The sequence below is a fragment of the Lygodium microphyllum genome, chromosome 24 (assembly GCF_053477565.2).
Source record: "Lygodium microphyllum isolate KBCC chromosome 24, Lygodium_microphyllum_v1.1.10, whole genome shotgun sequence".
NCBI lineage: Eukaryota > Viridiplantae > Streptophyta > Polypodiopsida > Schizaeales > Lygodiaceae > Lygodium > Lygodium microphyllum.
In genome coordinates, this window is record NC_141158.1 from 92,804,097 (window position 1) to 92,876,185 (window position 72,089).

The 72,089-nt window shown below is 36.7% G+C and overlaps 1 protein-coding gene across 2 annotated transcripts; it reads right to left on the minus strand.

Moving 5' to 3' along the window:
- Positions 1 to 44,951: 44,951 nt before the first annotated feature.
- LOC148015369 (GABA transporter 1-like) lies at positions 44,952 to 52,413 on the minus strand. 2 transcript variants are annotated; one of them, XM_087665757.1, is made up of 8 exons: positions 52,285 to 52,413; positions 51,760 to 52,014; positions 50,525 to 50,755; positions 50,128 to 50,225; positions 49,242 to 49,428; positions 48,956 to 49,089; positions 48,599 to 48,835; positions 44,952 to 45,865 (listed from the first exon to the last, which is right to left on the minus strand). In XM_087665757.1, exons 2-8 carry the CDS (start codon positions 51,938 to 51,940, stop codon positions 45,485 to 45,487), a joined length of 1,449 nt encoding a protein of 482 aa, XP_087521883.1. In that variant the 5' UTR covers positions 51,941 to 52,014; positions 52,285 to 52,413; the 3' UTR covers positions 44,952 to 45,484. The 2 variants fall into 2 exon arrangements, with proteins under 2 accessions (XP_087521883.1, XP_087521881.1); XM_087665755.1 differs by lacking the exon at positions 52,285 to 52,413 and having other exon boundaries at positions 51,760 to 52,192.
- Positions 52,414 to 72,089: the final 19,676 nt, after the last annotated feature.

Genomic DNA, 72,089 nt, shown 5'->3' on the forward strand with positions numbered 1-72,089 from the left:
GGATGGGTGACATCCAAGAAGTTTTCCTATAAGTAAATAGCTACATCTCACACATAGCCAAAGGCACCAACAAAGCCTTCATAGCTTCATTGCCAAGTATTCCCATGCCAAGATGCAAAGGTTTATGCCATTGCCATCACCTTGGTTGTGAGCCATAGGAGTGATGCCACTTGCCACATGGCCAATCACAATTGGATTGCACTAGGTTCTTTTTTAATTCCTAGTGAAGTAGAAGATTATTTTTTGTAAAAGCTAGTTCCTCTCTTGTATAAGATGGCCATGCATTGCCATGCTTTTCTCCTTCCCCATCTACTTTTAAAAAACCCCTAATGCCATCAATGATGTTAGCTGAAATGCTAAAAGCATACCCCCCTCCTCTGACTAATATATAAAGAGGGACATGGCATTGCATAGAGATAATGGTGAGTAGAAGAGAATGCCATGATTCTAACTATGTGAGAGAGGAGTTATTGACCACTTCTTTCTATTTGACTTTCTACATCTTATTTTCCTATCCCAACTTTAGCTAATCCTTATCAAACCCCTTTTTTTCACCTTTTCCTAGCCAAGCTCTCTACTACCCACTCTACTCCAAGAGAAAATTTAGAATTTTTGTGATACAGTGACCCTCAAAGAGAAGTGTAACCATAGTAGAATAATTCATAGCCATAGGGAGAGTGGAGCAAGTGGTTGCAATAAAACAAGTGGTTGCGATGACAAACGCAACTCCTCTTCCACTTCCAAAGTTAGCTTATCAAGGGACTTTAGATAAGTTATACTTTCTTATTAGAGGATAGAATCTTTTCCTTCTCTAAAAAACATTGGATTGAATTACTATGTTTTAATCAAGATATCTTACTCGTCAATAAGCCTTAGCTTTTCAAGAAGAGCATAGTATACTTTTACAGTTTGTAATAGAAATATTTCTTTATGTGTTGCTTCAATTTCATAGATGAAATTAATGAAAGATTTTTTGAGAAAGATTGTCTTGTTTACCTTGAATTATTTATTTTATGATTTTTCTTATGTGTTGAGTCCCACCACAAAGAACTTGTTCTATCACAAAGGTGCTTATACCTAGCCCATTGATGATACGTCTCTCCACAAGGTGCAACTAATCACTTGAGACTGTGAAAATTGGTAGGGGTCTAGGGAGACTTTCACAAGTCTAGCATTGGATCAATGACTTGCAAGCCTGAATTCTTAGGGGATATGATGAAGGCCTAGTACTGATAGTTCTAATTTAGAGTGGTTTGCTCAATATCGGATGGTCTATTTACAATAAGAGTTGGTATCAATAGTTCCAATCAAGAGTAGTTTGCTCAATATTAGAAAAATAGCCTTAGAACCCATTTTAGAGGGCTAGTGTGGGACTATGCCTTATGACATGTGGGTTTGACATTCTACTCTTCCTCATTTTCCATTCTCATTGAACCAAGTCTAGTGCTTGTTCACTTCAAAATTTGATTGATCATAAAGTGGCTATTATTTAAAATATTTGAGTCATTAAGAACCTCAACTTGATCCTCATGGGTCAAGGCAAATATTCTCATGTAAGATAGACCCAAAAGCAACCTAAATGTCGAATCCCCTTTGTTCCATGGGATCTAGGTGGTGATGCTTAGGGAAAGTGATGACTACCCAATGTTAGTTCCCTAGGTTTCCTAGATAGGCATGTTTCAAACATGAATACTTCAATCACAAAGAATGGATTGAGATTATTTTTTAAAAAAAATATTTATTCATCTTAAAATGTTAAATAAATGTACCTTCAATCTATTAAATCTTCAAACCTCCTTAAAGGTAGTTCATGCAAAGAAGCCATTAAACTAGGAACTAAACTCTTGTCAAAAGAACTTAAAGCTTGAAGAAAAGTGTTCATGGCCACCCTATTGTGTATTATAGTTTCAAAAAGGGAAATTTTCCAAGAACAAGAGCAAGGAGTGATCAATCATGCCAAGAAATTTACCAACATAAAATATTTAAGCTCAATTGAGGTTTGAGCAATAAGCCTTATGAATATTAGTTGTTCGTATAAATGAAGATGCTTAAAAAGACCATTGTGATCTGTGTTGAAAAATTCACTAGCTAACTTGAGCTAAATGCTTGGTCAAACCATCATGGGTCTCTACCTCTTAAGGCATGAAGCATGGAATGCTGTTCTATAGTCTTTATTCCTAATAATTGAGAGATACAGACTAAGATATTCCATGAAATCGTGAAGAAAGAGGTGGAGAAGAAGATACCATGAAAAATAGAGACAACCAAAGTTGCTTTAAGTCAATAAACCATCTTTTACCAAAATGACTATAAAAAATGGCTCAAAACATGTCAAATATGCTAAACTTGTCTATCCTCCACCATCTTTGATCCTCTCTACTCCAAATAAATCCAAAATTGTCCTTGCAAACTATAAAAGATCCTCCAACCACCAAATGTAATATCAATGGACTACACAATATTATTTTTGGATATTCTTAGATTAATACTAAAAAAGAGATATGGAAATGAAAGAAATACAAAATAATTTGATCAAATATGTAGCTTTCATCATGTTTCCAAGGAAATGAGCTTGAGAAGAGAGAAAATGAGTGAATGAGAGAGAAACAAGAGAGAAATATTAGAACAAGCGAGAGAATAGAGAATGAGGAGAGAGAAAGAGGAAAGAAGCCATGAAATTTTGAAGAAGAAGAGGGAAAAAGATCAAGAGACAACTAATATATTATTTTGGTTAAAAGAAGAATTGATTATTTTACGTATTTTACACTTGGACCATTGTACCACCAAATTATTTATCAAATGTCTCAAAATATGTGTCTAAATTCATATTAACCATCTCATTATATAGCACTACCACTACATGAATATTAATAACAATAGGAAAAATTTGGACTCAAAAATAGGCCTTTTAGAGGTCTGACAACTCACTCACTCTCCTAAAAACTAGGGCCACATTGATTTTTTTGCAAACAAACTTAAAATTTCTTTGTATTTCAAATCAAGGAATCACATCAATTTGGAATCCTTTGAAGACATCCTTTCAAATACAAAGAGTCTCATAGCATGCTATAGATCAATAGAAAGAGCTCAAAGAGTACATTGTACATATACAAGGTACCTGACACATTTTAAGATCGCTTGTGAAAAATTCACTGTGGCCACATTTTGGAGGAGAAAAGACCTCCTAAAAGGCCTATTTTTGAGTCCAAGGAAAGAAAGGAAAATACATTTTTGGTTGTGGTTTCCTTTTAGTTGCTTGCTACTTGCCCCTTGAAAACCTTCTTGAATAGTGGAAGAATCAAATAAAAAATTGAATTATTTGTTTATCATCATCATCATAAGAAAAAGTCTTCTTTGTCCTTCTTTCTCTCAAAATGGCATTGAGAATTAAAATTAATTGTTGGTGTACTTGACTAATTATCATTGGTTAAAGCATGTTTAAATGTGTATTTAATAGTAGTGAACAATGCATATATAAATGGGTCGTTAAGATGCACCCATAAAAGTGTGTCTTTCAATTGCATATATAGTAGTTCCATTTTGTTGCAACAAATATTTTGTAGTACATTGGACCCATATACCTCTATAGTATTGAAATCATTGGGATGTGCCATAGAATATGGGAATATAATAGGTTTAATTAATCCTTCAAAATGTAGAAAACTAATTTGATCTAATACACAAAACCTTTATTGGGGAGATAATAATCAATAGATAATGTGGTATTCATTAGCACCATAAAACTTGTATTAGGGAGATAAGCACCAATAGATAATTTGGTATTCAATAGCACCAATAGTAAAATATAATTTTCCAAGTCTCAAGGTTATAATAATTGATGAATGAGAGTACATTTTATCAAGCTACTTTTCTTAATAAAGCAGATTGAAAAGATGACTATCAAATGATCCAAATGAATTGTTGTATATATTGGAGGGACAACTATCATTGGATAATGTGATGTTTATGAACATTGATGAATCAATCTATTATGTTGATTGAAGGATATCATTACTAGTTGATAATTTGGTATTTATAGTATATGGTAGATCAAGATTTTCTTAAGCTTTTTCCCAAACCATTTGGTAATTGCTAGTAAAGTTTTTGTTGTTATTACACATTTCGGCTTTCTCCCAATATTTTGCATGCACCTCAACATTTTTAGGATGACAAGCATCAACTACTACATATAGATCTTTTTACCCATTACAAAGTGCTTTTTCTTCATAACCCTTGTCAAAACTTGAGCCAAACGAATTGTTTATATGTTTCACTTTTTGTTGGATAAAATCAACGAATATATAGTCAAATTTATTCCCAACATCCACCATGTAAAAAGAGTTCCTTTGGCTTTCTTTAAGTGCAAATGAATGTTTATAGCCACCAATATGTTTTCATGATTAGTAAATAATGTTTAGCATTGGCATTTATCCCCATACCAAAGTCTTTGAATGTATCTTATAATTATACAACATTTCAATTACACACATCTTCTTACTATTTTATCTTTAGATTAATGAAACTTGATTGTGAAATTTCTATTTGCTCATTACTTCTAAAACTCGCATATACAATGACGGCTTTCATGGAATCAAACATAGGGAGTGTTTTCTATAAAAGGTTCACAATTTTCGTTTTATGCCATGTTTTGCTTAGTTAGTTTCACCCTCTTGAATGCCCCAATCAGCTAATTCTTGATTACCATATTGCATACTTTAATAAGTAGCTTGCATATAGAGTCTCAATTGCAATACATTTTTTATATACCACCAATGCATCATTTTATGCACACAAGTAACCATCAATGACCCTTTTAAATAAAGCATCATCATGATTATTATCAACCACTCATTAGGAAAAACATGGACTTCAAATGGGCCTTTTAGATTAAGAGTTAATAATTTTCTTAGTTCCAAGAGATTTGACGTGGACCAATAGGAGAGGGGGTTGTGAAGACATTTTATCCACTTTCTTTTTTCCCTTGGACCCTCCACAAGTAAGCTTGTCTCCCTACCTCCACTTAACCCCCTACTACTGTTACCTCTTACATCATGATCCCCATGTTAGATGGGCCCCATGTTGAGTCCAAAAAGTGGGGAGTAAAATTGATTTCCCCCCTTTTAAAAAGGTTGTTCTTTCTTCTAGAAGCTCATTTCATTTTGCATATTTTGAAATAAGATTATTTCCTTCAGAATCTCATTTGATATTGTATATGGTTTGAAAAAGCTTATTTTGGTGTTTTTCTCCACCTAGAGCAGCTCTTCTTTGGACATTATCCCTATTCTACTCCACAAACCTTTCTAGCCTATCTTTTTATTAGATCTTTCTCAAACAAATTCAAAAAGAAGTTGTAGCCATATGCTTCTTGAATCTATTTTAATTACACCTACAAGATGCCAACAACATCCTTGAGATTTCATCTATGTTATTTGTACACATAACATGAAGGGCAAGCATAACAATGGGTGGGAAAAATGTTCAAGGATTCGTGTGTGTACATGGCCAATGGTAGTAAGTTGTCATTGAGTAAGACATCATGATATCTTGGAGAATCAAGTAGATTGCTTGGGTTTGCGAGGGTTAGAGATGGTGACCTTGTTGCATTAATGCAAAACATATACTGTACAAATGATTTGAAACTTTCTCCACATAACACATGGTGTATATCCCCTTAAGATTGTAAGTCTCTATTACAATATTCGACTTCTTGCTTATGCAACTTTACATTCATGACTTCAACCATTTACCATATATTTTTTCCTAGAGGATGTTTTTTTAATTAATTTTATTGAAGCTCGGTACTTAAAAAGTCTTACAAGGATACATTAAGCTTTACATGTTACTCTAGGCAAGACTGTGATGGCCAAGAAGTCTTCAAAGAGCATTCTCAACTTGAAATTTTATCATTTAAGTACACATATGCATGTTTTACATTTGTAAACCATATATTACTCTAAAAACGTATTCCTTGACTATCATTTGACTCTCTTACATGCCCCATTTCCAACTAGCAATCAATGTAGCTAATGAAAAAAAAGAGGTTGAATGATGGGATACATTATTCTTTTATTAACAAATTGAAGGACTAACCAAATATCTACATCAAAAGAGAATGACTACATAGTTCTTCTTTAGGGATATCCATGATGTCGAGCTACAAAAGTGCAATCAAGGAGAAGGAGATAGAGAGGGAGCAATGTAGTTGGATGGCCATGGTCATTGCTATGATAGACTATCGATCTTTGATGGGTGGTTTTGGTGAGGGAGCTTCCATACAGGGGACTTAGTACTACATTTTCTAATCATGTATGAAGGTTATTTGGATACAAGGAGATACCAATCCAAAGATAATTAATTTCTATTATAAATGGAAATTATTGGGAAACTATTGTAGTGTATGTGCCATACTGGATCAAAAAAGTCTTTCTTATAGCATAGTTCTCATTGGCATACACATTGAAGTCCACTTTCCTCTTGTGATGAGTTTCTTATATGTGATTCCATTGCGCAGTGATAGAGATTGTCCATGTTATCACTTCATATTCCAAGAAAAAAATTAGTTGGATGTCCCATAGTGCAAAATAAAGTATAAAAAATGATGATCTAAACATACAATATTCTTGGACACCACTTGAGATGAAAAATTCTATGTTTCGAGAGAGAGGAAAAAAGTCATATTTTGGGGGTATAACTAGCCTACCCTCTTGATGTGCCACATTTGGAGAATTAGTGGAGTATCAAATAGTCATGCAAATGTATTCTATGCATGCCACGCTCCGGGCATGCACCTTTAAAAATGTAAGTGAACCACATACAATCAATAAAAGGGCTATTTTACTGAGTAAAACTTTTAACATCACATTTAGAAGGCATTTTCTTATTACGATTTGAAGGAAAGCCATAAGTTTCTTCAACAAAAAGAGGTTGCTTAGTACTATATAATATGTAATAAAATGGTATATTTTAATACCCATTGAATGCAGATTGTATGGATGATTTGATGCACTCTATAAGAACCCAAATATCACATGTATGGACTACAAAAAGGTAAATCGGTTTGAAGGCTTTGTAGCATGAAAGAGAGTATTAAAAATTATTTTTTTAATATACAATAAAATTTCTCACATTTTTCATAAAGAATAACTATGCTATTAGAAATAAGAAAGTTAAATTTTTGGAGAAAAATAAACACACCCTCCTAATGTGGTACCTTTAGGAAGTGGCAAATTTATGTTCTTCCATGTCACATATGGCTGGCTCGAAGAAATTCTAGGCTTATATGCACCAAGAGGTCTATTAGTACCACCTTCTTGGAAAACCATTGTCTCTTGTTAGGTCACAAATGGATGACACTGTTTTGCTACACAAGTTTGAGGCTCTCTTTAAGGTACAGAGATGACATCATGTTCTAAAGGCATTCTCCCATGTGGTGGTGGACATTAAAATTTTTGTAGACTCTAACAAGATGCCAAAGTTAACATAATCTAGTAATCACTTGGTGTATAGGTTGATTTTGATTTATATAATTGAATAATTATTGTTCTTATTGTTGGGTGTATGTACATCTAAATTAGTTAGATGTTTATTTGGTGTAGACAGTTGAGAGGCCTCCTATCAAATGGAGCCATTGTGGTCCTACCTCCCCTATTAGAGTGTATGCATAGTTGTTCCTATGTGTTCATAAGAGTGGCTAGCCCTTCATAGTGATAAGTACATGTATTCCAAGATAGTGTTAGAAGAAGGCTAATAGAATGAGAGTGCTACAAGTGCCCATGGTGGCCAGAGTACCCATTTGGTGATATGCCCAAGCAAGAGATTGAGCTTTGCAATAGCAAGTATATGTGACATATTCAACCTTAAATTGTAGGGAGGGTAGTTTGGTAGTTTTCTAGTGACTTGGCTCTCACAATCACCATTCGTGCTAACCTCACTTGTACAAATTTAGGTGACTAGGTGTCCCTAGGTCCACCTCACAAGCAAAGCATCTAGGCTTATACCATGAGGACTAACATGTGGATTCCTAAAGACACAATTACAGTCTCTAACAATAGCCTATCATTGAGTTACGATGGTAACTATTGTGCGAGCCATTAGAGATACAAGGTAGGCAAGCACTGTACTTAGTTCAATGAAAGTGAGAAATGAGGGGGAGCTATGTGTCAACCTCTCTACCCATAAGGCATAGTCTCACGCCACTCCCCCTAAAACAATGCTTAACTAATTCTAAGATATGACCCTAGGGATAGTTATTCTTATGTCTCTTTCTTAAAATTTGGGGAAAGGCACCCAGCTAATTGGGTCCACCAAGCCCTAGGATGGTTTTGTCTGGAGAAGACTATCCATCCACTTCCCTTGATGTGACATATTTTAGTTATCTAAGCAAGCATACTACTTACATTGTAAAAATACAAAAATAGCTTCTCTAACTATTCTTTAATACAATTCATTAACATGTTCCTATGTATGAATATCAAATAATCATTTTTTTTAAAAAGCACTTTATATTATTACCACGTTTACAATCACTCCAAAGAGAAAACCAATCCAAGAAATTGAGTTTCCACCCTGCTTTGTTTATCTTGAGCCTTTCAATACAAAATCACATTAGGAACATATAGGTTTCCTTCCCTATCTTAGGACCGAGATCAAGATTATAACCTCAGACTAGAGCCACACTAGTTCTTGCTTAGTAAGGGAGAACCTTCTTGTGTGGATGACTCTATATACCTAAGTGATGGTCAACCACTTTAGGTAGTTTATATGCAACTCTGGGTGAGGAGTAATCGTGGTAGCCCTAAGGATGGCATCACATGCCAATCCTATCATGTTGAAGGCACTGATTCATTAGAAGCTTTTTCCATAGTTAAATGCAATCATAATCAACCAAACAACTTGTCAAACAACCATCTCTTTTCAAACAAGGATCAAATTAACCTTCCATTGGATCTCAAGAAATTTAAACTTTCAAATGGAATAATTTAGTAATTTTTATTCAACCACTAAAATCCAACTTATAAATTAAGTTTAGCTCCATGTGTGTGTGTATATTTTATGAAATTAAGGAAGCTAAATTAATTTTGGATTAGCTTGAAAAATAGTAAAAAATATTACTATTTATTATATATTGTTGACTTATATATTTTAAAAAATTATGTTATAAAAAATATATATCTATAAAAATATTAGTTTTTTCTTGATATTTAAGGTATAATAATAATTTTAAAAATTTATTTACAAGCTGATGACATTGCTAAATAAAAATCTATCTAAGAGTTTAAGCATTTCAAAATAATTTTTTAGAAAATCCTTTCCAATAAACTATAGGATTAAAATATAAATTTTCCTCTACTCATCCCAGAAGGAGTACATACACAAAGTACTTAAATAATTCCATATACATGATGGTAAGCCTATTGAGTGTCCTTTATATTTTCATGTAGAGGTTAGTCAAGCTGATTTTTCTTGGTTGGATGATGAGCAAGAGGAGATGACTAAGGTTCCATATGTATATGTATTGGGCAATTTGATGCCATGATAGCTACTTATCTCAACATAGCATTTGCAATGGGAGTTGTGGCATGTTATATGGCTACACCTAGTAAGGCAACACTAGGATGCCATGAAGGGTATCATGTGATATCTTAAATGGACTACACATATGTGCATTTTCTATGGTAGCCAAGTTAGGAGTTGTGGGTTAGACTGACTTGGATTATGTAGGAAATAAAACTTTAGGAAGTCCACCTCTAGGTATGTCTTTACCTATACTGGAGATGCTATCTCTTAGATGTGCAAGGTGCAGAGTTTCATGGCGTTATCTACTACCAAAGTTGAGGTACATTGCAACAAGTGAGGCTTGCAAGGAGGCCCTATGGTTAGGTCACTTTATTGTAGATCCTAGTATGACTATGACTCCTACACTATATTTGAATTTGATAAGTATCATTTCCTTGAGCCATAATCTAGACTTCCATGGGAAGACAAAGCACATTGAGGTGCACTATCACTTCATCAAAGAGGTGGTATACAACAAGTTCATTGGGCTTGTCAATATCCCTATGAATATAAATCCTATCAATCTTCTCACTAGAAGTCTCCCAATGGAACGTTATACCTTCCTTAGGAAGTTGATGGGCATAGGCTGAGATGATATCTTTCCTCATCCTATTTTACTCTATGTATATGTTGTACTTTTCTTATTTTTCTTTTACTCCTCACTTAGGCATTTTTTTCTTTAACCAGATGGGGATTAAAGGCCATCTATGCCTAGCCCATTAACATTTACTTTTATATGGTATTTGCACGACTATACACTATAGGTGGTAGGCACCCATCATTGTCACTTTATTCTTTATTATATTAGTGGCAATAGAATAAGGAAGGCACAACACTCATTATGATGGTTGGAATTTTCATATATCGATCTTTCTCTTCTTAGTTGAAACTCCATAGCTCTTGCTCCTTTCTTGTTTCTACTCATGCTTCCACCTTCTACTCCATCTTGCAAATGAATTAGTTTGTGTGAGTGGGTACTAATGAGCTATGTGCATATGTGTGGTAAAAGAGGTGTCAATCAAGATCAAAGAAAATAACAAGAGCCAAAAGCAATCAACGAGCTCCACATATGCAACAAGTGACAACCTATAAAACAATGTCCTTGCATTTGATTTCTATATATTGACTTCTATGTTTTTGGATTTTGATCTCTTCACTTCCCTCTATATATGTATAACCAAGCAAATATGATAAGTATGAGGTAGTTTTAATTAACAATAGTGTCACACAAATTGTTTAAGTAAGATAAGTTTGAGATTTGTATTTTATGTTTTTGAATTTTACACTTTAAATTTCTTGAGTTGTTTTTAAGTTTCTTTTTTTAATGCACACACAACCAAACAACTATGACAAACGTGGTGTATTTTTAATCCACAATAGTGTGACATAAATTGTTCAAGTAAAATAAGTTTAATTTTTTATTTTTTTCCTTTCCTTTTTTATTTTGTGTTTTAAGTTATTTTTTAAGTTTCCCTTACTCTTCTTCCTTCAATGCTCACACTATTGTTGGGACAAAAAATGGGCCCAACACTGGATCTAAGGCTCTAGTCGACTCTTATATATAGCAAAAAAACCCTATAGCCTCATGGCTAGGAGCATCTAGATAATACAAACTCCTCTCTATCTAAATACTACGTTTGTAGACATGAACTATAGTCCAACATTTTGCCCATCCCGACTTCAAGTATAAGGACCTTCCCATAGATCGGTGACTACTTCACCTTAATTTACATATAAAAAGGGCACCCCCTAGCTGAATGTTGTGGCTTCTATGGCTCTCCTACATCCTAGGGATTAGTCCTAAGATGCACCCTCTTAACATAAAAAGAACAATGAAACATAGTTCTCTCTTTTTATTTTTTCAATTCGAGATATTTATCATTTTCTCACACAAACTTTCCCCAAAAATAGCTGCTCTAACCTATAGCAAAGTAGCCTCTTTCACTCAATATAGGTCAATAATTCAGTAGATAAGTGCTATCCATCCAAGAGTTCTTCTTTGATACCATGTTTCATGCATATGCAGTGTATCATGCCCTAACATGCTCAAACAAGTTTAATTAGCAATCAACTGCATGTTACGTGAAGACATTGGTGCGCAGATCGGTCGCAGATAGCTCACGTGGTGAATCCCGGAAGGTCCCCAAGAACAAAGTACTCTACCTTTTTGCACAAAAACCCATGTAAAAGCATGCACGACAAGAGGCAAGAGACAAATTGGGTTCAATCTCCCCCATGCCTTGTGTGAGCGCTTCACAAAGCATGTATTTTATGTATATTTCCAATCTTCATGCTCAATAATAGCCCAATTACAAAAATATGACAAGCTTTTTAGCTTTTGAGTTTGCTTTCTACAAAAATAGGAAAATAAAGCTAATGGACGGTGCCCATAGTGTCTGGCATGCCCAATCTCAATGTCCAAATAGAAATAACATATCCGGGCGCATAAGCGCATACAAAATAATAATAAATAATCGATGTCTCTATAGACATAACAAAATATAGGCGTGGCGCCTATCAAAATCTAGTCCAAGAGTCGAAAACCCGCTAGACTCCAATGCTTTCCTCCGCCACTGCTGCTATCTCTACACATCAACTGAAGCATTCACAATCGTTAGTAAAATAATACAATTAAACCGACAAAAGTGAATACCTAGCAGTCTTCAGCTACATAAATAAATCAACTGGTTAGAAATAAATCCTAACCTTAATTTATTACGAGTGCGCACTCTAAACTCATAAACGTTTATTAATTTAATATGCATTTTGCGGAATCACCTGCTATGGAATCACCCATGTACACACTAAATTAATGAAACGCCCAAAAAGGACAGGTGTCCCCATCAACTTCTCGCACAAAGAATCCTCTTTGCGTATGAGCCCCGGTCATCTAAGTTTACGGAATCCCCTGTAAAACCTCACGGAATCCACCGTGGCACGGAATCCACCGTGGAATATGCCTCCTGGCATCATACCCTCGGGGTGGGATAGCAATTGACCTCAATTGCTATTAGCTCAATGTGGAGCTAACAGAGTGGGGAAAGCATTTAAGTCTCTAGCGTGCATCCATTGTGCTTCCTCTACAGGATGGTTCTTAAATTTCACTAGATATCTAGAATACCTTCGGCCAGTTCTAGTGGTCATGTAATCAGTGTCTATAATGGCTTCTGGTTCAAGTATTTCAGTCTCTTCTTCTAGTAAAGGTGGGTTTTCATAGACAGGGTGGATAGGTAATTGGCCTCTAAATGGTCTCAATAAACTAATATGAAATGTATTATGAATTTTCCAATGAGATGGCAATTCTAACTTGAATGCATTGTCATTAATCTTATGAATGATTCTAAATGGTCCATAGAATCTAGGAGCTAATTTGACAACTGGATGTCTATCTACACTTTGCAGTCTACGCTTTTCTATTCTAAGCCAAACATAATCATCAATTTTGAAATTCATAGCTTGTCTTTTCTTGTTGGCTTGCTTGGTATATGATTGTTGGGCTTTAGCAATCATATCCTTTACCTCATCAAAAATAGTGTTATGCATAACAGCAATATCATCAGCACTCTGTATTTTATTAGACAAAGATGCAACAGGTGTAGATAATCTATATCCATAAATAACTTCAAAAGGTGCTTTCTTTGTAGATGTGTGTGGTGTATTGTTGTATGCAAACTGTAATAAATGTAAATGAGTATCCCATGTCTGAGGTTTAGAGATAGTGTATGCACGTAAAAGATCTAAAATAGTGCTATTTGTGGCTTCTGTTTATCCATTTTTTTCTGGATGAAATGCAGATGAGAAATCAATCTTTGTGCCTAGATTTGCAAACAGTGTAATCCAAAAATTATTACAAAATCTAGAATCTCAATCTGAAATAATCACTTTTGTCAATCCATGGTTAGTAAAAACAGTTTACAAGAATAACTGTGCTGCTTGTGATGCTATTAAAGTTTTCTTACATGCAATGAAATATGCTTGCTTACTAAATCTATCTACAATTGTCCAAATCATGTCATGGTTAGATTTAGTATTTGGTAAACCAGTAATGAAATCCATAGATATATGTTCCCAAGGTTTAGATGGAATAGACAAAGGCATTAATAATCCATACTGTTTACCATGATGTCTCTTTATTCTTTGACAAATCAAACATTCAGAAACGAAATTAGATACATCTGCATCCATATGTGGCCAATAAAAATCTTCAGTTAACATGCGTAATGTAGAAATGATACCTCTATGACCTTGATATGGGGGACAATGAATTTCATTCAAAACAAAAGATCGGAATGGAATAGTAACACACAGTCTCTTTTCAAAGAACATAAATCCATCATTATATGACAATGAATCAACAGGAATGAAATTATTTTGAACTAATTTTTGCCAATCAGAATGAAAAGTAATATCCTGGTGATATGTGTCTTTCATAGCAATCAAAGAATCAAAAGATATGATGGAAATGTTATGAATTGCAGATCTTCTACTCAATGCATCAGCAACTACATTTTCTTTTCCAGGTTGGTATTGAATGATAGGATGGAAACTTTGAATGAAGGAAGCCCATTTGATATGACGGTCAGAAATTTGGGGTTGGCTAAGTAGATGTCTAATGCTTTGCTGGTCAGTCTTTATCATGAATTCTGAACCCATTAAATAATGCTTCCATTGTTTTAATGCTTGTACAACTGCTAATAGTTCTTTGTCATAAGTGGAATATTTGAGCTCAGAGGGTTTCAGCTTAGAACTAGAATATGCTATTGGATGGTTGTCTTGCATTAATACGGCTCCTATTCCTGATCCGCTAGCATCGGTCACAACTAGAAAGAATGGTCTATTAAAGTCAGGCAATTGTAGAACAGGGGCATTGGTTAATGCACGTTTGAGTAAATCAAAGGATTTCTGCTGATTTTCAGTCCATTGATAAACAATTCCTTTCTTAAGAAGTTTGGTTAATGGTAAAGCAAGTAATGAGAAATTACGTACAAACTTCCTATAGAAACTAGCAAGACCAAGGAATGAGCATAATTCATGTACATTTTTAGGAACAGGCCAATGTAATATTGCATCAATTTTCTTAGGATCAACTTTTATTCCTTCTTTTGATACAATATGACCTAGATATTCTATTTCTATCTTAAAGAATTCACTCTTTTCAGGATTTGCAAACAATTGATTTTCTTTCAGTAATTGGAAAACTAATGATAAATGCTCATAATGCTCTTTTTCACTTTGACTGAACACTAAAATATCATCAAAGAAAACAATCACACAATATTGATATTTTAGAAAAATACGGTTCATCATTCACTGAAAGTGGCAGGTGCATTAGTTAATCCGAATGGCATGACTAAGAATTCGTAATGGCCAAATTGTGTCCTGAATGCGGTCTTAAATATGTCAGATCTATCTAGCCTCACCTGATGATATCCAGACTTAAGGTCAATTTTACTAAATATAGAAGATCCTTGTAGTTTGTCCATAAGGTCAACACAAACGTGTCAACCAATATGCATAATTTTTTCCCACATCCTTGCATCTTGTAATGAATGAGGACCTATTTTGCCTTATCCTCTCAACACACATTGAACACCAATTATGGCAAGAGAGAAAGAGCAGAGATAAAGACAAGATTTGGATCTCTTCAAAGAACGCATCATTTTGTGAGATTTCTAAAGCAATGAAGAGCAAAGAATTACTGTATTTCATGCCCAAGAGGGTCCTTGTTGATTTCACTGGTTGCAAAATCTATTTTTTTTGTCAAAATAAAGAGGCATAAAAAAAGTTATGCCTCTCTCCCTCTCACGAAGATTTGTGGGCTATTTAACTTTCTTAAGCTTAGTGACTCAAAAATCTTGTTCAACTCTTTGAGTTCACACTAATGGCAAGTGGTTTGCTTAAAATTAAAGGCCCAAAAAAACTTGGATTCAAGATCTAAAAACATATGCGCATTCTTGGCATTGTTTTCTAATGACTTGGCCTCCTCGATGCTATTTTTAACTTCTAGATTAAGTAGTTGCTTTGTAACATGAAAATTGTGTCTCTTTAAATGGGCCATCTAACAAACTCCAATTGACAAATGGATGCTTCCAATGCATTTTGGGCCACTTACTTTCACTTAGAAAACTCCAATGGTGCATTTTCTCACAAATGCTTCATTTTATACTTCATTTGTGCCTTCTAATTACCACTACAAGATACAGACCTCATATTGACATTAAAAGCAATGCAAATGTTCATTAAAAATTGCATCCATCGTCGCTAAAAGCATTGGTATAAGTGTCTCTATAAATTCATTGCAGAGAGTGTCGCTTTTGTGACACAAATAGCAATGTAGATAGTGACGTTTTGTAATGTAGATAGTGATGCTTTGCGATGCAGATAGTGACACATATAGTAAATTAGCAATGCAAATGGCGACGGTTACATAGGAAAAAAATATTTTTGGTCTTGTTTCCCTGCCACCCATAGCACCATGTGCTGCATAATATTCTGCAAAGTAATTACATATTGGATATGCAATGGTTGTCAAGACAAGCACAAAAACTACTTAAAACCACAAGACTAATAACTCATAGAATAAGTACAAGAGTAGTGATGACAACTCATGACATTACATGGAACTATGGAGAGGAGATCCAAAACAAACTTGAAAATCTATTTGTAAATATTGCAAAGTGTGATTTTATACAAATGATGATAAGTATATCTAAGGAATGCTGCATAGAAGAGGCCTCTATAGATCACATGACCAAAAAAGAAGATGATGTGTGCTTCACAAATCCAAGTACGTGCTATAGATCCTTGCCATCTGTAAGCTCATCTTGACACAAAGAAGAGTCAAATGGGCTTTGCAAAATGAACAACTAGACATTAGTCCACCATACATAATGCATTTTTAAAAAAATGAAGTGACTACAACAAGAAATATAGTTGACTTATTGGGCCATTTCATGTATGTACAATCTATCGATAGGTACAATGAGACTGTGTCTCTCTACATATTGAGTCTCCAAACCTGTGGGATTGCGGTTTGTAATGGAGTGTTGCAAAGAAAATAGAATAGCATTGTTAGAAACACAATTGTTAGTACAAGTGATATTCCAAATAAGAAAGAGAGAAGAACCAAAAGAAAACTTACAAAGTCTTTTCGATAAGTCCTGTGATTGCCACTCCCCAAATGATGTAAATTGCTACCTCCAATCATGCCCTCACTACCTCCCATGTGGTGGCCATCGCCCTAGAGAATCTGTGGCCTCCTCCCTAAGTCTCTTCCAATCCTCTCCATCTAGCCACTCAAGCTTTGAGGCGCCACTCTTGCATGCCTTCCATGCGTCTAATTATCTATGTGACATATATGCATGCATATAATCCATCATCCACCCATCGCCATAGATACTAGACACTCCTTATGCAAAGATGCCACTACATAGTCCTTGCTTCCCTTCGTAATATTCTTCTAATGGTCCAAAACATTGTGCCTAAATACTTGTTGGCACAACTCTCTCATGCGAGACATCACCCTCCTTCCCTCATCGTTCATGATTACAACACTTATCTTGTCATCTACCAGGTATCCATACCCTAGTGGGGTATGTCTAAGGTGTGTCCTCTCCCACCTACAACCATGCTCCTGGACATAACCAGGAGACCTTTGTATATCTGGCATACCTACGAGGGTATTATCCCTTAGACTAGTATCTATAGGGGTACCACTTGTTGTGGAGGTGGCTTAGCAAAACCCGGAGTCACTAGAGTAGATATCCCTACAGGTGTGAAAATTTCTCAAGGTGATAAGTATCCACTAGATTGATGAGACAAAGATATTGCATCAGTGCCTCCACAACACCCACTTGAGCCACCCTCTCTAAAACATGTACGAGAGCAAGGAGTAGCAACCCTCTCTAGAATTGACTGCAGACTCACAGCATCCACATCTCCATAGCACCCCCCTAGAACCACTCTCTCCATCTGAGGCTAGTCTAGAGCATTGACCTCATCTACTAGAAATCAAAGCATTGGAGTGTGCCAAAGTAGACCTCATAGAATGGCCCAATGATGCTCGTGAGAGCTCTTGGTTTGCCATATCTCTAAATCAGGCCATCTGATCTAGAGACATACATGTAAATGTATCTTACAACTCCTCATTGCTCATCCATTGAGTTGGCATGAAAATATAACTCTGAAAAAAATGATGCTAATTAAAATGCATATTCTAAAGTATCCTCAAAAGAGAATCATGAATGAATTGATTAGGCTGATGCAAATATGACCCAACCTATGGTGCCATGTCAATCTCCTGGCACAACTCGGTGTACACTAGAAGGTCTATAGATAGGTCACCATAGAAGGAAGAGTTCACTTGATTCTCAAAAAATTCATGGCATTCTGTCTCTTCGTTTACGTTGCTTGTGCCTATCTCCTCTGTAGGCTTCAAGCTCCCTTTGCCCTCCACCCTCTGCAATATCGACCCCCCACTTACATACTCTCCTTGTCTATGCTAGGAACACTACTTTTATCATACACTCATAAACTTCGAGGAGCTAATGGCATAACATACCACCATCGAGGTTGTCGGGGATTTGGATAGAATATTACATGTTCAACATCAGATATAAGAGTGAATCAACTTTTGTGATTGTTTTGTGTTGTGAAAAAAATTAAAAAATAGGTCACACACTTATTCATAATGGCTCGAGGGGTAGGACAAACGTGTCATGCAAATTTGTCCATCTTTTCTCAAAATATATTTCCAAAAATCCAAATGGACCTCATTGAATGGTCGCCTCAACTCCTTCCAATACCACTTTAAACCGTTGTACATTGAATATGATCATGGAGAAACTACGATAATCCATTAAGATAACACTTTGCAAGTTCACAAAACACTCTATCTTATCTACAATGGTATTTGGATCCATGGCCACCATCAGCTCTCTTACTTGAACTTTGCTATGACACCACAATTCATTGTGGAGCACATTTTGTCAATGCGCTCAATATAGAAATATTGCCCGCGTAACTACACCACACTATAGATTTTGTACAATAAATTAAAATGGTTAGATTAGTTGTTGCATATAAAATCTAGATACGGTAGCTTATAAAACATGTAGTCACCTTCAAACTAGATCCCCTCGAGAATTCCCACTCCTCGGTAGAGACCTCTACCCCTTTGTGAGAAGCTGCAATCAAAGCTTCATGTAACCACTGCATAGACATTAAACATGGCATCTCCTCCATGCCCTCAAGATATCGAATCAGTCAATGATGGCATATAATATAGCAGAATTCTGATCGTGCCTTTTTTTTGTCTTTTCTAGCCTCCTTATACCTAGCAAGCCACTTCTCCATGACACCATCCATCCTTTTTTCTACTCCATTTCCAACCACCACATCTCCAGTTAGTCTATCATCATCCTTTAGCAATGATAGCATATTGTTGTTTGAAATCCACCATTGATAGTCACTCTAAAATATGAACTAATACCTCTAACATCAGCCAACCTTCATCCATGATACTTTTGACAGAGCTCCTTGTCACACAAAGCCCTTCAGGGTTTCCATGAAGTGCTCCAAGAAGAACATTCATCACGTATGGATGGGTCCCACAATCTCCAGTTCATCTCTTATGTTCAATCTTCCATAGAGGAGCTGGAAAGCCTAAAACCAAATTAAGTGATACTCTCTCTCTCCTAAAGGTGGGCTGTATTTTACAGTGTATTAATTATTTGCGTCAAGAATTCCTTCACTTTGTTGATCTTGTATCACCTCTCCCTACCTTTTGGATTAAATACCAACACAAGGAGGTGTGTTTGTATCATGAGCATGCTTGTGGAGAGATACTTCTCAAAGGGACAAACCGTCTCCACCACTCCCTACCTTGTGGATTCAATAAAGAATGTCTTAATCTCCTTCTATGAGATCCATTGCATTAAATTCGACTATCTGTAAATTGCCTCGTGTATTTTTGGAGTGAGGCATCCCATGATTGTAATCGGTAGTACAAATTGTCACAAATGGAAAATCATTACAAACATCGAGTAAACATTGAATAACAAAATATTGAGGCTACTTGTAACAAGGTCAAGACAAACTTAACATATCTTATGCCAATCATGGGATTTTTAGCCTTGATAGCTAGTTATCTTTAGAAAAAGAGAACATAAGGGAATGCATCATACCCATTGGGGTGCAGATAGAATTGATCATTTTCTTCACAATGCACTCTTCTTTAGTGGAGAGGACCTAAGGAGCACAAGATAGTTGCTAGAAACCATCAGTGCTCAACAGGCCAAAGCACCTCCATCTTGCCTACCTCCTTCAAATTCATTCATGCCCTTGCAGTGTTGACCCCTCAATATCTTGCCACAATGTTAAGGAAGTAGTGATCCAACATTGGCTCTAATGGAAGCTCAATCCTCTCTTTAGAAACATTGAACTCACTCGACTACTTTAGCATAGAGATATCTCTTCCATGACTTGATCCCTCCATTCCTCCTTTGCCAACCATGGAATGAAGACATGAATATCCATTGGCATTCCATAGATTTTTCTTAAATTTTCATTTTTCCCAAGCAATGAGTAGATTGACAGATGTGGTCCCATAATAAGCTGTCCACATTCTTGAAAATATACATGGGATTCAACAAATGGTTGATTTGTAAGTGGATCTAATGATACAGCTGTTGAGATGACAAGCTCAACACATGTGGACATTGATGATGGACTGCCTGGTTAGATGGGTCCACACGTCTACACTTAGCACGTCGGTGGTCATTATGACTCTCACATGGCCACTGACTCATTACTTATTATATTCAGGTTGTTACACCTATTTACAGTTGGCATAGTTATAGCGCCAGTCGACTAGTGTAGTCGGTTATGGATTGTTTAACTTAGAAGGCCACTTTCCTTTATGTTGTATCTTATCTATACTTTGTGTACATTGTAAAGAGTGTGGAAGAAGAAGAAGAAACCAGTAAAAAAACGTTTTGGCCTCCATCTCTCTTCTTGTCTCTTGAGTGAGCTTCTCCCTGTGCATTTTGTGTGTGTTCGGTGCAGCATCTTGAGCAAATCCCCCCACCACACGATTCCTGATATGGTATCAGAGCTGCGCCACTGAGAGAGGATGATTTCGAAGGCTAAAGTGAAGGAGAAGAAGCAAGGTTCGAGCAAGCAAGCCACGGGTAAGAAGCTCTCCCATCCTTCCACTCTTTCTCTTAGATAGTGCCTATGGAGGCACCGGAAGCAAGACAAAGCAAAGATCTCAGATTGCAGTGAGATTTGGTGTGTGCGAAGAGCGTTGTCTATTCTGCGTATGAATCCTTTAGGGCCGTCCTATAGTTATTTTGGGCATCTGAGACCGTTTCAGGCCCCGTTTTAGAGCCGCAAGGTTGCGGACAACAGCTTCGGGGTACACTGTGATTTTGGCTGTTTTGACCAAAAGTAGGTGTGCAGGTTACAAATTTTGAATCTGTAATTCTTGAGGTGTTTGCAAGAAGTAAACATAAGGTTAATCTGCAAACAGGTTGTAGATTGCATGTATTATTGAGTAGACAATGAAAAAGACTGTCTGGTGTATTGTTGTGCACTACAGGTTGAGGGTTGCAGAAGATTTTCTTGCTGTTTGGTATTAGTTTTGTGATAATGGCAGAGAACAGTGGAAGCCTCATCATTAAGAAGCTCGACAAGAACAACTACCCTTCATGGAAATTCCGTGTCACGAACTTCCTTATTGGAAAAGGCCTCTACGAGTTCGTTTCAGGTGAAGAAAAGGAGCCAGAGGTGAGTGATCCTCCAACTGTAGAAGAGACAAAGGCACGAAAGGAATGGAATGCAAAAGACAAGAAGGTCATATATTGGCTATCTACAGTAATTGACAATAATATGCTGGGACATATTAGAAATGCAGAGAATTTATATGCAGCTTGAACCATATTTGAAAGTATGTTTTTCGTAAATACAAAGGCACGAAAGATTCAACTCAAGCAAGAGTTGAATACATCGAAGAAAGGGAAGATATCTATCAATGAGTATGCACTGAAGGTAAGGAGCATTGCATATGCATTGGCAGCAATTGATGCAATGCCCGATGATGATGATTTGGTGTCGTCTACCTTGGGTGGACTTAACAATGAAAAGGCTTGGAAGTCTTTTGTAACTTCCATATATATTAGAAAGCCATTTCCAGATTTTGATGAGTTGGTCTCCCTTATGATCACTGAAGAGATCAACATGCTGAGTGAGACATCTGAAAGAAGTGGTGAACAGGTCCAAGCTTTCTACTTCAGTTTAGGAAGGGAACGTGGCAGGTTCTCTTCAAGAGGCCGTGGTACAAGACGTGGCTGTGACAACTAGCAAAACAGATTGAATCAGCAATTTGGCGATATGTAGGTTTTAGGAGGTCGTGGTAACTTTAGAGATAGGGGGAGCTTTAGAGGAAGAGGTGGATGGCAGAACTGAGGCTCTAGCAACTCTGGAATTGTGTGTCACTACTATGGCAAAACAGGTCATATTGCAACCCAATGTTATGCTAAGAAAGATGATATTCACAGTGGTAAGTTGCAGTAAGGAAACTATGCATCGTCTTCACGACAGAATGAAGACAAAAATGAACGTCTGTTTGTTATGCAGCATATGTTGAATGCTATTACAAGAAAGGGAACACACGATGATGTTTGATATGTTGATTCAGGTGCATCCAATCATAGGACCAGCCATGCAGAATGGTTTGCAGAGATGCAGGATTTGCAAAATGCACGTTATGTGTAGACGGGTGATGATTCATGCCACCCAATTTCACACATTGGAAAAGTTCCCTTGTCCTTGCATGATGGTAAGACAAAGAGTCTTTCAAATGTGTTACATGTGCCATCTATTACAAAGAACTTGGTGTCAATCGGTCAAATGGTAGAGCAAGGGCTGCAAGTCAGATTTAATGCAAAGGGCTACTTTGTAGAAGACTTCAATGACAAGTGCAGGTTGGTAGCAAAGGGAATTAGAGTTGGACATATGTTTACTCTGGATACTAGAATTCCTACTATGAATGCTACTATGTATGCTAAAGGAAAAGGTGTTGTTGCAGATATTGAAATTTGGCACAAACGCACTAGACATGCAAATGTACAAAGGCTGAAATTAATGCAGTCCAAAGGGTTGGTTACAAGTTTACCTACATTTAGAGTTGCAGAATTTCATAAGGTATGCGAAGCATGTTAGTTTGGTAAGCAGGCAAGACAACTCTTTTCACATGACAGAGATGTAAGCAGAAATATCCTTGATGTTGTGCATACAGACATTTGGGGGCCTACACAAAATGTATCTCTTGGAGGCAGTTCATACTTTGTCACATTCATTGATGATTGGTCTAGAAAGCTGTGGGTATATTTTATGAAGGAAAAGAGTGAAGCGTTTGAGCACTTTAGAACTTTCAAGGCTGCAGTTGAAAGAGAAACAAGCTTGAAAGTAAAGTGCTTGAGGTCAAATGGAGGGGGAGAGTACCTCTCGAATGAGTTCAGTGATTTTCTGAGGTCTCATGGGATAAAGAAACAGTTCACATGTAGGTATAACCCACAACAAAATGGGGTTGCAGAAAGGAAAAACAGGCATATTGTAGAAGTTGCATGCACCTTGATGGCTGAAAAGAATATGTCTAAGAATTTTTTGTCTGAGGCTGTTCATACTGCTATTTATATTATGAACAGAAATCCCACTGCTGTAGTTCATGGTATGACCCCCGAAGAATGTTTTACAGGTAAGAAGCTTGATGTCTCACACTTGAAAGTGTTTGGTTGCATTGCGTATGTTCATGTGCCAGATGAGTTGTGGAAGAAATTAGATCCAAAGGCTAAAAAGTGTGTCTTTATTGGATACTCTTTAGAGTAGAAAGGGTATCGCTGTTATAACACTATCACATGTAAGTTCAGAGTGAGCAGGGATGTCATCTTTGATGAAATGAGCAGTTGGTATGCATCTAGTGGTGATTCATTGGATGATGATGATGATCATGACACTCATGTGCAGGTTGAAAAGAAAGAATCACGGACTCTTAGTGGACTAGAGACGTCATCTAGTAGTCCTTGGTCTGGGAGACTAAGGAGTACCTCTACATCTTCAGGTGCATCTAGTAGCACTACAGGCAAAGACAAAGGAAAGAATAAAGTGTCAGATGGCATTAATGTAGTTCTTGATGGAGACTCCAGTGGCTCAGAGAGCTTGGATGATGAGCTTGGTATTCCTTCTGTTAGGACACCAAGTGTATAGAGAGCTCATAGTAATGTAAAAGCTCCATTGAGTGATCTGGTGGTACGCAGATCTAGCAGGGTCAAGTACTCTGTTAAAAGATTTGGTTTTGAAGGTTATGCAACTCACCATTATGCTTATATGGTGAAACTAGTTGAGGATGTTGAGCCCACATGTTTTGAGAAGGCTGTTGGTCATACTCATTGGGTTGTGTCAATGGATGAGGAGATGGCTGCATTAGAGGTCAATAAGACTTGGGATCTAGTATCATTGCCGAAGGGCAAGAAAGCTATTGGATGTAAGTGGGTTTATAAGATTAAGCACAATGCAAATGTTTCTATCAGTAGGTACAAAGATAGGCTGGTTGCAAAAGGCTATGCCCAGACATATGACATAGATTATAAAGAAACCTTCAGTCCAGTTGCTAGGATGGCAACTGTCAGATGTGTGATTGCTTTGGCAACAGCCAAAGGTGTGAGGTTGCAGCAAATGGATGTGAAGAATGCCTTCTTGCATGGTGAGTTGCAGGAAGAATTGTATATGGATCAACCAGCAAGTTATGAAGATTTAGAGCATCCCACGTATGTGTACAGGTTGAAGAAGGCACTCTATGGGCTCAAGCAAGCACCTAGAGCATGGTTTGACAAGATCAAAGAGTATCTTGTCAATATTGGCTTTTATGTTTCTGATGCTAATTGATCACTCACTTTATGTGAGAAAGGGAGATGCAGGTTTGGTCATCATAGTCATCTACGTGGATGACTTGATTATTACAGGTGATAGTGATAGTGGGATTGCTAAAGTCAAGGATTTCTTGAAGAATAATTTTGAGATGAAGGATTTAGGTGAGCTAAGGTGCTTCCTTGGCATTGAGGTGATCAGATGTGATGATGGTATATGGCTGTCCCAAAGACAATATGGCTTGGATATGTTGTCCAAGTATGGTATGACAGCATGCAAACCACTTTTAGTCTCGTTGGAGCAGAATGTAAAGTTGAGTGCTCATGTTGGGGATGAGATAGAAGACCCTACTAAGTTTCGGAGGATAGTGGGGAGTTTGATCTACATGACCATTACAAGGCTAGACGTGAGCTATGATGTTGGTCTTGTGAGTCAGTTTATGCAAGTACCTAGAAAGCCACATTTGGATGCAGTCAGACGCATATTGAGATATGTGAAGTCCACATTACATTATGGACTTTTCTATGAGGCAGGTACAGATGTACAGGCGTTTGGATACAGAGATGTAGATTGGGCTGGTAGTATGTTTGATAGAAGATCTACCAGTGGATACATGTTCTCTCTTGGTAGTGCAGCAGTTGCTTGGAGCAGCAAAAAGCAATCTACAGTTGCTTTGTTGAGTATAGAGGCTGAGTATAGAGGTGCTACTATTGCAACATGTGAGGTAGTATGGCTACAAAAGTTATTGGCTGATTTAGATGTGCAGGTGGAAGGTCCAGTTGTCATTTATTGTGATAATATGAGCAGTATACAGTTGGCTAGGAACCATGTGTTCCATGCCAGGACAAAACATATTGAGGTACACTACTACTTTGTGAGAGAGAGGGTGCTAGCAGGTGAGATTGACTTGGTATATGTCAGCACACAGGATTAGATAGTTGACATCTTCACGAAGGCATTGGGTACAGAGAAGCTTCAAAAGTTTTGAAGCTTACTTGGAGTTGCAGAGATGCAGTTGAGCTTGAGGGGGAGTGTTGAGATGACAAGCTCAACACATGCGGACATTGATGATGGACCACCTGGTTAGATGGGTCCACACATCTACACTTAGCATGTCGGTGGTAATTATGACTCTTACATGGCCACTGACTCATTACTTATTATATTCAGGTTGTTACACCTATTTACAGATGGCATAGTTATAGTGTCAGTTGACTAGTGTAGTCAGTTATGGATTGTTTGACTTAGTAGGCCACTTTCCTTTATGTTGTATCTTATCTATACTTTGTGTATGGTAAAGAGTGTGGAAGAAGAAGAAGAAACCAGCAAGAAAAAGTTTTGGCCTCCATCTCTCTTCTTGTCTCTTGAGTGAGCTTCTCCCTGTGCATTCTGTGTGTGTTCGATGCAACATCTTGAGCAAGTCCCCCCACCATGCGATTCTTGACAACAGCAACTCATAGAAAACTTGAGAACCTTGGCATTCCGCTTGGATGTGACTCCTTGTGGACCATTTTCAACTCGTGCCATCTTTGGGCATTCATTTGTATGGGAGGTCATCCAAAAAAACCTTCCCTCGGTTCATGACCCTCCAGCAAGAAAGTGCCATGTCCTTGATATACCATCTTCTTCATGGTCAATGACCTTCAAGAGAGTCACTATGGCCCACACAATGGACATGCATGATATTCTGAGGTAATAAAATCTGTCACAACACCCCTATCTAGTCAACACAAACTTAAACAAGCTATGCTAGATATCAAAAATAAGAATGGAAACTCACTTACCTGAGCACTCCCTGAATTCCAAAAAGTCATGTATAGTCCACATGAGAATGGCTTGAATATTAGCGGACCGTCGATCATCATACTTTCTTATGTCTTCCAATGACTCCCTCCTTGCACAAAATCTTGAGCTCATCAACTAATGGAAAGAGGTAGACCATGTTCTTGGCTTTGTAGCACCGAAGAATGAGCAAGCTAAAGATCAGGTGTCATTTATTTGTAGAAAGCCATTATAGGATGTTGTAGTTAACAAGGACTACATGCCGCACACTATAAGAAGTTGAGCAGAGACCAAATGGATTCATGCCATCCATAGCAAGAACAAGATGAAGACTCATTGGCTCTCGTGCAAATCCTGGAAAGGTGGAATCAATGTGGCTCTATGCACTGAATTTGTTGATATTCGTTGGACTCCATATATGGATCTATTTTGCACATGCCACATTGTCAAGATCACTATGCTTGATGTACAAACATGTGATGTATATGTGGTATAAGTGGAAAGTTTCTAATAACCTTTATGAGGGATGGTTTGCCCTTGTAAGTCCTATCAATACCTATGAATGTCACGCTTTGGACATGTCTCCATAGTCCCATAGTCTCCTCAAAACAACACATAATCGTTGACACATGCATGGATGCTATTGTAGTCTATGCCAAGCTTTCGTAGCACTAGTCGTGCATCATCACAAGACTTAGGCATCAGATTTCTAGGTGGTAATACATGATACTTTACCAATCTAAAAAAAATCAGAAGATGCCTTAAAGAGCATAATATTGTTTTTTTATAATAGAGTCAAAAAAATCAACGGAGCCTAGAATGTATCTAAACAACTCAATCACACTAGCATCGCTCCTTGTAAATTCATTGTTTTGTTCTCTCAAGTACTATCAAGTTTCAAAGTAAGATCCCTAAACCCTATAATAACCTAGATATGACCTATATAGGTAGTGAGTATCACCTACAATGATGTGTATAAGCCCTAGAGTCTAAAATACCATATAGCATTTGTAATAAAAAGTGAATAATGCCAACAAAATGACCCCTAGTATCATATTTCTCTATAATAGCATGTATCTTGCTAATAAAAGCCAAAATAACATTTTAAAAACATATAAGCCCTAAAATGTAGTCAACCTTATTTGAATGCTCTTCACCAAAAATCTTCAAGTTTTCAATTTCTCCACTCGCAGTACTTGTGTGAGGTATAAACTAGTGGGATGGAATCCCTATATGGGCTCCAAATCACCAAGAGAGGGCAAAGTCCCCCCTCGAGGAGATCAATCATAAATATATGTATGTATCACATGGGTTTAACATAAGGGATTTTTAAAATATCATTTTTACACATTTTTTACATACAGAAGGGTCCCATAGAAAGGGGTTACTTACATATTGAATAAAAAAGGGTTATATTTTATTAAGAAAAAATTCATAGATAAGGATATTATAAATAGGCATTGAATGCATATGATATAGAGGTTATACATATAGTGAATTAGCCATCGGGAGTTTCCCTTTGGTTGGCTAGTTGCACCCATTCAGAATCTTCAATAGTGAGGGAGGATCCCCCTACATCTATCCTTTTCCTTGGTGGGTATATACATTTATTTTATCTCTCCCTCCCTCTGGCCTTGCCCTCTATTTATTTCTACCTCTCTCTCCTCCTCCCTTTATCTCTCTCTCTCTCTCTCTCTCTCTCTCTCTCTCTCTCTCTGTGTTTTTCCTTTTTTTCATTTATCTCTCTCTCCCTCCCTCTATTTCTCCCTCTTCCTTTATCTTATTTATCACTATCTCTCTTTTTTTTCTCTTTTTTCTTTTTCTTTGTCTATTTTTTAATTTCTTCCTCCCCCTCCCTCTCTCTCTATCCCTCTCCCTCTTTCTACTTGTCCTTTTCTCTTTATCACTATCCCTCTCTCTCTACTCTGTCTCCCTCACTCTCCATTTCTCTTCCCCTCCCCTCCTCTATCTCTATTTTCCTCTCTCCCTCTCTCTTTTCATTTCTCTCTCTCCCTCATTCTCTTTACCTCTACCTCTTTCTCTCTCTCATTATTTTATCTCTCCCTCCTTGATCTCTCTCTATTTCTCTCTCCCTCCCTCTATTTCTCTCACCCCCTCACTCACACACACACACACACACACACACACTCTCTCTCTCTCTCTCTCTCTCTCTCTCTCTCTCTCTCTCTCTCTCTCTCTCTCTCTCTCTCTCTATTAGCGACTTCGATGACTGCTACTACATCCCAGGATAGTATATCTCCGTGCATCTGTTACATATACACATCGCACCACTTTATCACAGCCGACAATTGTTCCCCTATCACAGCCGACATTTGTTCCCCCTTTGTAGCCATTATCTAGAGTACCAGAGCTACATACACACATACACATACACGACACTAATCACACTCACAACACCGTATTTTCAGTTTTCAGTTTTTATTTTTTCATTCAGAACTTTTATTTTGGATAGCTGGACCTCATCAGTTGTATCACAGTTTGTCTCATAGGCCAGTTTTGGTCTTTAGAAGACGTTAATATAACTTTCTTTCTTTCTTTGTGTCTCATTTTCCTCCTTTTCTTTTATCTCTCTCTCCGTCCCTCCCTCCGTCTATTTCTCCATATCCCTTTCTCATCTTTATCACTATCATTATCCCTATTCTCTTTCTCTTTTTTATTTTCCTCTCTCTGTTTTCTTTATTTCTCTCTCTCCTCCTCTCTCTTTATCTCTCTCTCTATTTATCTCTCTTTATCTCTCTCTCTATTTATCTCTCCCTCTTTCTCTCTCTATTTATTTTTCTCTCTCCCTCCCTAACCTCTTTCTATTTCTCTCTTCTTCCTATTTTTACATTTTTAAAATTTACTCTCCATCTATTTCTCTCCCTCCCTCCCTACACACACATACACACAATCTTTATCATGTTCTCTCTCTTTTCCCTATTTCTCTCTCTCTCTCCCTCTCCTTATTCCTCTCCCCTCTCTTTGTTCTCAAAATATGTGTGTGTGTGTGTGTGTGTGTGTGTGTAAAAGATAGTAGCGAAGCAAAGAGAAATACAAAGAGAGAAGAGAGAATGCACTTATCTCAAAGCTTGAAGAAGAAACTTCTCGCACTTCTCTCCTTCTTCTTCTTCTCCTTCACATGTTCCCTCCTTCTCCTTTGCACTTGTCTCCTCTCTCTTTGTGGATGGTGGTAGTAGTGGCAGTGGTAGTGACAATCTCTCTCTCTCTCTCTCTCTCTCTCTCTCGCAACCTCCCTTTCTTTGAGCTCTCTCCCTTTCTCTCTATGGATCTCTTCATTAACAAAAAGAAAGAGAGAAGCGAAGAAAAGAGAAAAATAAACAAAGAAAAGAGAATGCACTTACCTCAAAGCTTGAAGGAAAATACCTTCATGTTTTCCTCCTCCTCCTTCTCCTTCACACATTCCCTCCTCCTTTACACCTATCTCCTCCCTCTTCATGACTACTAGTGGTATTGGAAACCTATCTCTGTCTCTCTCAACCTCCATTGCTTTGAGCTCTCTCCCTCTCTCTTTTGCTCTCTCTCCCTTGCTCATTTACAAATCTTTAAAATGTCGTGCTTTGGTTTTGATGTTTTTACCACCCCAAAATGACATCGCTATTAGCGTTGCTATTTGCATCACTATATGTCTCACTAACACAAATAGTGATGCTAATAGCAACGTAAATAGTGACACTATCTAATTTAATGGTCATTGTTATGGCAATATCATCTAATCATGTCAAAAATGGCTATTGTTATGCTTCCATTTCTTTATAATTCTTGTTCACGATTCATCACATTCTATCACTTTTGTAATTTCCTTGGAACATGCCAAAAGTAGATGTACTATAAATTCACTTACCATATTTTGAGCACTTGATTTATTTGCACTATAAATTTTTCCTACTAAGGGACCATTGTGGATTCAGGTATGCATGTATGCCGTGTGTTAGTAGAGAGAGGGATGCAAATTGTCATGAGCCATCGGGGATGCCAAGAGTCATGTTAAAGGCTATAAATATATATCAAAAGTTCATATAATAATAGCAACCAATTGTCTTGTTCATTCTTCTTCATTCTTATGTGTCTCTTTCAATCTTGTGACAACTATACTCATCTTTCCTTTAGGGGGATGAAATCCTTCCACCCACCCCCCCCCGCCCCACGCAGTGATCTCCACTCAATTAATGATGTTTTAAGTTTTGCATTATTGCAAATAGTGAAAATACTTGTCACCTCACCTTGCTTTAGTTCTTCTTAGTCAATGTTTTATTCTATAAGTTTGTGTTGTCTAATGCATTTGTTCCTCAAGATAAGTTAGTTCTTGTTATTCAATGTCTTCTTCCTTAAGTTCTTTTCATTTTGATGTTAAAATTAATATTTTAATAATCTAGTAATAACTTGTATGGATTATTTTAATCATGATTTTAAACAAATTACTATTTAATATATTATCTTTTCAACTTTAGTTTTTATGATTTGATAGACTCATGAAAGTTGATTGAGAACTAAATTTTAGAGTTGAATTTAAAGTGCAAAAATGGTCTGAGATCCATAAAAGAAGCCTTTTTTGGTAAAAAATGTGTCAATCACAAACCAAGGAGCTAGATTCTTTAAAGGTGCATTTCAACGTTAGGAATCCAATGCAAGTGTCTGTTTGTCAATTGGAGCCTGTTTGACCCCCCACATTTAATGGCTACAAGGTTTGAAATTATGAAGTAGCTACCTAATTGGAAAGATTGAAAGCAAGTGATAGAGGCTAGGGAAATAGATTTTGATACTAGAAAGCCATTTGTTCAATTGGATCGTGAATCCAAGGGTGTTTACCCCTCTGTTTGACCCAAAAAACCACTTGCAAGATAGTGTGACCATGAGAAAGATGAAATAGTTTCTTTTAAAAGTTTGTGACTAATTATGTTTAAAGAAGCCAAACAATAAGAAAACTATTGAGATTTGGGAGGGGGATCCCTTTTTTTTTCATGATTTTGGAAATTTGCAACTATTGAGATCATGCCTTCTTCACTTGGGGATGAGATATTGCAATTCTACACTTCATATCTCTCCCAAATTGCATGAGATATGTTGCATCAAAATGAAAAGTTAAAATTTTAGTATTTCTCTCTCCTCTTTCTCTCTTGCCATAAACATTGTTCATATGGGCTAAGAGGATGATGGGAAATGGGTGCCAATTAGTGATGAGATATAAGGAATGAAACAAGGAAGTGCAAAGGAGGTGTCAACAGTTATAAAAGAGCATCAACAACTTCTCATTTTTGAAATATGATGCATGCATGTGTAGATTTTAGTGTAAGCATTATTTTATTGAATTTTATGCCGTATCACTTGTTCTTATGGTGAAAAATGATTAGAAGTGTCTTCATATGCTTGAATATGTTTGAAATCATAGAATAATTAGAATTTATAACAATTCGTGTGATGAAAATCAAAACAATAAAACCTTTAATGCGAGATTTAGGAGAAAAATAATAATTTCGTGGATTTTTATAGTTCAAATGGTGTTTTTATGGAGTTGTATTAAATATAATGATGAATCACAATCCACATAAGCCTCATAATTCTAAAAATAAAAAACCAATTATTAACATTAGATAAATGATAAAATTTTATAAAAATAGATTTCTAAATAGAAAATTTAGTTTATATGTAAAAATTACAATAAATTAGGTATATATGTGTGGATATATGGTGAAGGTAGGGCATAAGGATTTGTCTTAGCCTACCTCCATTATGCGAAAGTGTGTGTTTACCATTTTTTTACAAGAAAAAATGACACAAGACGTCCTCTTAAACTAGTGCACGATCACAAAACCCTAAACGAAAGGAAAAAAAGGAGTTATGCAAAGTTAAATATCAATTAAATTTTAAATTTTATGCATAGCATGATATATAGGACTTGGTTCATTTAAGTTTAAAGAAATAATAGCATGGATTTGTGCGGTATTGTTTCTAAGTAGTAATGCAGCAATAAGTTAAAAAGAAAATCATTGAAGGAATCCTTTTCACACAACACATTGGCATATTTGTGGTTAATTTATTTGAGTATGATATCAAGAAAGTGAAAGTCTCCTGGATGCATTGCAATTGGTTGCTAAAACTATTGACCAACGATGAGAGTGTGAGGATCCCTGAGATGTAGGATAGAACGATTTTCTTTGGGAATGATTGAGGAAACAAAGATATCTATTGGAACTCTTTATCAAAATAGTGAATAATATTACACTTGTATTTTATGTTCAGATGGCGCATCTTGGGGCCAATCCCTAGGGTGTAGAGAGCTGTAAGAGCCACATCGATCACTGGAGGGTGCTTTGTATGTGTGTGCAATGAGGTGTATAGCCATATGTATGTATGGGTGCTCCCGCTATTGGAGTTGGGAAGATGAAAATTTATTAGATTGCAAATTGATATAAATACATAATTTAGCAAAATTATTATATATCATCTAGACAATCTTGATGTGCCAGGCTCTGAGGGTGGTTTGATGAGCATAGGAGATCGATTAGAGCTCTAGAGCTAGTGTTGAGTCTATTTTTTGTCCCAACAAGTGGTACATTCGTTGGAGCTACTAATAAATGGCAGTTTTTTAATCCTAATTAATAGGGACTAATTGTTTAGTGCATACCAAAGAGCATTGAAATAGATCCATTATTTCTTGATAGACACCGTCAAGCCAAGGTCTAGAGGTCCAACGTCAAGAAAGAGACAAAAGGTCTAGATGGCGAGTTGAGATTCTTAGGAGATATTCTCCAAAGCATAGGTATCTGACATCCTTGAGAGAAAGAGAGGTCTTGTTAACCCTATTATTCAAGCCAACCCATTAGGGAAAGGGGGAAGCTCTAGCATGCCTCTTACATTGATAAGTCAGTTAACTTTGATAGGGGAAATAGTCCCACCCATATAGATCCATGTGGTAAATCCAGTTGTTGTTATGGTGCAACTTATTGCAATACCTGCAAGAATGCTGAATCTGCCAGCCTTAGGTTTTCCTCGGCCCATTTTCAATGGGTTAGTAGAGGAATATACAGAGCTCCACATTAGTGAGTTTTAGAAATTAATGTTCAATTGCCAAATTTAGGACGAAGGATATCTCATGATATTTTTCAAAATGAATTTGAAAGAAAGATCTACAATGTGGTATCATAGCTTGGAAGCAGGGGGACCATGACCACAATTGACTTATTCTTTATGGCCTTCTAAAGAGAGTTCCCCCCTAAGAGAGGTGGTTAGTATTGGCTTCGTGTTCTGAATGTGACATGTTAGAGTCCCATGAGAATGCTTGAGCGTATTCCAAGAAACTGAAAGAGGTGTTTCACAAATTGCAAACCTCTATTCCTATTCCACCCACTACCCAATTGCAGTATTTTTTACATGGATTAAACTTCAATATCTAAGTGCAATTGAGTAGTATTACTCTTGCTAATATAGACACTACTATTACACAAGCAAAGGAGGTAGAGTCGCGCTTACAAGTGGCCTACACATCTAGGACTAACCTAAATTTGAGTCTAGGTCCTGAAAATAATTCGGTGTTGATCAATGGAAGTCAAGCTGCTGTGACTAGTACACCTATTCAAATGGAAGAGGAAGCATGATACATGATGTGTACATATCATTGGCTCCTCCTAATGTTGTGATGTTGATGGCTAGCCAAGTGACCCTACTAAATAATGGAAGCCAAATCATGAACTCTAATGTTATGTCAACTAATCAACAATTGATCCCTAATCAGGTGATTAGGCCAACTAAACAAAAAGCAAATGATCATGACTATGAGTCTAGTGCATGAAATGTTCACGACAAAGTTAAGAACACGATGAAACATTATACCAATATGATGTGGAACAATATAGACAAATAGTTGTAGATGTCGATTTTCTAAAGAAGCAATAAAATTTGATAGGAATTTGAGGTCTTGAAGAGGGTGGTCCATGAAGATTTAGCTGTAAGTAGTGTGATAGTTAGCACTTTTCAAGAAACTATCCTAATTTCAAATGTAACATATATGTGAAGTTTGGCGATCTAGCTAGTACTTGCTAGAGTAAGACTAGCTCTCTTTAGCAAGGGATTATGCATCCATGTCCAATTAATCATTGAGCACAAGGGAACCTTTACCAAGATAAGGGACCACATAAAATATTGTAGAGAGGATAAGCTATTATAAAAGAGCTACTTAGTGGTACTAGTGTCAACCTTATCAAAGTTGTGCATGTTAACACCACTAAGGCTTCCAATTTACGAGCCATTACAAGAGGATAAGAAGCTAAAAATGCATTAGGGATAATGTAAAACTTGTTGAGGAAAACCCTAAATAGGATGATAAGGGGATGCAAGTCTTTAACCTTGATGTGGAAGCCACGGTCCTCTAAGAGCAACTCATGACAAACCTACCTCCAATAAGGAGTTGGAAAAGAAAAATATGAAGGCTAAGAAGCAGGCACCTAGACCTATTTAGTGACCAAGAGAAAGAATGGTATGGTAGGAGAAGATAGCCATTTCTAATTATTATGAATTTGACTTAGCCAATTCTCTTTGTAAGGTAAAGACTAATGTGAATCTCCTACAAAAGCCAATCAAGTTATCTCTAGGATCACGTAAAGAGTTTAAGAAGATCCTTTGAATTGAGTATATCATCGAACCTTTGGGAATAGCCCATGTGGGAGATGACTGGTTTGAGCATGTTGAAAATTATTGCCCAAGGGTAGCAGCATATGTTGATGATTCACTAGTGGATCATGCCATTGTGGATATGATATTTTTCATCAATATTATGAGTTTAAATTTGATTGAAGGGCTAGGATTGAAAATCCAAAAAGATGCCTCCACAATCCTTCAGATGACTGATGACTGCTCAAGACAACTAGAAGGTTGAACTACCAAAGTCCACATGACTGTTGTTCCTAACGTGGATTGCATTTTGGACTTTAGGGTTATTAGGTTTATAGGGTAGCCAAACTATCAAGTATTATCAGGAAGGCCATGGATCTTGCAATGTGACTGTTAAGTTGATATATCTACTAGTCATTTGATTTTTGGTAGAGGTGCTAGATGCATAATAGTGGATGCATATCCTAAATCTTTTCAAAGCAAGGAAGTACTCTTATCTTCAATAGAATTATATGCATTAAAGGATCCTTCTAGTAAGTGAGACTTTGTTAAGTGATGAATAAGAGGGGGGTCCACTACAAAAGATTTCTACAAGTGACTCTAAATGAGCTAATAGAAGATCAAGATAGAATCAGAGACATGGATGTGATTGAGCTAGATCTCCATACATTGGATGAGCCACGACTAATTAAATTAAGGACCTATACTCAATTTGGAAGAGAGGAAGGACTATGTGTTCTTGATCTAGGAATTATATGGTATTTTTGCTTGGAGATATGATGATCTGAGGGATAATCCTCCTAAATTGGGTGTGCATACTATTCCCCTAAAGGAAAGTAGTCATCTTGCTCAACAAAAAGTGAGGCATATGCCTTTTGAGCTAAGAGATAGACTATTTAACGAGCTACAAAAATTGTGTGAGATTGGCCTGATATTTCCTATACAACACACAAAGTGGTGTTCACCAGTAGTTATCAAGAAAAAGAAAAATAATCAAATCCTATTTGTGTAGACTTTAGGGATCTTAATAAAAAAATAGTTAAAGATTACTATATACTGCCCACAGGGGATTCACTAGTAGTAATAAGGAGACGTCACCTGGTGCCAAAAATATATGAAAATACCCCTTATCTATCCCCTATTTATGGGACCTTACCTTATAAAATGTACCTTCTTTCCCTTAAATAACCCCCCTCCCTTACACTCACGTGGTACCATATAGTAAACCCTAGTGGACCCCCCGGCTGCTGCCATTCATTGATAAATTTCTAGATCAATTAGCAAGCATGGATATTTATTCGTTTATGGACTTCTTCACTAGTTATATAACCAAATGACTATCGCAAAGGAAGATAAGGTGAAAATGATATTTATAAATGTATTTGGTACATTTGTGTATCATGTTATGGCTTTTGGATTATGTAATGCGCCAAGGTCTTGGCAATGTACAACTGATAAAACTTTCAGCAATATTTTTTATTAGAAATTTTAGAATCTCCAAAGTCTCACTTTCAAATAAGGGGTAAAGATTTGGTCATCTTGCTAAATCTTAACCTATGCTTCAAAGTGTGACTTGGAAAGACTACCTACATAGTAATTATATTAGAATAGATACCACTTTTAAGTAAGAGGACAAGATTGGATTATGTGGCCAAATATGAACTATATTGAAAATTTTCAAACTATATGAGAATTTCTAAATTTCCTAATATAGTGTTTATTGCTCTCAATCCAAGAAAGTGCATCTTTGAATTGCCCTATGGATTGATATTGGGCCATGTAGTTAGCTCAGTTGGTATTGTGACTAATCCTGAAAAGATAGAGGTTATTGTTGCTATGAGTTCTCCACATACTCCTAAAAAAGTGCATAGCTTTCTATCATCAATAAGATATTATTGATGTTTTATTAATGCATTGGGTTGAGAGGACATTTCCATTGACAAATCTATTCTCCTTAAATTGTCTATTTATTTAGAGTGATCCTAAAAGAGGTGATATATTTTTTATATTTTCATCAACTATAATGTATAGCTCACATTTGGCAGGAGAAGTGGTACCATCCGATTGTGTTTGCCAGTCGTGCAAATTAGAGGTGTCCAAGATTACTTATATCTACATGGAGAAATTGTACCTTGGAATGATCTTTACAAAAACAAAGAAATTTAAGCACCACATCCTATATAAAAATATAGTACTTTATATGAAGGAAGAGGGACTTAAGACTATTGTTGAATAAGTTACAACCATCTAACCACCTAGCAAAGTGACTAATCACTTTATAGGAGTTTGACCATAAAATTAAGAGTAAGCCACTCAAGTTGCAGGTCATCATTGAATGTCTTGTGGATTTCGGGGAGTCGAAGGAAGTCTTGGCTGAAGGTAGTGACCTTGAGGGTCTACTCAAAAGTGATATGGTCTCCATTCCATTTTGGTATGTTACCATAACACACTTTCTATCCATAGGAGAGGCTAGAGCTACTTTGTTGAAGGTTGAAAAGAGGAAAACTAGGTAGCAAGTTTTGAAATTTACCTTGATTGCAAGAATACTATATCGGCAAGGGGTTTGGCAAGGGGTCAATGATGTTTATCACCGATGTGTCATGCTTGATGGGGTTCCGTTTATGTTGAAAGGGTATCAAAACTTTGCTTGTTAAAGGAACTTTGTTGGATAGTTGACTGCACAGAAAGGTTTGAGAGCTAGATACGGGTGGCCATCCATTTTTCAAGATGCATTTGCATATGTTAAAAGATGTGATACATATCAAAGACATGACAATAGGGAGAATAGGAAGCACCTAGTGACTCCTATCATCGCTATACTACCATTTAAGAAGTGGGGTATTGATTTCGTTGAACGACCTATACATCCTTCATTAACTACACGAAAGCATTATATCATTTTGACGATTGACTATTTCACAAAGTGGGTTAAAGTCTACTTTACGATGAAGGATAATGCCAAGAAAAAGACTAGTTTAATTTTGGAACTGGTTGTTTGCCATTTAGATCCACCTAAGGAGCTTGTGTCTGATCGTGGGATATATTTTTTGAATAAAGTGATTGAGGCTTTGATGGAAGCTCTAAAAATTAAACATAATAAGACTATGCCTTGCAACCCCTAAGAAAATGGGCAAGTAGAGCGTACTAATAAGCAACTTGTGGGGATTTTATCCAAGATTGTATCCATAGGTAAGCGTGATTGGGATAAGAAGTTGTATGTGGCCGTTGTTTGTGTTTATAATACGACATTCAAAAGTTCTACATGCCACACCTCTTTTAAATTAGTATATGGGAAAGAGTATGTTTTACCTTGGGAGATTGAGCTACCTACATTAAGGTTTTCTCTAAACCATTCTTTGGGTGAAGAGGAAGCATTGCTAGAAAGGCTAACTTTCCTTGCACATCTTGATGAGATTTTGTTGCAAGCCTTGTTACAACATGAAGTAGGGAAGAAGAAAATGAAAATGATTCATGAACTTCAGGCTAAGAAGTATAAATTTTCTCAGGGTCAATTGGTCCTATCTTATGATGCCTATCGTGAGCTCTTCCCAAGAAAATTGGAACCCAAATGGGGTAGCCCTTATATAAGATTGTATGTATAGGAAAGAATGGCTCTTACAATCATTTTAGTTTATTTGCAAGGGGTAGAGTTTAAGACTAAAGTAAACTTCAACAAAATGAAGCCCTATTATGTGTAGGGGCTGACACTAAACTTGGTACATTTGCATGTCCTTCAAGATCCAGCTTAAACTTGCAGTGGGTAGTACCAAGACTATTGGATGAAAAATTCATTCCTTATCTTGAGCATCCATATTTAGAGTAGCACTACGAGAGCACTACTACTAAGGCAAAGTGATATGGTGAAGTAAATATTATCACATTGTTGAGTGGCAAGACTACTCTTTCACATGGGACATTCTAGTTTATTGCCATCATTGTCATTGGGTTCTTACTAGCATCCCTATTTAGTTTAGTAAGAAAGAAGGGATTGTACATATCTTATACACTCTCTCTAGGTTAGATTTTGACTATCATAAGTGCGAGTAGATTGATCATTATGGAAGGTTATATCAATGAATATGTGGTTTATACATTATATTTTGATGGAGCTTCTTGAGGACATGTTAAGCATGCGAGTGTAGGGGTTGTCATAAAAGACTCCCTTCATCGATTGGTTTTAGAAATGGGAGTGTATTTAGGCACTGCTTTTATGAATAACATGGCAAAATATAAGGCCTTGCTCATGGAATTAAATCTAGCCAGATATAGTGGTATTCACTCATTATCAGTGAAATGTGACTTGCAGTTAGTGATCAACCAATTGAATGGAACCTATAGCATTCCAAGAATATATCATCATGCAACCTTGGACATCCTTGAGATGTTTGAGGCAGTGACTTGCCAATTGATACCCTCATAGTGGAATCACTTTGCAGACTCCCCGGCTATTTATGGCTTTGTTGAAGATTTCTTTCTTAACTGTGGTCTTGAGGGGTTTTTACAATTATCTCCTATTGTTAGTCCATGGCTAGTATGTGGATTGCTTGTGCTGACATGACATGTTTTGGCTGTTGATGGTTAGTATGGATTATGAGCCATGTAGCGATTGACCATCTTCCTATTTTGTCATGGATATATTAGATTGCTCAATGGCATATTCGTTGGACACCCCTTGCCATTTATGCAAAGAGATTAGCTAATAATTTGATGCATTTGGTATAGGACCTGAGTAGCCTATTCCCTGGGTCTAGTTTTGTACTTCAGTAAGATTTATGTAGGGACCCAAGGTTCACTTTTAGTAGTAGGTTATTGAGTGGTGTACTTTATGGTTACATTTTGTTAGGCCAAGATGACTATTTTTTTTGTAGAGAGTTATTTGATTTCATTAGTCCAAAAGATCCATTTTTTTGTTTGGTGCATGTGTAGTTAATGGGTTTTGTTTTAGTGCTATACTAAACAAATTCGATGGAGCACATGGAGAGAGCCTCTTTATGTGCAAAAGCTTATTGTGGCCAAGTCTAGGTAATATCCTTCCTTTATGAGGGTCTATTTTCTCTTATGTTGTATGTGTATATATATGTGGGGTATTTCTTTTGTTGGGAACTAGCATTTAAGGCATGAAGTCCCAAGGTTAGGGTTAAGTATGTCCATCAAGATTTAAGTAGTTGTCCACCTCGTGGTAAAGACATTATCATGCAATCTAAGAGCTATTTTATAGGGAAATCCTAGTGGCCTTGTCTTGCTAGCTTGCTAAACAACTATTTGTAAGAATCCCTATTAGTTGTGAGGCAGTTAGGGAAACTTAATAAATAAGAGAGAAAAAGTCACGAATATATCTGAAATGCATAAAATATGAATGTGTCAAAAGATATTCCAATATTTAAAATAAAAAATAAAGAGAGAAAAATTCCAAGAGCAGATAATCATCACCTTACAAAGGCATGGTAGGTTCCTAGATTGGAGCAAAAATAATTTAAGAACAAAAAAAGAAAAATCATGTCACCTTGTGAGAGCTTGGTACGTTCTTATGTACCGAGACTGAACTTGAGGTCGATGCCATATTCTCCTTGGGACACAACATGCTCAGCTCCCTCCTTTTTGCACGCTCAAATATAAAGTAATAAAAAAAGTAATGTGATAAAATTAAAAAATATGTGATTTGTTATAGACCATGCTATAGGAGTCATCGCCTAGTAGGAGTTCCTAATCTAGTTATCCTATATCAGGTAGGTAGGTCATAACACCACTTAGGATGACATTTTTTATAGGTTTTTTAAAATCAATCTACGTTAAAGCAATTGGTTAGCGACTAGCTCCAGATCTCTATTAGAGTATGCTTGGCCTATCCCTCATGGACTTCATGCCTTTATTTTGTCAAGGGCTTTCATTTAAGTTTAAAGGGACAATAGCACAGATTAGTCTGATGTTGTTTCTAAACAATGCAGCAATAAATTAGAAAGGAAATCATTGAATTTTTTTTTTTTGCATGATACACTGGTTAATTTGTGGATAATTTGTTTGAGAATTATATGGCATTACACCTTGCATTTGCATTTTTATACATGGTATTAAGAAAGGGGAATCTCAACTGGATGCATTGCAATTGGTTACTAAAACTATTGACCAACGATGAGAGTGTGAGGATCTCTGAGTTGTAGGATATAATAATTTTCTTGAGGGACCAATTAAGTGAGGAAACAAAAATATCTCTTGGAACGCTTTATCAAAACAGTGGAAAATGTTATGCTTGTGTTTTATGTTTAGACAACGCATCTTGGGGCCAATCCCTAGGGTGTAAGAGAGCCACAGGAGCCACAATAATCAGCTAGGGGGTGCTTTGTATGTGTGTGCAATGAGGTGTTAGCCGCCTATATGTGGTATACTCCCTTTGTTGAAGTTGGAAAGGGGAGAAATCATTGGACTCCAAATTGATATAAACAGATGATTTTGCTAGATTAGTATGTAGCCTCTAGACACTCCTAGTTGCATGGCCATGAGGGTAGTTTGGTGAGCATAGGAGTCTGCCTAGAGTCCTAGAGCTAGTGTCGAGCTTGTTTTTGGTCCCAACATTGATCAAGAAAACTCCATTGATCAAGTGAAAACATATAATCTATAAATAACAACTTTACATCACTACGACAAGTTGATCCATTCAATGTCCCAATTGAAGGCCCTAATCATATTACATCTAAGGATTTACCTCCTTGAACTTTTGAACAAGGTAAGAGAGCTATCCCCAAATGATTCTTAAGAGAAGAGCTTTTGTACAAATTAGGAAATTGTAAAGATACTACATCACTCAAGTTTCTGGATTACTAATATTGGTTTGGCAAAGTTTTGCATAATAAAAAATTGCCTCTATACACATTGCAACAAATATATGTCTATGATATACTTTAAAAAAGGGTGAACTAGATAGAGAAGCTCGTAAATGCAGAGATTTGTCTAGGAAGAGCAAGTAGCAAGGTTATGACTAGAATAGAGAAGCATGTATTAGAATGCATGATACCATTACAATGACTTAAGAAAAGCATGAAACCTTTTTTAATGAAATGGATTCATCGAAAGAACTTATGGAGAGCCTCAATAAAGAAATCAATTCACTTACTAGAAAACGACACAACAACATGTTATTGATTTCTTTGTTTGTTTTGTGAGCTAAGTATGCATAACCAAGTTGTGCAAATGCTATTACATAACCAAACTCTTAAGCCCTTGGTTTTGTTACACTACTCAAGCTAAGATAACTAAAAAACAATGCAATGAAGAGTGGATGTTGACCAAATCCTTGGTAATCTTACCCAAGCTATGCCTAAAGAGAATCTACATAATAATATAGGTTCAAACACTTATGAGGCTAGATCATCAAATATCAAAGAGTAAAATCTCATAAGTATAAGACAACTTTTGCAACAAACATTTTTGTAGTATTTGATTGAACTTTATTATAAAAACACTATACGATTTACTTGTTTTCGAATTGCCTCAATTGTTTCATTTTAATGCATCTAAAAGTATTACCTTGAAAACATTGTGTATAGTTCCAATCATGTGCTTTGCACCCAATTGTATGCATGTTACTTGTGTTCCAAATTGTGTACTTCTCAATTCAATTCTGTATGAGTTAATCCTGTACTTCATGCTCCAATCTTGTATGAGTTAATCATGCATTTTGTATTTAAATCATATATGAATTAATTGCATTTCAATCATATACTTTATGTTCGAATCACATATGAGTTAATTGCATTCTAATCATGTATTTTGCATTCCAATTATGCAAGCACTAATCATACACTTTAATATTCACATCATGTACAAGTTAATCAAGTACTTTGACACTGATTAATCATGGACTTTAAGTCTAAATCAAAAAGCTAATTAAATAATCATATATATTTTTCATGTTCTTCCCCATACTAAATAGGTCTCTTTGAAAAAAAAAATTCAAAATAGAGTTATTACTATAGTCCTTTTTTTTCAAAATAAAATCATGTTTGAAACATGTAAGTATAAGTTTAAATTTTATAAAACTTCCACTAATGTAATTATTTAAACTATATAGAAGGTTTTAATAAAAATTTACCTCATTTAACTAGATAAATAATTAAAATTAAATTTTAACTACAAATAATAGAATATGTTATTATGAATTTCCACTAAAAAACAAACTAAAAATACAACGCTTTGCTTTAAGTTACAATAGAGTTAAATTATTATGAATTTTAACTCAAAAATAAACTAACATCATAAAACTTTTCTTTTGAATATAAAATAAATTTTTGAAAGTTATAAATGGCTTAAAAATTTTAAAATTTAAAATCCATAAAATATATTGGAACTAAAAACTTGATTAAAATTTTACTTAGATATCTTTTGAATTAAAAGATTGCCATTCATTAATTAATTATATTTAATTCAACTACTATTGAATTACTCCAAATTTAATCCTTCATTTGCAACTTGTCCAATAATCCAAGTATTTATTAACATGTCCCCTATTACACCCCATATTTTTTAGAATCTTTGTATAATAACATGTATTTTCAATATTATACAGATCGTATATTCATATTAATGCAACCTAGTTACACACAATCTTGTGATAGAACTGTTAGGCCGCTCCATAACAACTATACCTGAAGTTGTTATGTAATGGTGGATGCAAGTTTCTTACAATTTCATTACATTTGAAGCAACATTATGGTACTATTGCATAAAAACTTCACTATAGCATGCCATTCATAAGATAGCATATTAATTTTGCTATGAAAAACTTAATTGAGTTGTAGTTAGGACACTACATAAAAGACTAATAATGTAGTAAGTTTCTTACATCACAAATTCACTTGTAACAATTGTTTATCCAAGCTTGGACCCTCCATTATATGTTTCCTATCTTCTATTTAGTATGAACCTTCTCCATTCAATTACTTGCTTTGCCTTCTACATTTTACATGTAGCAAATCCCTACTCTTGGTATTGAGATCTCTATTTACATACCTTATCTCAACACCATTAGCCCAATGTGAAAAAGCTTCTTGTTATCTAGCAAAGCTACATACAAAATAGATTGCTTGCAATATTTTGTTATAAGTAAGAAAAATTATGGTGCCACACTTGTAAGTTGTAACAATTCCAAAGATATCACACAAAATTTTATTCGATTCTGATGATCCTTTCACTAATTTTGGGTCAAAGCTAGAATATAGTAATTGATGTGTTTATGTCATCAATGAGATCATCAAATACACCTTCAACACATGAAGGGTGCAATGTCACTGTATGTGTAAAAATACACATAAGTCAAACTCATAAAGGATGTTGTGAACACCACAATAAAGCAAAAATTAAATCTAAAATCAAGTAAATGTCCTTTTGAAGATCTTTCTTTTTAGATTATATGGAATGGATGAATTCCTTTCATTTGGATATTAAGGTGCTTGCACAATAATGGATGCAATGGCCGATACAAAAAATATTTCTTTAGTTGCACATATATTAGGACCAAAGCCTCCACACCTTTGCTTAGTCCCAACCAATATGGAATCCCTATCATGACTCTTGCAACTATTTTAAGAGGTAATAGGCAAATGCCACCTTGCCAAGAAATAAGACCTTCTATGTATATAACATTAAGTTAGAGTATCTTAGTCCCCACCCATAATGACCTCAGCACAAGTATTAATTACACATGGTTTGCTAGATCCTTACATTTATTTTCCACATCTTATTCATATAGAGAGAGATGCTTATATTATACACAATACACACTCTAAATGTGAATCAATGCTATGAATTCTTGAGGTGTTGATCTCTATTCTTCTAATATAATGGAAAACTCACAATTTATTGAAGGATCTCTATACTTTTCTCTTTTAGAATGATATGCATGTGTTCATCCCTTATACAGGTGTATGTCACTAATTAAAAATAGGACATTAGTTCATGACTTTTATGAGAAGGCAAATTAATTGTAGTGACTGCCTTGAGGGTGCAACTAGATTGCTTCTTTCTCTTGAATATATGTTTGCAAAGTTATGTTATGTCAATTTTGTTTCTTATTTCCCATGATTGGAACCAAACATTTCACAGTCATGATCATAGTGCTAACTACAATTAGTGATATAATCTGCAAGTAATGTAGTAAGTACAACCCAATTTTGTGGGAGAATATTTTCAAGCACCCAATATTAGTATCAATGGGTGTTTTGCTCATAAGAGAGTTATATAAGGATCTTTCTAGGAAAAGGACAAGCCTTGTGGTCATGGGAGAGTTATATAAATATATTTCTCGGAAAAGGACAAGCCTTATAGCAACTTGGACATATATAAGCTTAATGAAGCAAGGAGTTTTGATAAGATATAAGAAGGGAGCTATGTTAAGATGGACCATTGGACATATGTAGTCTACTAATGCATGTGAAAAGGGGTTGAATATGCCATTCTGGTAGGCTAAAGTTGTTGCCGAGGTTGAGGAGATTGCAGGGAAGAGTAATGCTGCGGTGGAAGGGATGATGGTGGTGGTGTCTGCAGGGGAGCCATTAGTGGTGTTGACGATGATGATGATGACGGCGACGATGAGTATAATGATGACTTAGACGTTGGCAAAGAGGCGGTAGGTTCGAGCGTCGGAGATGATCTGGTGGAGGGAGGCGATGCCGCCGAGGACCATGACGATGAGGGAGGCGCTCATGATGAGGTAGTTGACCCAGAAGGGGAAGGTCTTGGGGGAGGGGCGGAAGATGATGGTGTAGAAGAGGAGCGGGAGGAAGAGAGAGATCGGCGTGAAGCCCACGGCCCCCATGAAGGCGCTGAACTCCACGAAGAAGGGCAGCATCGCCGCCAGCAGCGTCGACACCACCACGAACACCGACCTCGCCGCCAGCCTCGCCGCCACGTTCCGCCTTGAGAACTTCCCCTGCCTCCCATCCGCCGCCATCGCTTCCAGCCTCTCGAACGTCGGATGCAGATGCAGCTGCAGCATTCAATCATGCAACATGTATGAGAATCGATAAATATACATACACATAAATAAATAAACAAATAGATAAAACCTAAATAACAAAAATACAAAGAAATATATATCCATCATTTATTTATTTATTATAGATATATACATACATATACACACACATATATAAATTATACACACATCGTATACACACACAACAATAAATCGTTATAAGTAAATAAATAAATTTGTATATCTATGTGTGTGTGTGTGTGTGCATGTGAGTGTACTAATACAAAACAATCACTCCATCTCATACGTCCATGATAATCTAGCTTCAATACAAATTGAACTCTAGACCTTCTCCATTACAAGTCAAGTTGAAGATGAGGTTTTATATTTTTCATATTTATATCATTCTCAACTTTAAAAATGGCAAACATATACAATTCTTAGTTATTAAAAACATTGAATCCAGATGCAATTGCATCATTTAACACCCTATGGTCAAGCCTCAATTAGTGATCATGCTCACACACCAAGGTTTAATCTTGAATCAACTCAACACTATCCAAGATGTTTGCCCTAGCTAGTTTATTAATGCATGATTAAGGTTTAGTGTCAACTGAGTAAATTGATAATCCAAGGTTTATTGTCCAAGTATATTGTTGGATTTAAGAGTCACATTGAAGCACAACTTTCTCTACGTAGTACTTTAACAACTATGTTTTTTGTTATGTCAATTATTCTAATAGATCTTCATAAGAATAAATGCAATTTTTAGGCCAAAGAGTAACTGTTAAATCTTTCTAATACAACAGTTTTTTGCTTCACTATAATGCATATATATTTATTTGCTTACAATACTAATCTTAGAAAAGCATCACATGCACATGCAACTCCAATTAAAAGTATTCACCCCAACACTTTGAAACATGATCCATCCTAAAGTTGGTTCCAAGTTTCAAGAATGCATACATATACTATTTGTTACCACTACCCTTAAATATTACTTCTAATATTTGAAGGTGAGCTCTTGGTTAGACAAAGAAAATTATTCCAATCCAAAGAAAGTTCACTTGTTGGACACTTTGTCAGGATACATGTCTCTTCTACTTCTCTATCTATTCCCTTTTTAGAGTTTTTTAAAATATTGGTTTCATGTCAGTCAAGTCATTGTTTCAACTGTTGCCGTATGTTATCAAAGCTAGATTGAACATTGGATCACCTTCGTGTCAATTCATTTTACCTTCCGAAAGTTTTCCTTGCCCTTTATGTAACTATTTCAAGGAGATTAACTGAACATGTCTTGACTTATTAGAAGCTAGTCCATCAATTTCAAAAAGGACAACTAAACACTTCTTGACTTATTAGAAGCTAGTCCATCAATTTCGAAAAGGAGAACTTGTTAACCAATTTATGTTTAGTTGTTATCTATCGCTGTAACTACTTGAATTGTATTCATGTTTATTTATGGAGGCTATGGGAGAGAAGGAAAATTTTGAGCTATTAAATTTTTTGAATAGCCTTCCAAACATACAAGGTTTCATTTAATGTCTAAAGTATAAGAGTTTCTATTATCTAGCTACCCTTATGACTAAGAATTTCATAATTAAATATTTTACCTTCATATGACAATTGCCATAAACCAATGAAGATTGGGTCAAATCACTAACATTGCACACATGCTCTTAAAGCAATATATTTCTTAAGATAAAGTATTAATAAACATAGTGATATAAACGTATACCTCTATGTCAATTTCCTTTTTGCACATCCACATGTTCACATATATCGTGAATTTTCACCTTATAACTTTCTAGTTCTATATTCCGTGTCAAACTGGACAACACCCAAAGGTTGCTTAAAAAGGGGCATACTATTTGTAAAGTATGAAATTGCTTGGCAAAGCATGATGTCCATGCAACTAATGACAATGCCTTTCCTCCTTCAATTCCTCTTCTCTTGATCAAGAAAAAGGAGAGGTATCTTCTTACAAAATCTATGATTCTTTCTTTGATGTGTTTCACTCATTTCCAATCTCATTTGAAATGACTTGTTTAGTTCTAGAGTGTAAGCAATTTTTTAAATAAAGTGTTCAATAGTTTTGTCTAAAGCTATTCCTTATGGACAATGATGCATTAGGTATAAGGGACCCTGTCTTAAATGGGCTCAAGTTAGTTGTACACCTGGACCCTATCCTTTTGTACAGCATGTGTGCACCTTCTCTCTGTATCTTTTGAACGATGGTAAAGTTAGATAAGGATTTACATGGCTCAGTCCTTTTGTGGCTAACATGTAGTATTCATAAGGTGTGAAAAAACTGAACAAACTCCCATGTTCATATATTGACCACACATGCCCCTCACAAATGTCACATTTAGCCACATAGGAATGCACATTTTTCCCTTATGTATACCCATGCTCCGTACACATACAAAAATTTGGCCCCACATTATGAGGTCCTATATATGTAGGTCTTTTATATTTTTTATTATGATATTATTAATTAGAGAAAATTAACATTTATATATGCTAGTTTCCTTTTTCTATTGTGTTAATATTGATGGAGATTAATAAGGAAAAGAGCATGATTCTTTTTACAAAACTAAAGACTTATCAATTCTAATTAACTAGGGATATTGTTTCAATCAAGAACAAGTTAGATTCTTCTAACCATTACTATAACATATCCTTCCAAGAAATGCTAATAAAACTTGTGGAATTTGCAATCATGATGATAGAAATAGAACTTACAACAGTGTAGACGATGAGTTGAAAACATGCACAAGCATTTCCTGAGAAGTAAAGCCATCGTGGGACGAGTGCATGATTGTGTGACTTAAACATGCTCAAGAAGATGACACCATTTGCCGTGTTACCAAAAGCCCAATAGCCAGAAATAGCAACTGGGAAGAATGTGCATAATGCCACTGCATAGCACACCCCTAAGCCTTTCACCATCTTCCTCTCTACAGGCTCAGCTAAGGATGCCTATAATTACCCAATATACATTAGATTAGACCATAGCCAATATCAATCTTAATTTACATAGACTAATAAAATAGTTAGAGTCCATGGTTAAAATAAAATGTTAGTGGTTTAAGTCTTTACTTGTATCTCAACTACCAATGGATTCGAACATGTTGTGACCATAACTGAAATGGCAGTGAAGATCCCAAATATCTTTTGCACCTCTGATTGACCGGGAACGCCATAATTGGGTTTTGATGCTTTTGTTGAATACCCTAATAATCATCATTTGCAAGGTAAAATGCATGTCATATATAGCTTGCATGGAACTAGGCACTATTTAGTTAACATTGGCCCACGTGAAAATGCATTGTAAAATGTTCACTCATGTGAAAATAACGAGACTCTACTAGGTTTGGATCCACACCTGCAATAATAGATCCAATGATTGCGCACAAGCTAAATCCAAAGCACAAGATTATGGACACCAGGTTGAAGTGGCGTAGGGAATGCATGGAGGGTATTTGAGAAAGTAGTAGGACTAAGATGCCGAATATAACTATGAACTCATAAAGCTCCAACGCTCCACCATTACTGTAAGAGTGATACATTTCCTGTGCATAGATAAAAACACTAATCTGGTTAATTAGTATTCTACCAATGTTTAACATGAGACAGTGAAAGCCCTTAAAGTGATATTTAGGTTATAGCTTTATACTTGTTTGTAGCTAAGATTGCTTTTTAAAAAAGATTATAGCCCTATACAAGAAAACCTGACTCTTAGAGATTCTCAAGTCTTAATTAGAATTAGACAATCATCCATTTTTTTGTGACGGGAAAGAGAATGCGGTGATTAATCTGTCCTTTATACTTTTTCTTATGATGTGATAAGAAAAGGTGACTAATTCTTGGTGGCGACCGGTGATCTTTGTCAATTATAAGGGCACACGATGATGAATCATGATAATTAAAACGCATGGCATAAGGTTTGATGTAGGAATGGACAATATACTAACTACTAAGCAAATTGCTAAATAGAGATGGATACTACTAGGTAGTAGGCAAATTGCTAAATCCATATATAGAGCCTTTCTGTTTTCAAAATTGGGGAGTAATTTTAGAGATTTAGATCGTCCTTCTTCGTATTTTTGAAAAGTTACAATGAAAGTATTTTGGGAAGTGAAACTCGAGCAGGCGGCTGTCTGTTCTTTAGCATCGGTGCGCCACACGACACAGACACAGACACACAGGCACACGCAGAGAGAGAGAGAGAGAGAGAGAGAGAGAGAGAGAGAGAGAGAGAGAGAGCCTACTTTCATAGTTTGGCCACCAAGAAGCGTTCCCCCGATGACCACCATGAAACACACGCTAAGCTGGAGTGGGGCAACGAGGTACTGTGTCCACCACGGTCCTGTCAGGGTCATACTAAGAATCCAATCAGGGAAATATAATACCAGTCAAAGTACGATTTGTAAGACCAGATTAAGATGATTAACAAGCCGGATAGGAAGGGTTATAATAATTAAGCGCTAATTATCCAAACAGAGAGTATGATCTTCGTTATCCTGGCAGCGATGCGAGAGTGCTGAGGTTGAGGATTAAGCCATGGTTAATAACGAGGTTTGTGGTATATTTAGGTAATTAATGAGTGGGGAATCTGGGGTTGATTAAGATTATGTGAAGATAGGTGATGAGCATGATGATGATTACCGAGGACGTGCTCACTGAGGTCGCAGAAGCGGAGGGAGCGCATGCCGCGCACCTCGAGGCGCTCCATGGAGAGCGAGAGCAGGTAGCAGGCGTAGTACGACACCGCCGCTGCCGCCGCCAGCGCCAGGACTCCTGGGCCCCACCCCAGCGCCGCCATCGCGTACGGCAGGCTGAGCAGTGGCGGCCCCGCCGTCGCCGACGTGAGGTGGTACGCTGCATGTATCCACGTGCCTGCACCCCATTCGCTTTCATCAGTATCAGGAAAAATATCATACCTACATAAATATGTATCAATTCTGTTATAATTACCATGTTATTTTTCTTGTGTTTTTTAGAAGCTATTTCTTCTCTTTTCATTGGATACTCTATCACGTGGCAGAAGGTGGTTGGTGAGTTGCAAAGTAATAAAGAAAGTTTATTGAGATTTAATGAGACAACGTGGCGGAAGGAAGGTAGCGTTAAAAATAATGTACTTGTCGCATGATGGGTAAAGCGTAGGTTGCTTGCTATACTATCTCTAACGCATTTACCATTTGTAATTAATCTAGCTTACTAGTACGAAATTGTTGGTTGTATTGTAATAGTTTCTAATTTATTTGAATTTTGGATTGATTTTTCTTGCATTATTTAGTCTAGCTTGTTGCCCGTGCACAAAAAATTTCTACCCATTTCCTATCATGGGAATAATGCACAAAAAAGTTCAGAACATTTCCAATCATGGAGATGATCATAGGATTCCCATCTAGTAGTGTCAAGCATCATGCGCTCCTTCCAAGGAAGGCCACATCACATCACATCCAGCTTGTTGCAATGCAGGAGAAGGGGCTCCAGTTGGCCTTCATGCTTGTGATCCAAGCCCCTACACTAAGAATCATATTATGGAAGCTCATAACTTATTAGCCTATTGCAATAGGGAGCCAAAACCGTGCAAGTGATCCATTTCCCTACTACTAACATGTGGTAGTTTTCGACAACCTAGGCCGCTAGGTATGGCGTAGAAGCTCACGATTTGTTGGAGCTCAAAAAACAAATTATGGAGATCCATACTATGAAAAAGATCCAAAGACTTCTATAATTCTATGGAGATAAGAGATCAAACAATGCGCATAAGGTTTGAATACATCCATCTATATTGTAATTTGACGTTATTATCACGTTAATACGATCGTATTAAAGATCCCTAACTTTGATATGCATATAAAAAACCCATGCAAATACTTAAAACATATATATACCTTTGGATTCGAGGGCAAATTTGGTTGGTTCGTCATCCACGCCTTTAAGGTTAACTTCTTTGCTACTAATCATGGGCTTGTGGCCATGCATTGGACCCATTTCGGCATCGATGGGGTGGGTGGCGCGATGGGCAGCGGGCTGGTGAGGAAGGATGTTAATGGCGGCGGTGCTGTGGCCCATGATGGAAGCGCTAGCGGCTAATATACAGGAGCTACAGCGCGCCCTTCGGCTTAAGCGAACAGGCGAGCTGTGAGCTGCAAGCCAGGATTGAATAGATTTTAGATAAAACAAGCAGTACGAGCGGCTCTTTATAAGGGCAGGAAAAGCAAGGGGGAGGCGAAATAGGCATGTTGTGGGGAGGTTATAGGGTCTATGACAAGAGGAAAAGGATAGAAGCTGTGGGGGGGGGGGGGGGGATATATAGAAATGAAGCCTAGAAGCTAGTTCCATATATTATAAGGATACACGCACACGCTGAATATATATGAACATGAGAGAGAGAGAGAGAGAGAGAGAGAGGGAACCTATTCGCCTCGCTGGAGCACGCTCGAGGGGCGCAGCAGCCTCTCCGATGCTTCCTCCAATTATTTAACAAATTCCCGGTTCTCCCCCACTACTTAGCTTGCATGGCCCAAATTTACCCAGCAAAAAACCCAAAAAAAAATTATTATCTTTTTCCGCTGCCCAAATTCAAAAAAGAAATTAAAAAGAAAATCCAGAGTTGGTGCTACGGCCACTTTAGCCAAGTGGGTGACCCACCAAATGAGAGGGACTATCGCTGTAGCCTGTGTGAGAGGGGACATGTGACGTTTCTGCCCTATTGCATCCCGTAAATAGTGAATATATACGTTTAAAAAACAAATAAATAAAAATGCGCCATTTTTCCGTCTTTATCCAGCCTACGTTGACAAACCCGGTCGATAATTACTGTATTACCGGGACCCTGTTACGCAACCGTCGTTTTTTTCCTCTCTCGACAATCAATTTAGGGTTTCTTTTTATGGCGACGTTAACGTAATCCACAAGGCATCATTCCCAGCCCAATATTGGAGAGAACCAAACCCCCCCCCCCCCCCCCCCCCCCCCCCCTCTCTCTCTGTGTCTTTGATCGAGTTGCATATATTCGAAGCAAAAGCCTAGACGCACCAAATATCACCACTGTTTCATATCACTAGCTGCATGCGCATGTGATCACAGCACATTCGCACTTAAAACACACACCCTCTACTTACTCATCGCACTGAATATATCGCCACTGTGCAATAATGCAACATACCTCATTCCTTCCTTGCGCATCAGGCGCACCTTCTGATAGGCTCCTAATAATTAGGCATTTTTAGACCCGGCTAGCTGCCTTAATTACCAGCCCACTACTAACGGGGCCGGCCCCATTCTCTTCCGCAGTGATTATGACACTATTAACAGTGATTAAGCTGCTAGTGCTATCTAACTTCGGATTTTCACTATTTCTAGGAGGAGCCATCATTAGTCACAATGTGACATACTTTGGTGACTTTCCCCTACCTTTGTCCCGGGGGCACATCACATCAAGGCTCTCTTTCTTAAGTAAGACATGACTAAGTTGGTAATAGTAGCCACACTAAACAATAAGCGCAAGAATAATATACAATGAGAGTGGTAATGTTAAACTTTAATGTTGGTGCCCTATTGCCTTTAATAGTACTCTATTGTCTTTTTTTTTTTTCAAAAATACCCGTCTCTAAAGATCTTGCCCATACTGCCTCTAAGGACATGCCCCATCTACTCTACAACATATAATCACTCAACCACTTAATCATTTTGACAAATCAATTTGTTACAACAAGAATTTTGGTAGGTGTTATCTTGTTCTACATGATGTTACTTATCCAACATAGGCTATCATGTGCTTCTAGCGACAATTATTTTTGTGAATATATATACAAGCATAAGATGCCTATGGTAGTTCCACTCATTATGATGACATGTGCTAGGTTCGTAAAACTCCAAGTCTATTGGGGCATATATGTGACCATGCACACGTTGAACCACTCTATGCCATGAAAGCTACTCTGACACCCCACTATATGGATCTTAGTTGATAGAGTCTCTTTATTTTCTCAATGTTTAGCATGAATTCTTATTAGTTGTACCTATATCAATTTTTTCATTTTATGATTTTGATTAGTTACCACGAGTCCACATCAATTTTCATTTCATGACGGGGTCAATGCCATAGGACACTTGTGCCCTCTTTCCAAAAGTATGACATTCAATGTTTCTTTCCTTGAAATCTCCTTACAAAAGATTCTCCTATTCTCCTTTCTAAAGCTTATTACTTAATGTTGACAACTAGCAGCGCATGTACTAAATATTGAGTATATTAGTGGTTTGATATAATAAAAATAATATTGTGAAGAGGCGTGCCATGGGAGTTAGAAGTTATGAAAATGAGGGAAGGACAAAAACTTCTTACTAAACACTATCATTGGATTGAGACAACCATAAGACATCTAACTATTGACACATCACAATTCTAAGTAAAAGGAAGTTGTGATAAGAATGGTACAGATTTATGGGAGCAAAGGGATTATCTACTTTGTATAATCCTTTCACAAATCTTGTGGTTGACAACTACACCTTTCAAACACGAGGAAGAAGAATCACCATTCCTATAGTTTTCCATAATGGTAGGCATCACTAGAACCTCAATGGATGACCCTTAAAAGCATCCATAGTACAATATTACTTCACTTGATACATTTATAAGTAGATTTTGTAATCCACTAAACAACATAATGTCAAGGTAGAACACATTGCATATGTTATGTATATTCCCTTTGTATTAAAGTTACCAAATAACATTTGGATTATGCAATCCTTGGTTTACCACTTTCATCATCTAGAAAGAGGGTATTGATTTGATTCGATTCAATAATCAACATGAACCTACCCTTGAGGGGTAAAGACTTTCAAGGCATACAACCATAAGAAATCTCTCTCAAAAAAAAAACATGAGGCAAACTTTATCCTCAAAATCCAAGGATGAGAAGTTAGCCTTAAGTTGATCAAGAATTATCAAACCTTCATGGTTGAATTTGAATAACTATACTATAATGAATGCTAATGCAATGGTCCATATTGAAAATCAATTTTAGGATAATTTATGACTTAAAATATATTGCACACATTAATGAATGAAAATTTTCAATCTCTAGCACCATATAACAAATTATGCAACGATTGTGGACATCAATCCTTGAATGTGTGCAAAAATGTGTGGTAATGGAAGCTTTTAATTTAGGCATTATTGCATAGTTGAATAAGATAAAATTGAAATGGTCATGTAAATATACATTCTCAAGAGGCTTTAAATGAGCCCAAAATCTATGATTCAAAGTAGCCTTTATTAAAGCATGAATTAAAAGGGTCGATGCAATGTCTATGCTGGAAAAATGTTACTTTTTAAACAATGTAGATTTTCAACTAGAGAATACATTCCAACAAACTCAAGCATTGGGCTTTCTATAACTTATCTCATGAAATAGCCATTAGTCACTTGAAAGGAGTAGTTGAGCTACTTTTAGTGGGCTAACGTGACTCTAGGTAGGTGATACTAAACTATCCCACATCTTTATACCATTACAATATCTTCAATTTACTCATTAATTGTAATATTTTTTGCACTTTGATTATTATGATGGAGATGATGACATGGCACACATAATTATCATGTGTACAAACGTAGCAATTATATAACTCACATCCTCTTGATTACACTACATACAAAATAATTTTGAAACTTTGAGAAAGCATCTTTGATCACCTCAATTGCTTTAGTTATCAATCACAAGAAAGAGGTAAACTTTATTTGATGTCCATTTAAGTTTAATCTTTTGATAGAATATGAGACACAAAGTGTAGGTGATTTTGAAAAGGACGTAGATTCAAGTGGAACTATAACTCATCTTCCTTCATATTATGATCAGATTCTTCATATCCCTTAGTCTTTACTTTTATTTGTAGGGGTCTTTAAACTAGAATATATTAGGTAGAAGTGAGATCAAATGATCTTAGATGCTAAGGATCCATGTACATCTCTAGTTTTTCCCTAGAGTGCAAGTAGTACATCCCTATGCCTAGTCATTACTTTGGTTAAGCCTACTACTTACATGGCTAGTACATTTTAAGAATGGTCCATTATAAAATTCATGTCGATATAGTTCATATCTCTAACTTCCCTCTTTACTCCTATTAATGATCCTTACACTAATGTGTGTGAAAATTAGGCTCATTCTAGACCTAAAGGCCAATAATGCTCCAATTTACACCTCTAGTAAATATAAGAAGGGAAGAATTAAACTCAAAAGGGACGAATTATTCATATCAATTATTGTACTACCCTCATCATTAGAAAGAAGGAGAATGCATAATGCAAAACCACATGTGATTTTTAAACATATGTTTTAAGATTAAACAATGTGCTTGTATGAAGAATAAATTACTCATGGTATCAAGAGGTAATTTTGTTTTCTAGAATCATTTGTTCCTAAAAATGCTAAAACGTGAGTATCTCTCATTCTCACAAAAGATTCAAAGTTTGACATAAAACATAATATTAGGGAGGAAAAAAATTTGAGTGGGAAAAAGAAATTCCAATTAACTTTTTCAAAAAATAGAAAGGGTTTAAAAAAAAATTACTTTTCTAAAAGAAGGCAAAACTAATAGAGAAAAACACAAAATACCGATATTTTTTGAAGAGTGAAATAGAGAAACCATGTCATTCTCTCTCTCTCTCTCTCTCTATATATATATATATATATATATATATATATATATATATATATATATATATATATATATATATATATATATATATATATATATATATATATAACATCTATTTAAACTTCCCCTTGTGGGAAAGAAATCCACATTTATCCATCGTTTGAGTTAGGATGAGCCCTTAGAGGTGCAACGTTAAAATATTATGAGACAAGTTTAACAATGTGATCTCTTTGCAAAATAACACGGATGGGGCTTATTCCTGCTTCTTAAGCATCCTCTCATCATGGCCTTTCATACTCATGCATTATTGTCATTATTCTCGAAACAACTAATGCTACAACCCCTCTAAGGTTCTATTTACACTCAGACTATTGGTGCAAACTCACTTAGTCTAGGGCTTATTTCTATATACAACCTTCGAAAGGTGATTGAGACAACCAAATGACTTTTGAATGGGCTAGTATGCTATTGTAGCCATACTCTATCCATTATGCAATAGTAAATCTATATTTGGAGGCCATTTTCTTATGGATGAAAAAAATATCCTGAAGACTAGTTTCCATGAACCTAATGTCATATAGAGAGATGGTTTTCTCTCCATCATGTAGTAGCTATCACACAACAAATTCTAACACATGACACACAATCTCTTGGATCCATCACATGAGCCTAAGGTCTATCACATTAGCTTAGGCTCCACCACATGGACCTTGAATTCATTATATACAAAACCCATCACATGAGCCCTTAATTTTGACACATAGTCACTCCATCATATGCCATCTTCGTGTCATAGCACTACCTTCTCCATCACATCACTAAGATTTTTGTCATGTGGGCCACATAACCCATGAACATTACAACATAGCACATAACACAATCACATTGCTTAATGCATATTGGTCTTACACATACACACAACCACATGCACAAGTCATATTACACCTTCTCTCATATAGTTAGTGTGTGAAAAAGTATGTATTAGTTAGCGAAAGTTGCATAATCAGATTGAAATGTATTGAGAATTCAAATTTCACTACACACACATAGATTGGGGCTTCCTATGTGGACTCTTATGCTTATAGCTTACAACTCCTCACCTGGACAAGGCTTTGATACCCTGAAATTATTAGGGGGTAAAGAGAGAGAGAGAGAGAGAGAGAGAGAGAGAGAGAGAGAGAGAGAGAGAGAGAGAGAGAGAGATCTTGCTAGATACATACAATGCACAAAGAATACGCTCAAGGTATATTGGGCTTCATGCTTGCAATGTGCAAGACTTAGGGATAGATTCTTATTATTTTAAGAGCCTCAAACCATGTATATAGGTTGGATACATGTGTATGTAGTTGGATATCTCGCATAAAACCATATTCATGCTCTACTCCATTAAGGGGAAACATGGACTCAAAAACAGTCCCATATGAAATTGATTAGGAATCCTTAATCTTTGATTAGTCTCTCTTCCATGGCCATCATTGCGTGTTTTTTTATGCCCTAGCTCCCCAACATTCCTAAGCTCCACCTTAATTTTTAATGTAGGCTCCATCTAGAAAGGAGGGGGTCTTGTGTTCTTTTCACCCTAGTAACTAGCCTTTTTCATCTCGGGGGGGGGGGGGGGGGGAGGGGGAGTCATTCATGAATATATGTATATATAACGTGAGTTCAAAATAAGGGGTTTTTAAAATAGCATTTTTATACATTTTTTACATACAGAAGGGTGTCATATAAAGGGGTTACTTACAAATTGAATAGAAAAGGGTTGTGTTTTATTCAAGAAAAATTCACAGATTAGGATATTGATAAATAGGCCATAAACGCATGCTATATAGAGAATATTTATACAGTGAACCCCCCGAGTTTTTCATCCACCAACCACTCTTCAAAAAATGCCACATCAACAACTCGGATTTATGTTTGGCTCAAAGAATGACCTTTTTAAATTTCTCATAGAAAATGAATTTTTTTCCTCTAAAGGTATCCAATCATATTGCAAGTTGAAATGCTCATTTTTAGTACATCTTTTTGTATTACATAGCCTCCAAGTCAGTTTATACTTTTTTATACCCTCATAAGTGGTTCCTAGGACCTTACAAAGGTAGTTATATACCCTCTGTATGCCCCAGTACTTCTCCTAAGTTCCACATTAGTAGGGTGGACTAATTGTGATCCCAAAAGTGATTTTTTTTCTCCCCTCTCAAAAATTGATATTTTTCACCTCTAATTGCGCTTGACCATATTATATAAATATCTAAGTGTTTTTCATGCATTGTTTTGCTCTCTAATCCTTCTAAATCATTATTATTGTGACAAAATTACTCTACTCACTAAGAATAAAGAGTATCCTCTTACAAACACCCCTTATAGCAAGTGTGGCCAAGATGTAATGACCGCTTCCCAATATCCTTGAAAGGATAAAAATATAAATCTTTGGAGAGATAATTCCTTGTATCCTAACAACCCTAGCACTAAGATCATAAATAAACCTTTTAATTTCACTTATTTTTTAATCAGTTTTGTTGGGGATGGTGAACAATGTCTACTTGGTTATTGCAAACACTTGGGCAGCACAATCTTCAATTGCATTGATATTATCAATCAATGTTATAACACTAATTAATCTTTGTTACAATCCTAAGTTTTTCTAAATGTGTTGGAAAAATCCCTTCAAGATCAGGAAAACAAAGTGTAGAAACTCGAAGAAGAATTGAATCAATGCAAAGATAAGGGACAAGAGATAGCAAAGAATATGCAACAAACTTCAACCTTGGAGGAGGAGAATGCTTCATTGAAATCATGTTTGATGTAAATGGAGAAGGATAATAACATTTTAGAAGCAAATTTGCAGAGGTGCAAGCAAACTCCCATGGGTTACAAGGAAAGAAAATATTAACTACCACCAATGTTCTCATTATCCATTAATCATAAGCCCAAAAAAGATAGTACAAGCTGCATTAAGGTTTGTGATCTCTTGTTGACTTAAATTGAATTTAGAAATAACTACATTCCTTAATAATATGTGCCTTTTTAAAAGGGACTTTTTATATGATGTCATTGACCAAGGAGGCATTCTTAAAATGTAAGCATCTGATTGCAATCTTGAGAGATCCTCGATATCAAGTCCTCCATCTTGCTACTTTGAATGAGAATCTTAAGTATGTTCTTAATCAATGGAAGAAGTTCAGATTGCATGTGATACTGTTGGGGTTAGTGGACAAGGTTGTGAGGCCATATACAACATGATGGCAAATGCATTAGCTTATAACAATATAAAATATATAGTCTTGTCTCATCCATTCCGACTTAGATCCATGCAAGGAACTTGATATGCATCAATTGGAGAGTCAATTGCACAATACTTTTGTCATGTATAAAGTAAACACATACTTTGTGAGTATGATCATCAATGAAGGAAACATAACACTTACAGCCACTCAAAATTGCAATCTTTGTAGGATCCCACATACTAGAATATATAAATTCAATTGGCTTCTTGCATACATGCTTTTCATATGAAAACACATACCTTTCTTGCTTTCCAAATTGACATGCTTCACATAATTTATGCATCCATCAACTCTAAACTTAGACAAGCCATCCACAATCTATTTTGATTGCATGTCTTTGAGATGGCTACACATTCACATGATTAATTTTCTTATGCCAAATTTCAATATCATCCACCCACAATACTTACCTTGTACAAAACTTGGTAGTATCCATTTCAAGCAAAGTTACATCAAGAGTCACATCAATCTACTAGCATGTTTCCCTTTTGTAATCAACTTCCAATCATTTTTGAGATATTCTACATAACAACTATCAAATGTCAATTGAACTTGCAATCCATATTCTATCATCTAACCAACAAAAATCAAAATTTTTATAATATTTGATACATGCAACACACCATCTAAGTACTTAGTTTTGCCATCATGCATACTCAAAGGAACATTTCCAACATGAGTAATGGGGTGAGCTATATCATCCCCTATCTCCACATAGACTCAAGACACTAGATTGTGTATCTCTCTAAACCATTCTCCATGAAAAGTTATGTGGTTAGAGGCACCTGAGTCTACATACCATGTATCATTCTTTGATGAATCATCAACAATCATAGTATTCATAAAGTGTTGCATAAAAAATGATTGTTCACTTTTGTCATCATTGTTTCTACTATGCTAGGTGCATAATTACCTTGCTATTATTTTTCATTTTTAATTCCAGCCTTCTTTTTGAAACAATTTTTAGAAATGTGGTCTTTTTTATCACAATGCTATCACTCTCTACTATCACTAAAATTTTGTTGCCTATTAGAATTCAAAACTTTCTCTCTTTGACTCCCCCTTCCTCGAGACTGTCCTCCTTTGTTTTGTTGCCATAACCTTGACCATGACTACCACCTTGGCCTGTATCACAACCTCTACTTCTGCTACTAGAGTAAAAAACTTTCTCAGACTTATTCTTTCTTTGAAAAGAAGAGGAATCCAAGCCAAGGTTCTTCTTCCCAAGTATCATCATAAAAATCAAGTCTGCAAAATCAAGGATATCAACCCTTGTATTCATAGATGACATGAAGCTTTTGTATTCATCTCCACATCCATCTAAGCATGCATGCACAACATTATTATCATCAACTACCACACCGGTAGATCCAAGAGCTTTCACGATGCTCTTGATCTTTAAGGTATAATCATTAATGGATTTTTTTTTCTTTTTACTTGTTTCTAAGCTGAGCTACAAATTTATGGCCTCTATGTTTACTTCGAATAGCCTTGCCGAATTCTTCCATGGAATACTGGGGTTTCAAATTCCTGCAAATAGCCCATCATGCTGTTTGTGATACTAGGATAGGATAGCCAATACTTAATTGTAAACTATGTGTGCTCTCAATATTTCTTAGTCTTTACCAATTCTGTAATAGCATTTCATGCATGAACTTCAAGTGCTACTAGCATGTCTCCTTGAATGTAATTTCAACCAACTTTTCCCTTCAAGAGATTTGCCATCCTAAACTTCCTTGCAGGATAACTTTTCTTATCAAGCTTCTCACATTGATAATCTGGTTGAAGTTGTCAAATATTTTGACAAAACAGAAAACCTTGCAAAAAACTATAATCTACAAGCAAGCTAATAGCAGATGCACCACAACTAAATATATAGCTTTTTTCACTAAAACGACACAACAAGAACTATAATCCATGATGAGGAGGACATGAACGTTTAAGTGGATGATGTGATCTTACAAGCTGTCATGTATGTATATTCAATGGAGATAACTTTGGTGGATGGCTTGAGAAATTATCATTACTAGACATATTGGTGCATAGGACATGCTTGGCATCCTCCTTTGGGGGATGGTGTTATGGATCCACGCTATCAATGGAGTGTTTTCATAAATCAGATATCCGGCCTTTATGCTCTCAAGTATTAACACATTGTGGATAATCCCTTGTTCACACGTGAATTCTTCCAAACTTTCAAATTTCATCGTTCTATTTATCCTTATGATCCCAATGATCTCCTTTCCTATTTTTTAATTTCCTATCACCTATCTTTGTATAGTTTTATTCTCAATTCCAATCCAGATACCATTCCTATCTTATCACTCACTCTTGCAAACTCCCCTCAAATTCTTGTTTTTACTAGTTGTTAGTTTATTATATATTCTATATCTTCTCCTACCCCTTTTGACCCTCCTTCTGTTGTTCCACCTATTCTTTCTGTCTTTTTAGCAAATGTTAACCCTCAAAATGACACAAGGTGTAAAGAAGACCTGAGAAGGAGCATAAAAAGACACCTTGAGAGCGGATTATTTAAGTCGATTTAAAGGAGAAAAAGACCCCGAGAAACGTAAGAGAGTAAATTTTCATGGAAAATGAAATAGTTGTGGATCAAGAAGCTGGAGTTTTTCTAAATGTAATTCGATATCAAGAATCCAAGCAAATCCCTGTTTGTCAATCAGAGGTAATTTGATCTCCCATTTAATCCTTGCAACATTTGGTGTTATGAAGTGGCTACCAGATCTAGGAGCCAAAAAGTGTATAACAAAGGACATGTTGATAGATTTGATTCTATGAAGCCAGCCATCCAGTTTGTTTGTGATTTCAAGCTCATTTGGACCTCCCTCCGAGTCGGAACCACTTTCAAACAGTGTGAATATGCAAAAATTGAACCAGTTAACTTGTAAGGTTAATGATTAAGCTAAGGGCTTAAACCAAAAACGTTTTTTCAGTGTGGAGGAGGGGGAGGGAGGTGCAATTTTTTGACACCCCTTTGATTAATCAACTGTGGCTTTTTGATTTGAGCAAGATCATCAGAGATGGAAGACATATGTCCAGTCTATGTGTTGAAGGCTTCAATCTAACTATATGCATGTGCAAAATGTGGCCACCCCATGGAAGAGCATCAACAACTTCTCGACTTTGAAATACATTTGATTTCGTATTAAATTAAACACATAAGTGCTCAATTGTATCATTGCTTGATGAATCTTTTGCGCATATTATGGAAAATGGTCTAGAATGTTTGAATATGATTTCTAGTGCTTGAAAAATCAAAATTCTCAGTTAATTCTTGTTGTTTGTATAATTAAAATGAAAATCAAGAAAATCCGTATTCGAGAATTGTGGGATTTTGAAAAAATTCAGGGTTTTATATATTTTCATGGTTCTTTTGGTGTTCACATGGAATCATGTGAAGTATAATGCTTGTTCTTGGTTTATGCAAGCTCTATATGTCAAAATTTCCAAAATACCAATAATAGATAATAAGATAAATCAAGAAAAATTAAGAAAATTGGATTGCATATGAGAAAAAGTAGATTGTATGTGCTAGAAAATTACGAATGTATCCATGAGTGTATGGTTGGACTAGGGCATGAGGTTTAGCCTCATCCTATTCTCATTTTTATGTTAAGGTGCATATTTATTGTTTTTTATATACAAAAAATATATGAAAAATACTCTTTTCACCTACCAATGAATACAAAACCATAAACGATAGCTTGGAAAAAGGGTTGTGAGGAGTTAAGAATCCATTGAAATCCAATTTTATGAATAGCTTGACTTATAGGATTCATTTTTTTTAAGTCTTTAAAGAAGAGCAGTAGCACAAATTACTTCGGTGTTGCCTTAGTAACGACGCATCGTGTTAGGGTGAAATCATGAAAATAATTGCTTGCGTACAATCGACACTATTTGATTTATAAGTTTACATGTTTGTGCACTTAAGGGCATTTACCTTTGCATTGCATTACATATACATGGTATCAAAAAAACAAATCATGGATGCATTGCACTTGAATGTTACGATCATTGACCCGTGTTGAGAGCGTAAGGAGTCCCATGTTGTAGATAGTACATTGATTTCCTTCGGGGCTTGATTTATAAGCCTCATATTATCTCTTAGGATGCTCTTTAAAAAAAATCAAGACTATGTTGCATATGTGCTATATGTTTGGACGACGTATCTTGGGGCCAATCCCCGAGGTGTAGTAGGAGAGCCATAGTGTAGTCACAATGCTAAGCTAAGGGATGCTCCTTGTGTATGTGATATGAGTTGCTAAAGACTATAGTATAAGGAGGTGTGTAAAAAGGGGTTCTAACTCCTAAACAAAAGAAAAAAAATAAAATAAATTTCAAAAGTAGATACTCATTACCGTGCAAAGGCCTAATAGGTTCTTAGGGGCGAGTTTGGCCCCCAAGCCGATGCCTTGTCTTCCTCGCAGTGATGTCTAGCCAGAAAAAATAAATAAGTATGATTGGAGATAAAGGAAAGGATTTAATGTTGCCTTTTACAAGTGCTTCGTAGGTTCTTGGATACCAAAACATGACCTGAGACTGATGCCCTATTCTCCTTGGGTCACAATATGCTCACTTGCCTCCTTTTTACATCCTCGGATATCAAGTCTAGAAGTATCAAAAAGTGATAAATTAAAAGGGTCCGAAAATGTAAGACCATGCAATAGGAGTCCTCACCTAGTAGGAGTTCCTGGTCCAGTTAACCTAGGTTAGATAGGCAAGTCAGACCACCAGTTAGGATGACTCCTTTGATAACTCTTTTTAGCTTGTTTGTGTTGGAGCAATTGGTAAGGGACTAGCTTTAGATCTCTATTATATTATACTTAGCCTTTTTCTTGTGGATCTTTGTGCCTTGATTTGGTCAGGGGGTAGGATGAGAGCTGTGTTTGTGTTTTGTTGTGTATTCTTCTTTGAAGCAACTTGATGCTCTTTATGGTTTATTTATATACAGAGACAGTTCCTGGATTTGACAAGTTGAGTCATCCTATCCTGTTGTTGTCTATGAGAGTGGATTTTTGAAGTCGATTTAAAGCGGAAAAAGACCTTGGAAGAAGGTGTAAAAGAGCAAATTTTCATGGAAAATGAAATAATTGCATATCAAGAAGCTAGAGTTTTCCTAGATGCATTTGGACACCAGGAACCCAACGCAAGTCTCAGTTCATCAAACGGAGGTCGTTTGACTCCCCATTTAATTCCCATAAGGTTTGGCATTTTGAAGCAGATACTGAATTTGGGAGCCAAAAAGTATGTGATGGAGGCCATGTTGATAGTTTTTGATGCCACAAATCTAGTTGTCCAGTTTGTTTATGATTCTAAGCTTGTTTTTCCCTTCTTCTAGGCCAAAACCACTTTCAGGCAGTGAACATGCAAAAACAGAACCGGTTAACTTCTAAGATCAATGATTAAGCTAGGAACATAACAAAAAACGTTTTTTCTTATGATTTGGGGGGACACAAATTTTTTTTGCGCCCCCTCAAATCATCAACTTGATGAATCTGCAACTATTGGAGAGGAGGAGAGGCATTAGAGGAATGAGATTCACAAATTTCACACTTCCTATCACCTGAACTCTCGCAAGAAATGGTGAAATGAGTAGAGAATTCTAGTTTTATTCTTTCTCTCTTCTCTCTCTCTCTTCTCTTAGTACTTGTTTCCATGGCTAATTCTATGTGAGAGAGGGGTGGGCTGAGATTAAATATTTTGAATGTGGGACGATGTTGAAGAATTATGAAGCATAGATTGATGGTTAAAGAGGCATCACCAACCATGGATAAGCATCAATGCCTTCACGAGCATGAGATACGTATGGATTTTTATGTGCTTTTATGCATAAGTGGGGCTTTTCTGTAAGAGAGGGGGATTTAATAATGGGGAAATACTAGCTACACTGGTTGGTATATATGGTGTTGGGGACTTGATTTTGGAGTATCAAATTATAATACAAGTCTCCTTTCATCTTCACCTCTCTCTCCAAGCTTTCATAGCTTCTTTCTCTCTCTCTCTTTGCCTTTCTCTCTCATTTTCTCCTCACTCTCTTTCTCTCTTTTCCTACAGTCTTTCTCTCTCTTCTACACTCTCTCTCTCCTCTTTTCTCTTTCTTCTATCCTCTTCTTGACAAGTGCTATCAGAGCCTCTCAGGTTCTTGATCCAGTTAGTTACATTTCATTTAAGTTCTTCCTTTTCAATCACACAAATCCAAGAACTTCAACTACATAAGTACAAACATGGCAGGAGCATTGGAGTGACCAGTGGGCATTCCCAAGAAGAAGACAGGCAACATTCAAGACTTTTCAGAAGAAGTTGAAGGCAAAAATGGAGGGAGGTACACCACAGAAAATGAAAGAGTTTACATTATGCTTGCCATGTCGAAACACACTTGTTTCACTGGATGATCCAAATTACGAATATGCTAAGCTTAGCAATTTCCAAGCACTCCTCTCCTGAGGTTTGTGTTTATCTACATTACCAAGCTTAGGCTAAGAACAAGCTCTTCTACCCTTCTTCTACAGTAGATTTCATACTCCCTTTTCCACTCCCTGCCAAGAAAGATTACTAAGGAAGCCATGGTGGAAAATGACACAAACGAAGCACCCCCCCTTGGATTCTCCTACCTCATGGCACCAACTTCCTGAGCACTGGCAAAAGGGTATTGCTTCTTGGCAAAAGCCATCTCCACCTGTTGTTGGTTCGTCATGTTGCTTGGAAACGACACTGAAACCTGGGCAAGGAGTAGCAGGATGAGCAAGGGGTCCTGGAAGGAAGGAAAGTGTCAAAGTGGCTTGTTGTCTGCTACTAGACGTAGAGCAGCTTCTCAAAGGATCTGAGAGGCTTCTTGGGCCGACCAGAAGCCTTTCGAACACTCTCCGATCACCTCACAGCTGTTCTCAAGTTTGAGCTCAGCTAATGTCTTCCCAGACGTTAATGTTTGAGCTTCAAAAGATATTTTCTGTGAATGATTGTCATGCTGGCTGCGACCACCGAACATGCCTTGAAACATGTTGGTGAAGAATTTCCGCCACTATAGATGTCAGGTGGATCATTTCGAACCCTTAGATCAACCTGACTGGCATCATAATCACCCGCAAAATTCTCCTTCTCTTTCAACATAATTCTCTGGATCTCATCTTTTAAACATATGCTTTTCTTGTTCTCTTCAATGATGAGATCCTTGGTGATTGGATAATCAGGGCCAGTCACATGAGACTCGTAGATCTCATGGATTTCTACCTACAACTTAGCCACACTCTTGGTAGCTTCTTGATTCATACTAGCTTGAGCCAAGCAAAGACATTCAACTTCCTTTTGGATAGCCTCCAGTGCCCGATTTGCATCTTGAGCAAGCTCACTCTGCAAATACTCTAGCTTGTGGATCTCTTGAAGCAGAACATCAGAAGCTGTGGTGGGTTTCCTGCTGTCAGATGGCTAGATTTTATGGTTTTGTGAGTGTCTACTCTTTCAAAATGAGGCATGGTTGGGGTCATTGAGATCCTATCAGCCATGGCTTGGTGGTTGCTCCTATCCATTGCAAATGAGATTACTTGCAACAACTTCAACCTGCTATAGAAGTTTCCAAGCAAGCGGCCGAGGTCTTACTTGCTGATGACATCCTGGAGCTTGCTACTAGTGTTGTCTCTGTGCTCAAAAGTGGAATAGAGGATGAAGAGATGGAAACCCAAGCTGAACATTAGAAAAGAGGGAGAGGAATAAGGTGCTGGCAGTATAGCATCTCTTCCCAGTTTTTGCTCCATTTGTATGCCAGTTTATGACTGAGAATCCAACTCTAAGCTTATGAAGACTAGGTTGGTTGAGTTATTTGAGAACTCAAATCAACATTTAGGGTTGAGATGTGGAGGCCATTGTTTCTGGGATATAGTTTTCTCAGCTTCTAAACAACAAATTGGTTGAGCTATTTCATTTCTGAGTACATCAGAGCTAGGAAGAGTACTCAATGGTTCTAGAACTTCTGCTTTAATAGTTCCTATAGCCATGGAGTGAACCACATGATGCAGTCCATGCAGCAATTTTGATGACTGATCCATGATTAGCAAGAGCCTTTGATGCTTGGAAGGCATTATGGGATACATTTATAAAAGATCTCCCTTTTATGCCCATCTATGCAAGTTGTGAGCTATTGAAAGCTCAATCCTCCCATCCCAATTGAAGAATTTTCTTCTTCAAGCTCAAAGATTCCTCTCTTGGCTGAGCATTGCAACCATGGAGCTTATTGGAGCATAATGGAGCATCTTGGAGCACTCAAGAAGGGTTGAATCATTGTTTGATTACCATCTTCATCAAGCATCATAAGGTACTTGGTTCTTGACCTCTTATTCTCTCAAATTCATCCTCTTATTGAGGCCTAACCAATTTCTTGAGGGAATGCAAGAGCTCAAGTAGGCATTAGGAGATAAATTTTATGTTTCTCTGCTATCCGATTCGTCATAGTCATTTTGCTTCAATCTCATTACATTGGAATGGGTAAATTCATGCTAAAACTCATTGAGGATTATTGCTTCTACTTACCTTAACCAATTGAGTTGTTGTTTCTTGACTGAGCCACTTGAATCATTTTTTCAAAAAAAATCCATTGTATAAGGGTAAGTCAGCAATGAGTCACTACTTGGTAAGCCCCTACCCTTGATCCCAATTTTCCATTCCATGCATTTCATGAAAAGCTTCAATTCCTACTTCCAAATGCATCTCATACTGGGTGTTTAATTAACAAATGTCTGCCATGTATATTCCGGGTGAGGAAAAGCCCGATGCTAGGCAAGGTGGCAAGACAAAAGAGGGGTGACCCCCCTTGCCACCATCAAAGACCCTGAAGGGATGCACAACTCGGACCGGGGGGAACTTTTCCAACCTCCCGGTGATCCAGAGCCCGAAGTTGCTTATAGGTGCAGGTACCCACTTGAAGAACTGAGATATTGACTTGGCATTGATGTATGGTTGTATTATTGGCTAAAAATGTATGGAAATTTCTACTGAGGATGTATTTGCAGACATGAGAATACATATGCAGTCAATGGCAGTGAATACAATGCTTTGGATGTATGGGAGATGCCTATGCATGCAAAAATTATGCTAAGAGATGTTTATGACATGCTCAATTCTAGAATAAGGTTACAAATAGTGAATTTGGATGGTTGGGAAATGTATTATGCCATGTGGGATGACCCTTCAATCATGCATTGAGAAGTTGATTTCTTGCAATCCCTTTCTTGAATCCCGCAGGGTGCTGTAAGTGATCTACTTGCATTTACAGAAGTGTACCTACTCCTAGGAACTGAGATGCAGGTCTTGCAGTGTGTCCACAGGTCCTACTAAGGTCTTTGATTAGTTTTGGAGCTCTAGTTGGTTAGATATTTATAGGTCAAAACAGGCCTCCTATAGGTGTAGATATGGTGTTGGACTGCACGGTACAATAGTACTTTTCCTATTATAGAAGTTTTTGTATAAAACTTGGGAGCGCGTACTTATTCTCAGTTCAAAGAGGGCATCCGTGGCTTCAACTTGAACAAAAAAGTAGACCAATCGGAGCTTCGTAGCTCAAGTTATGAGAAAAATAGTGCCAGGTGGTCTAACGAGACTGCACCTAACCATGGCAGGCAATAAGGAAAAAACTAAGGCAAATGATGACCTCTAGCAACAAATAAGGGATGCATGTGCCTCGAGGGCTGAAACTAACCTTGAGACGGAAGATGAAGATTACTCTCATGATGTGGGGAGCCTCAACGCGCTCACTAACACCCTCAATTTGCATGAAACAAGGCATGCTGAGAGACATAGAGAATTGATGGAAGGCATTGGTCAAATGAAGACCAGTATGCACACCCTTGCTGCCCAGCTCACTAAGTGGATAGAATTCCAAATGAAAGGGAAGGAACATGAAGATAGATCAAGTATGCATGCTGAAAGAGTGACTGGCCAATCAGTGAATGCAGCAAAATATGAACTCCCAAGGCATTTTGGGGAGAGTGGGCATCCCTAAATACACTTTTGAATAGGGAGAGCCTTCACAAAGGCAAGAGGAGCCCATGAACAATGCAATGAGGGGTAATTTTCAGCCATCATTCACAAGGGACCATGCCATCTATGCGAGTTCAACCATCTTTTGGTAGAAAATTCTCTAACAATGGTTCATTTTTGGGCAGCCACATGGATCAGCCTCAATTTGGATATATGGGACAGCCACCTAATCATGAAAGAGAGCTGAGAGACAAGATTATTTTGTCAAAATTCAATGGTCAATTGTCATCTCCAGCTGAAATCCAAGAGTGGCTCTCCAAGCTTGAGGATTATTTTGACATCTTGCCCCGTAGTGATGACCAAAAGATCCATTTTGCAACCATCCACTTGGAAGGATTTGCACATACATGGTGGAGGTACATTAAAAGAGAAAATTAGCAAGTAAACTCGTGAGAAGCATTCAAGGCACTCATGGTGCAAGTATTTGTCTCGCAGGTGGAAAAACAAAAGCTTGCCCACCAATGGTATGGCCTTGAACAATGTGGTATTGATGTTAGAGAATATACAAATCAGTTCCTTAACCTTACCATGTATGTTGAGTCGATTAGTGATGATGCCAAGTTAGACAAGTATATATATGGACTGGATCCCCAACTCTCAGCTGATGTTTCCGCTCAAAATCCATCGGATTTGCTCAAAGCTATTGAGTTGGCTGAGAGGTACTCTCGTAAGTATCGACGGGATGCTTCAATTTAGCTTGGACATCAAAGAGGGACATCTCAGCAAGTGTTTGGGCAACAAAGAGGACCTATGGAGTCATATTTTGGACAGCGAAGAGGTGCTATAAGGCTGGGACAGTTTGGGGCAAGTTATGGTGGTGGTAACGTGCCATTCAACACTCCTAAGATCCCCACATACCCCACTTTTAATGCCTCAAGACCACAAAGTAACAACAAACAGCCCGAGAATGGATAATAGGTAGGGGGACAACAAAAATAAAAATGCTTCAGCCTTTGGCCAGTCCAAAGTCCATTCCCATGGATTTGTATAAAGAAAGAAAGAAAAAAGGGCATTGTTTCAAGTGTGGCGATAAGTATACAGCTGATTATGCCTCAAAATGTACTTTTAGAAATGCTAAGGCATAGGTTCACACTTTGGTCAAGAAGAGTTCTTTGACCCTGCAGAATCTTTTCCTTTTGATCCTAGTGGTCATATATCACGGGATATGGGTAGAAAGAATGAACCACATGCTGCCACTGTTTATACTATATCTATGGATGCTTGGATAGGATCCAGAAGTCTTAATACATTGCATATTAAGGGTAAAATTCATGGGAAGGATGTGTTTGTACTTGTAGACAGTGGTAGCACTCATAGTTTCATTAATAGAGTAGTCATGGACAAGCTGAAGTGTTTTCCCACTGATTTACAACAGCCATTGAAGGTGCAAGTTTCCAATCAGGATGAAGAAATTAGCACACAAGTATGCCTTGTTGTTCATATTTAGCTTGCTAAAAATTATAGACAGCAAATGGATTTAATTGCATTGGAAATGGGGCCTATAGATGTTGTCTTGGGTTATGAAAAACCTTGGGCACTATAACCATGGATTTTTCCTTGCTGTAAATGGAGTTTGTCAGTGTGGGATAGCTCATTCACTTGCAGGGAATTCAAAATAACAGTGAATTTCAGCTCATTACCAGCAAACAACTCAAGAAAGAGTTCAAGAAACGGTCCCAAATCTTTCTATTACAACTAAATAAAGAAAATTGAGATCAGCCCACTAAAACAGTAAAGATTTCAGCATTGAGAGATCTTTTAGAAGAGTACAAGGACATCTTCCAAGCACCTACAACAACACCCCCTAATAGGGCGGTTGATCATCCTATAGATCTGGAGCCTCAGTCAAAGCGTGTGAACAAGCCACCTTACAAATTGTCTAGGTGTGAAAGAGAAGAAGTTGCCAAACAAGTCACAGAATTACTGGACATGGGATTTATTGAGCCTAGTTCTTCACCATATGCTTCCCCTGTGTTATTGGTCAAAAAGAAGGATGGATCTTTCAGGATGTGCATAGACTACATGGATCTTAATAAGATCACCGTGAAGAATAGGTAACCCATTGCACGCATAGATGACTTGCTAGATGAGCTCAAGGGGGCTAAGTACTTTACAAAGATAGATTTGAGGTCAGGCTATCACCAGATCGGCATGAGGGTAGGAGATGAGGTCAAAATAGCATTTCGGATTGATCGAGGGCTTTATCATTTCTTGGTTATTCCTTTTGGGTTAAC

Coding starts and splice junctions, on each gene's coding strand:
- LOC148015369 (XM_087665757.1), bottom strand. CDS start 51,940: ATGGGCCACAGCACCGCCGCCATTAACATCCTTCCTCACCAGCCCGCT. Junction 49,090..49,241: donor CATTGGATCTATTATTGCAG/GTGTGGATCCAA, acceptor GATGATTATTAG/GGTATTCAACAAAAGCATCA. Junction 45,866..48,598: donor AACTCATCGTCTACACTGTT/GTAAGTTCTATT, acceptor TGAATGCTGCAG/CTGCATCTGCATCCGACGTT.